This window comes from Haemaphysalis longicornis, unplaced genomic scaffold, assembly GCF_048455015.1.
Source record: "Haemaphysalis longicornis isolate Haplotype H1 unplaced genomic scaffold, Haemaphysalis longicornis Haplotype H1 scaffold_1, whole genome shotgun sequence".
Taxonomy (NCBI): Eukaryota; Metazoa; Arthropoda; class Arachnida; order Ixodida; family Ixodidae; genus Haemaphysalis; species Haemaphysalis longicornis.
Window position 1 is genome coordinate 392530676 of NW_027526203.1, and position 72089 is coordinate 392602764.

Consider the following 72089-nt stretch of genomic DNA (forward strand, 5'->3'; position numbering starts at 1 on the left):
GTTTTGCGTATTTTAGCAGTTCTTAATGCGTGTAATAACATCAGCTTAATGGTGGGTTCATTGGTAACTCGATAATCACCCAATAAAACGTTGAGGAATTAGAGGAATGGAATTGAACTGCCCGGCCATTCCCGGAGTGGGAATGGGCGATGTTCCGGCATTCCGAGGAATTGAAAGGAATGGAATTTAGGCAACTTGTAATTCCCCGGAATGGAATTGGAATGGAATGGGGACGCCCATTCCGCAACACTGCTCGGCTGTGCTTGCAGTGGGTCCCCGCCCACATCGGGCTGGACGGAAACGAGCGGGCGGACGAGCTGGCCGCCGGGGCACACGCGCTGCCTCCCTCAGACACGGTGGCCCAGACGGCAGAGGACGACGCCCGCCTGCTCATCCAACGACACCTCCGCACCAGGCATCCAGACCCGCGGCTGCGTGTCGGAGGGGGTCTGCCGCCTGTGCGAGCATCACGCCTGCCTCGTCGACTGCGCTCGGACGTCCTGCGCCTCCGCGTGGGGGGCGCGTGGACGGCAGAGCCGAAACACCGACTGGGGCGGGTGGCCAGTCCCGCCTGCACTCACTGCCGAGCGCCCGTGCAGTCCCTGCCGCATGTACTGTACGAGTGCCCCAAGTTTGCGGCAGGGCGGGCGAGCTTCTGGCCGTGCTCCGAGGGGTGCGGCCACTGGAGGAACTGCTTTGGCTCCCAGGCAGTGCCAGGGAGCGGAACAAAGTGCTCGACGCCCTGGGAGCATACCTGGGTGCCTCGGGGCTCCACAGCGCACTACGCTACAACTTCACATAACTGCCCGGGTTGCAGTGGAGTGTAGCTGCTAGTGTAGCTTTTCTGTGTGTATATGTGTGTGTGCGTGTGTAAGTGTGCAGGTGTCCTTTTTGCTACACCTCCGTGTCCTGTATTTTGATATTTATTTATATGTCTAGTGTTTCGTTTATTTGTTTTTTCTTCATCTAACGTTATATATATGTCCCTTCTTATGCTTGCCCATGTGCTATATATTTATGTTAGCCCTCTACCATATCCCCCTATTCCTATGTACTCTTTCCTCCCTACACCACCTCCACTACACCAGCAGGCGTTCCGGTGTTCGCCCCTAGGCGAGACAATTTACGCCTGTTGGTGGACCTTCCTTTCTTTCTATTGTACAATAAATAAATACATACATACATACATACATACATACATACATACATACATACATACATACATACATACATGCATGCATGCACACATACATACACACATACATACACACATACATACACACATACATACATACATACATACATACATACATACATGCATACATACATACATACATACATACATACATACATACATACATACATACATACATACATACATACATACATACTGTTGCGGGTCGTAGCGAGTTGTAGCGACCGCAGTCTGCTGGTAGCGGGGCCGGTCGCCGTCGCTTCGTCGAGCCAGGACTAGGGGAGAGCTTAGAGCAAACTCAACGGGTTTATTTACATTTTTACAGTGAGTTGTCGAGATGAAGACAGAAGACAGATCTTGGCGGGCCGCAGCACGCCCTTTTTGTTGACCCCCGATCCCTAGTTCCCTAGGTTGGGGATCCCCATACAAAACAATGCGGACCAATGGTGAGGTGTAAGTTCCTCGCTGTGAAGCACCGCCCTCGGGTAGGGACACGCCTTTCAGGTATGTCGACAGATGCACGGCACACACACACACACACACCCTTGCCACTCGTCAGGAGCATCTAGTCGGTGTTGCTGTAGTAGAGGGGAACAACGGAAGACGCGCGAGCGCCTCGTATCTTTTTGGTGTCCGCCGCGCGCTGCGTTCCCACGGTGGGGTTCTCACACATACTTCCCAGGGAGCTAACAAGGTTCTTGGAATCACTCCGGGAAGGGTTAATGGCTTGACCATTGCCACTGCCTTCTTCGCTGTGCTGCCGCCGCCACTGGGTCCCATTGTCCGGTCGTCGCCGTCTGGGCTTTCACGCGCACACGCGTTCAGTTGCTTAGGCCGGGGGACGAGCGGCGGCTCCTTAATCCCTTTTGGGCAACAACACTCAACACCGCTCAAAAGCCGCTGTCAATCAGTGGCCGCCGCCGCGGTGTCGGCTTCCTTTCGTTTCCGTCGACAAGCGGTGGGGAGGTCGACCGGTGGGTGACTGACCCGCGCAAACATGGCGCCGGTGAGTCATAACAATACATACATACATACATACATACATACATACATACATACATACATACATACATACATACATACATACATACATACATACATACATACATTACCACGCGCGCTTGCCTCTTCATTGATTAAACGTGCTACGTAGAAGACCAGACAGACGAGGAAACATCGCCGAAATGCGGAAGAGGGGCCTTAGTGCTAAAGAACCAAGACAGCGGGGGCGCTAGCTCCAGGTAGACACCTCAGGTAACATATTGACAGTGAACGACAAAGTTTCAACGTTAACCTTGGTGATAGTGGAGCGGGGGCCTCTTTTGCTTTTATATAGAGAATGCACACATATTATTGTTATAATCATGAACTTATTACCTGCTGTATAAAAGTGTCTCGGCTGTGGTCCAGGGTTAAAAACGTTTGGCGCACCACTTTTCCTCACACACATTGGAAAAAGTCTAGGGGAGCCAAATGATTGCTGTCAACATGAGTACAATCGCCTCAAGTAATCTTGTAGACCGTGTGAGGTTTGTCAGGATAGATCAGGTTAGTTATCCTAATATACCAAAATTAGGCTTTCTCTTGTAGTTTAAAGGGCTTTCTTCAGTCTCTTTTGTTTTTCTGTAAAGCTTTCAACACATGTCCGTTATTTTATCATTTCTGTCTTTCTTTTCTTCAACAAACAGCCCTGCTTAGAAATGTGCGTAAGAGGAGACAGCTGTAGCCACGTGTTGCCGTAATAAAGTTTTTCTTCTGTTTGTTTGAAACATGGAAGGGAGAAGATTTCAATCGAAGACAAAGAATCCCAGAAAGGCCTTCCACGGGTCGAAGCTTATAACATCACCATTTGCTCAATAAATAGACTTAGTCTATTTTTCTCTCGTAAAATAAAACCAACCCGGGTGAAGAGAACAGCGAGGGAGAGGGCAACGAAGGGGAGGGGGGGAGGCGTCTAGTGCAGGTCGGCGCCCCCTTTTCGCCGACGCCCTGTGCGACCGCCCAGGTCGCTTACCGCTAAGACCGGCACTGAATCGCACCTTACGTGCGCCCGTTCTCTGAAGGATGCTGCGACCGGTTGAGGGCACATCGGTGATTTCCTAGACGCATCTCGAGCACGCGGAGAAAACTACCCAAATTTCCACCGCTCGAGCAAGACAGAGAAGTAAAATTTATTCAAAGAGCTACGACAAGCCGGAAAGACTATACCGGGAATGTTTTCGGGTGATAACGGGCCTGCCCCGCCATGCCCGGGTCGAGGAGCTGCACTGCTACTTTCGCATCCCGCCGTTCAGAGACATCATTGCAGAACGCAAGGCAGGACATGATCGCTGCGGTCTCTACACGCGAGCGGGCCAGTCGCTCCTATTTAGCTGGACGGGGAACAGCTGGGTGAACAGATAGAAGTCCTCCGCGCGATCGCTCTCTGGGACGACGTCCAGGTTCGTGTCACGAAGCCAGTCACGCGCCGACGCACGAAAGAAGATCACACAGCCCAACGAACCGCCCTTGCAAAGAGGGCTGACTTCCAAGACAACGCCATCTTCACGGACGCCGCCTGGGATCCAGATACCTTCCGGGGAGCGGTCGCTGCCGTCCTAGGACAGCAGCGGGATGCGCAGGCGTTTCAATACTGCTAAGGGCAACCTGTGAGGGCACTTGAACTGCAGGCCATCCTTTATGCACAAGAGAAGTTGACTGAATGTGCAAGGACCAGCCCACTTTCTGTGCGAGGACAAACCTTCACCGTTTTTACCGACTCATTGGACGCCCTAAAAAATCTGACGAAGACACCTAGAACCGGCACTTTGGCGCACAACGTGAAAGTCGCTTTCGCAACCCTTCACGAGCTCTACGGCGTGACGGTGCGTGTGGACTGGGTCCCGGGGCATGCGGGCAGCATCGGTAACGGCGCCGCCCATGACGCGGCGAGCGAGCTGGTACGTTTCCGCTCGTCCCCCCTTGACGTAGTCCCTCAGGCTCCGCTGCTCTTTGACCCGGACGAGGAACGCGAGCGGATAAAGGTGCAAGACAAACGAGAACTGAGGGCGAAGGTGCCGCAGAATCCCCACCCACTTCCCAAAGGGCTTCCGCGCGGTGCGAAGAACTAATCTACAAGGCTAGGACAGGTGCTGCCCTTACGGAAGATGTTCTGGCAAAGTGGCGAGCACACGCTGCATCCAAAAGAACTCGTGGCGGTGACCCACAGGCGGACATCACCGATTAGAACGAGGAGGGCGACCAGGCAGCCACTGCGACGTGCTGCACGTGCAATACCGGTGCCTCTCCAAAGTTAAGGCACCTACTGTGGGACTGCCCCGGCCTTTCACCGATGAGGAACAGGCACAAGGGCGCCGGCGTTACCTCACTGGAGGAATGGACAACCCCGCTCCCTCACTTGGACGCTGCGAGCACGATCCTTTCCTTGTGGGAGTTCGTGTGGGAGACCTGACCGGACGACTCTGACCGCCATCCCACTCCCTTTCCCTTCTTCCCTCTTCCCCAACTAGGCTACCAAGCCCCCCGTATCGTTATTAAAGTCTCATTCATTCATTCATTCAAAGAGCTCCCCCCTATGAGGCGGTGGCGGCTGCCCACAGGGCCGAAGCGACCTGAAGGCCTCGGGAGGTGACTAGCACCTGGTCCGAAACCTCGGAGTTCCGTATGGCCTGCTCCCAGGCCTGAGGGAGTGGGCAAGGCGCGCGCTTTCGTGCTCTTCGGAGGCCCCAAGTTCCGCGAAGGCATGGCCCGAAGCAAGCGTACATAACTGCCATTCGGTGTGCTCACACGGGAACATGCGCCGCCAGAACGCACAGAACGTTTTCCTCTCCTGACGCCTATTGCCGTTTTAGCTACACCCTCGGTAAGCGAAGGGTGTTTTCGATCTCTTTTCTGGCTGTCACGTCTACACTAAATACCTGCTGCCCGGTCTCGCAAGACTGCTTATAGCCTCACACGACACCGGAATCTCTACAAGCTCCACTGGCCGGTGCTCGACATCGAGTACCTAAGCTGGTGGCAGGGCGGAATCGACTCGCTCAGCCGCAGCATCGTCGTTACTCCCAGCTGCACTGCGAAAATCGGGTGGGGTCTCGACTGCAGGCTTTGCCACAATGTCGCTTAGTCTGTATCGGGCCCGAAGAAACACTTTGTTTCAGCGGACGCGTGCGGCCTCGTCTTTACGCGCTCCTGCGATATCTGGCAAACTGTGCCCGTTTGTGTCGGCAGCAGTTTCGAAGGCCTCCCGCGAATCTGAGCGTTCTGAACCCAAAGCCGACACATTTCCGTTCTCAGTTCTCTTGCGTTGCCCTCTGCCGCGAGCCTCCGTTAATGCGCTATCTTCACTATTTTTCTCAGTCACCCGGTTCCTCTCAGAGGTGGCGACACTATCTTAATAACGTCTTACGCAGCGGGCTCCGTGGATTGCTTCCTCGGCAGCACTTCAAAAATGTAACCGTTCTCGCGCAACAGCTGATCAGACCTGTTTGAGAATAGGCATCTGTATTCAGGAAGAACTTGTGGGGATACCGCCACCTGGGTGGCCAGTTCCCCAAACAGACCTCCGATGCTGACTTCAGCAATGGGCAGTCACATTGACCGCGCTGCTACGGCCTGTTTCACCCAAACACTCTGTCCCGTCAGCTTATCCGGCTCGAGTGACGTACCTATACTATAGAGTGGACCATGTCTACTGTCGCCGCGGAGTCGCGAAAAACTCGACACGGTTTCCCGTTGACCACGAGCTCACGTACGTAGGGCTCCAGGAACTGCCTGTTGTTCTCACTCTGCATTACGACGTGAAACACGGGCTTGCCTTTCTTGCAACTATTAGCGAAAGGCCCCGTCTCGCCAGTTATAACTCGCGAACTGTTTGCGCATTTCGAAAGCTTTCTTTCGGCGCTGCTCCTCAGCGTCTGCGCCTTTCTCGTTTTCCCGGCCAATTTCTCTATCCGAGTCCACGACCTTGTTAGCTCCACCGTCTTTTTGGGAAGCTCTGTCTTTCGGTCCTGACTTGTCAGGCTTCTGTCTGAGCTCTTTTTGGCAATCTTTCGGCTCCTGCTCACCTCAACGTGCGACGAATTCGTCCGCGAGCTGAGCTGCACGGTACACACTATTTACCCCAGGCCACTGCTGCACCCAGTGCCTCACGTTTTCCGGTAGTCGGCGGTAAAACTGTTCTAGACCAAATCACTGTGCGGGTCGGTGTCATCAACATCATCCACTATCGGGGTGTGGATACCGCCATCACGCACCACCATCAGTTCCATGCTCAGTCACAAAACGTCAACTATACGGCTACCGAACTTGCAGCTTGAGGATGGCTTTCGCTCATATCATCAAGCAACTCGTACGAGAGTGGGCTATCTTCCCAGACTCAAGGGCTGCCCTTAATGTCTAGCGACTTTTCCAAAAAGACCTGCTTGTGTCTGACATACAGGCTTTATATCTCCAAGCTCTACAAGCTCACCATCACATTTGTGGATTCAGTGGATTCAGTGGATTCCAGCCCATTGTGGGATAACTGGCAATGTGAAGGTGGACATTGCTGCATCCTTTGTGCATAACCATCGTGCATCGGCAATATCCATACCATTCTTTAGGAAAGATGCACCTGTCCTTGCATCCAGCGTGGCATGGAACATGCAGCGTGTAGCCTGGGATGACATCGATCCCAACTGCAAATTCAAAATGCCATCAGGACTCTCCAAGCGAGTAGAAGCAATTCTACATCGCATGTGGTTGAATGTCACATATACGCACAACTTCCTCAACGCATGCCTGATGTTCTGAAATCTTTTGAGTTCCAGGGTGGTACACATGGGGCCACAACGCTGACGGACCCGGGGAGAGTACTCGGGTAAGCTCGTGTGCTCGAGCCTTGCCGTCCAAGTTGGCGTGGCCGGGGACCCATACAAGCGTTACAGCATCTCTGCGCGCTACGCGCAAGCAGGCAGTGTTTCCCGGTCCCCCACATCGCCCTCTCCCGTGAAGCCGCATCTGTGGTCCGGAAAGCACAGACCTCATCTCTTATCACCCCATCCCGTATCCACTACATGCATGGCATCCTCGCGCGTCCCACTTGCCCTACACCCAACTACCCTTCCTACCCATCAGTACACCTTTACTGGGAGTGCCATCCTCCAGACCTACCACCACAGCTGCGTTCCCGCATCGCTTCTGGGAGGACTGGTTGAACCCGGGTCCTGGCGTAGATGTCAAATAGACGCAAGAACTTTTGGCGGCCCACTGCCTTCGTGTTAGTGCGGACCTCAGGGAGTTCTACGGACCAGCCATCTCTTATAGAAGAGGCTGTGGCACGACGGCCCGAACTAGGGCTGTTTAAAGAATAAAGTTTTCTCTCCCTCTATCTTCAATGCACCAATGGCCTCTGTCGCCTTTCCTACCCTTCCAACTCTTCTATAAAAGACGGGTGGTCCGTAGAACTCCCAGACGTCCGCACTAACACGAAGGCAGTGGGCCGCCAAAAGTTCTTGCGTCTATTTGACATATACGCCAGGACCCGGGTTCAACCCCTCCCCTCCAGTCGGATTGGCAACTTCGGCTTCGGCATCTAGAGAAACTAAGCAGACAACGCTTGCAAGATGTGACGCCGGACGGAGTCCTCGACCTTCTCAAGCCTTTTTCACGCTCGGGGAAAATATTCGCGAACAAAGTCTACGCTAATGCGGCCTACACCCCTCACGTCATTTACAAATGGACATCCCCTGCAGGGTCCGAGCTCCACCACTGCCCACACTGTAGTTGTAGTGGCACACCAAATTTATTTAATCTAATCTGGCTCTGTCCCGCCTTCGACAGAGGCCGTGCGCAGCTTTTAGCCATTGGCCCGGTACTACATCCGAATCCGAACACATACGCCGGGTGCGGGAAGATCCACCAACCCTTGAAATGATTACTGAATGCGCTCTTAAGAATGGTCTCTTTAAAATGGTGTAGTAGCTTGTACGACTCCCATAGAGTGCTCCAAACACTTCCCGGTTTATGTGCGAAAAGTGAGAAGAAAAAAAGCTAGTGAACTGTAAACCCTATATGAACAGCGAGCCTTTGCATTAATATGCAGAGAACTGTGTGAACAGGGAGCATCGGCTGAACTGCTCTTTCCCCTACCTATTTACCTCTCTCCCCCCAGTGCATCTGGCCTCCTTACCTCAATAAAGCAATTCTCTCTCTCTCTCTTCCTCTTTAAGATGAAACGAGCTACGTCGCCACTCTGCTCACACTGTGATGTGCGAGAAACCCTCCAGCACCTGCTCTGTGAGTGGGCTCGATTCAGTGTTCAGAGTGTCCCTCGCAGTGTCTTTGGAACTGCCGCTTTCCGTGGACATTCAGCTAAAGGAGGTTTTAGAACCATGGGCATGTCTCAAACGTGCTTTACGGGCTACAAAAGCTCTGATAGAGTACCTGCAACACACAGGTCTATACCAGTCGACTTCACTTTCTCGCAGTCCTCCGCATCCTATTTTGGCAAGCGGGTCATCACGTCGAATGCCTCACCCGGAAAAATGTAAACAGCTTTTGCGGCCATGTGGGTCGGGTAAACTGGACCTTGTCGCGTGTAAGCTCGAAATTAACCAAAAAAAGACTGATGTCTTCTCCTTCCTTGTAGGGTCGCATTAGGTCACTCATTCGCAACGTATATTATAGGGCGCTCAGTCACCGCAGACTGCACGCTGCTGTCACTCTCACGCCTATAGGGGGCCAGGTCGGCAAAACAGAAAGAACTCACTCAAACCCAATCACAATTTTTTTCATTCACGCTGTACTCAATCAAACTCAGACTCAAAAAGCTCGTCTGTTCACAAAATCACTCGTACTCACTCATCAAATACTCATTTGTAATCATACTCACTTGTACTCAAACTTATTTGTCCTCACGAGTATTCGTACTCAATCTGTACTCATGAGTACTGATTCTGTACTCATGAGTACTCAATCTGTACTCATGAGTACTCAATTTTCTGTACTCATGAGTACTCAATCTTCTGTACTCATGAGTACTACTCATTCTACACTCACGAGTACTACTCATTCTGCATTCATGAGTACTACTCATTCTGCACTCACGAGTACTCAATCTGTACTCATGAGTATTCAATTTGTATTACTCACGAATAATCAACTTATCTGCACTGTTAGCTAGGTCGTATCTCGAATGGAAGAATAAATAGAAAAAAATTCACGCCATATCCACGGAATGAATGATGATAAGTGGGGCGAAGCTCGAGAGGGGGAGATCATCGGTAACCGTAACTCTCCCGTGAAAGTTCGCCCATTACATCATTAAGAAAGACGTAAGACTGTGTGCGTACATTGTACAAATCCCTCTGTTACCACTGTGGCGAGGCAGGACACATGTACCGTCGGTGTCCCTGCAGGGAACTCGGGCTACGGGGCTTCGGAGTCAATGCTCCCAGGCCCAGACCTGGTGAAAGACCCCGTGCCATCGAGGACTACCCCGCACCTCCACCACAATTTGTCACGTAGGATGGGACACAACGGTAAAGAAAGAACTTTTATTTAGGGCGAACTTGTGCCCGAACAAGACGAGAGGAAACGAGCAAAGGTCCTTGCGTCTCGTTCGATCTCCGAGAACGACTGCCTGCGTTCGTGGCGTGATCTCTTGCGTGATCTCCCCCTCGCAGTGCACGTGCGCTCGCGCCTCCGTTGGCGAACACAGACAAGCTCGCGCTCCCGGTGCCGAGTTTGCGCTGCCGGTTGCAGCCGGTTCTTGCGCGTGCAACGCGGCCCACTTTGCGACATCTCCGAAAGCATGCGGCGGTCACGTACCACGAGACACAAGGGATGGACAGACCCATGGCTTTAGGAGCTTCGCCCCTAAAAATAAAATGTTTAATGGATTAGGAAAACACAGGTTACATATATATCAGGACAGAGGAAGAAAACGTCTGACGCGGTGCACTGTCGTAGGGCGACTTACTGCGCGAAGGCACGTACATGTGAGAGAGCGAAACGGAACGTTAGCATTCGCGTTGCGTCTGGCGTCTCCTCTTGTTTCAGGAATAAAACAACGAAGTCTAGGCCGGGTCGGGTTCAGGGGAGCTCGGGACTTGTCGGTGCGGCCGTGGCCGTAAACTGCGGTTTTGTGCGTGTCGTCGGGTGGCAGCTTTTGTCGTCCGTTTTCGTTTCCGGGCGCGCTGATACTCTCGTAATCGTGCTCCAAATCTGAATTGTGCCTGCCCGCAGGCACAATGAAACGTTTGCGTAGATTGACGTCCGTTCGTATCCAGATCACTGCCCGCTTATTCACAGATGCTCGATACCGGCGTTTGTTTTTTATTGTTCCGGATACTAGAAACTTCGTTAAGAGGGTGTTCGTCTCGTTGAGTTTCGGTGAATTTCAAATCTGCTTGATTTTATTGTGTGTGTGCCGTGGGATTGCCTTCGTCAGACCTGAACTTGACAGTGTTTTCGGCGTTGCGTTAGCCGCGCCGCTTCCGTCGGCGATTGTGTTCGTGTAGCTCGTCGCGTGCTTGATGCATGTGGGGGCGTAGACGTCCGGTTTGTCCGGTGGCGAGCTGTGTTGTGTAGGAATGGCATAGTTCGGCGCGTTGAGGACGTTGCTTGAATTGTCGTGTGCGTTGCGTATGGTGCGGGAGCCGTTTGGCTTTTCGTTTAGTGTGCGGTAGCGTGGCGTTTTCGTAGGGTGGCATGGCTGATCGGTCAAGGTCGTTGCGGCTCCGTGCTCGCAGTCGCAGTGGTTGTTTCGGAAGTGAAACCGTTGTGGTGGGGAAGCAGGCGTAGTTCATGCCGTCCGTTCGGTCCCACATTCCTTGGCGTCGCAAGCGTGACTTCATCGTTAGGGCATTCGATGCCTTCGTCTGTCTCGGATTCATTTGTTGCCGTTCTTGCCGTGTCCGTGTCGTCGCTCAAGCCCTCGTCTTTTGACCGTTGTTTCGAGAATGCTACAATCGCTATCTCTCCCATTCAAGCAGGCTCCGTTTGTCCCGAGTCCGCTTGCTCACGGTTGCGTCCTCTTGTACGAAATGGTTTTTGTCGTGTGAGTCTCGGTCGGAGCGTGGATGCCGGGGATCTTGTTCGTTCTAGCTCGGACATGCCGCATGCGCTGGCCCTGTCGTTGCTCGTTGACGGACCTACCTGCACGAGTGTTATGTCGTTCGTCCGCTGGACATCGGGCTGGAGCAGCGGGTGTGGAAAGCTCATACGTTCCGGTAGGGTTGAACTGCGTGCGCTGGGTCTATTGTTGCTTGTGGCCAGGCGATTTCTGCGGTTGTAACATTCGCTGGCCAAGTCCGGATAGCAGCAGTGGGAGCGGAGGATGTCGCGAATAGTAGTTTCCTCCGTGTGTGCTGGCTTGGTGGCGTTCCGTGCGCTGCGCAGTTCGTTCGCCGTGGTCAGCTCCACTGATTCAAGTTGGATGTCGTTCGTCGCCTCTGGTGCGTTTCGTGCGCTGTGCGTCTCGTTTTATCTAGGGGACTCCCCTATAATTGGTGTGCGGTTGTTCGACACGTATGGTGCATTTGGGCCGCCGTGCGTCTTGTTCGCTTGTCGTGGCCATATCCACCAATCCGGATGTGATGTCGTTGGTTGCGTGGACCGGCGCCACGACAGCACGAGCGAAAAATGTACGTACTGGCTCCGTTGCGTTCCTTGCTCTCAGTGTTCCGTTCGTGTACGTCGGAATAGCGGGTGCCAGGAACGTGGTGCCTTCTGGCTCGTGCACGCTGCGTACGTTGCGCGTCTCGTTGCTCGTTGCTGGAATGACCTGCGCGTGGGCGATGTAGCTCGTGGGCGATGTAGCAGAGCAACGTGTGTTCGTTATCTTGCCAGAAATGCACTGACCTTCGATGCGTTTCTGTAATCGTGGCGATTACCTGGGAGAGGTCCGGTGAGCACGCAATCACAATTTTGCATGCGTCGTCTCGTGCATGTGCGTGCCGTCGTGCATTCTACCTGTGTCCGGATCTCGTGCAGTCCAGGCACCGTGGGTAACGTGCGGCCGGCTCTCGCCAGTTGTCTCTGAAAACTTTCTCGTTCATCACGCACTCTTAACAACTGACCTGATCATATTGTCAAGTTTCTTAAGATCGTTTTGTCGTACCTTGAGATAGGGCACTGCATATGTTATGCGGCTCATGACGAAGGCCTGCACTAGGCAGAGCGTCTCGCATTCCTGGAGGCCCCTGTGTTTGCCTGATACTCGACTGATCATGCGGCTGATTTGTTCACACGTGGATTTAAGTTTGTTAAGGGCAATGGCGTTATTGCATTTGTTATTACTCTTTTCTAAAACGTCCACCGAACGTTTAACACAGCTCGGGATGCACAATACGATCACGGAGCTCATAGAGCCTCAGTACACGAGTCAAATCATGCGACTGTCAATGACAACTACTGGCAGGCAGGTCCTTTTAAGATCTCCGCATCGCTCTACCCCCTACCACTGAAGACAGAGTGGACATCCCTCCCCTTTGGCGCCGCAAACTAATCGTTAAACATCTGCCCCGTAATATGCATCCTGACCGAAACTTGGGAAAAAGGCAAGCCCGAGCAACAGCCATAACAAAACAATATGGCACCCGTGAAGGCGTGTATTATGTAGACGCAGCGGGGCCCACACCGGAGGGCGTCTGTACGGTTGCGGTCCTGCATGAGGGAATACCGGTGGATGGACTATCGGTGAAAACGAGTAAAATTGAGTTTGTTGAAGAGACGGCTATAGCTTTGGCCGCCACTCACTCTGACGCAACGCACATAATGTCTGACTCGCAACAAGCTTGCCGAAATTTCATCAGGGGTCGGGTAGCAGTACTCCTAGCTAGAAAAACAATTCTCACAAATGCCAATTCAGAAATATCCGACACCATAAAACAACTTGTATGGGTACCTGGCCACCAGGGAGTAGAGGGGAACGAGGCTGCGCACACAGCCGCCCGAGCGTCTCTCCCCCGGAGTTCCTCTGACTTCCCAGGCTCTGACCGTACACGTACCTTACGCGCAAACCACATTCTCTGAGTCACAACATACCTGCGCCACGGTAGGCGGGCGTTCCCGGTGCCCGCCAAGTTTTTGGATAGAACTGAGGAGCGCCATCTTCGCCGGCTGCAGACGGGCTCATTCTACAGCCCCGCAATGCTCAAACACATCAACCCGTCCTTCTCGGGTTCGTGTAACTTCTGCGGTCAGTGGGCAGACACGTATCATATGGTATGGACCTGCCAGTATAATCCAGGTTTAAAAGTCAAAGTGAAGTCAACGAGGGAGGGCTAGGAGGCGAACCTGTCCGGCTGCTCGGACCTAGAGTCTCAGCGGGCTCTCGTCCAGCGGGCACGGGCGGCGGCCTCGACCAATGGGATCCCGGACTGAGGAATACCACCCACGCAAGAAAGGCCTAACCGCCTCTCCCTCTCTTTAACTCTGTCTTGTACATTAAGAAAGTTTTTCCTCGTTCTCCTCACGAGGCCTCCTGCTCTCAAACAGCGCCGCTTGCAGGGTCCTCTGCCGTTTGGTGTCGGAGGCAGCCTGAAGTAGCGTTGGCAGATTCGTTCGTTTGGAGAGGTAGCGACGTTCTCCGTTGTTCTCTAGAAGACGCAAGACGATGTCGTCCTTACGGCCAGAGCAGGGTAGCCTTCGTAATCGTAGTGCGCTCACGAACTGCTGTTCTTCGCAGAGCATAGGACGTAGCGTTCCGTTGAAGACAGCAGTAGGTCGATCACCACTGACATGGAGTCCGTCGGTGCCCCACGTCTGCGTGCCGCACTCTCGTAGTCGTGGTGCGGTTCGTCCACGTTGTTCGTCTCTTCGTCCGTTCGTCCTCTCATGGCCTCAAATCCTGATCCTGTCGACTGCAACATCTTATCTAGGTCGTGTCTCGAATGAAAGGCTAAACAGAAAAAAATAAAATGTTTAACTAATTATGCGAGGCTAAACAAAATATGCGAAGCTAAACAAGGCGTCCCACGCGTTCAACTTGATATTATGATGTCCGATTCACAACTCACAAACGTGCTTAGGTGTACTCGGATATTTTATTTCCATTGCTGGGGTAAATTCCACCGCCGCGCCTGTACGGTGGGGCTCTATGCTCACTTGTAAATGGCACTACACGAGACCATATCACTAGCGAACCTGAGCAAAATGTTTCAAAGCGGGAACCTAATAAAACCATATGGGCGCACGTACATCAGCCAAATTGTCGCTTGAATACGCACAGCGGAATGGTGCGGACAATTTTGGTGAGACAAACGTTACAAACCACGCAGTCGGTTTGACGCGAGTTACGTAAATTAACTGCGGCTGTTGAAATGAGCGGTTCGGCTCACGAAACGACTACACAGCGTGACATGCGTCTACGGAAACTTCAGAAGACCGAAAAAGAGGGACTTCAGTGCGCCTAGTGCGAGCATCGTTAGCAGCCTCCACCACCTCTCCCCTAAAACAACTGGAAGGGAGGAAGCGCAATGAAGCCGCCACGCGCTCACAGGCCGCGTCAACAAAACTAACTGCGGCAGTCAACAAGTGCCATAGGAAAAGAGCAACTGCGGCCGCGTTTCCCGCCCGGCCCTCAACCCCTCTTTTTTCCCTCTTCACCGTGACCCCTTTGCGAGCGACCGCCGAGAAACGATTACAGCGCCAAACAGGGACCGGGAAAGGGGGGAGGTGCAGTTTTTGTTGTCTAATTTTGCCATCCTTGACTGTTAAAGGGGCACTGACACAAAATTTTGAAGGCGAGATAACTTCGGAGATAGATTGGTGGGAACACATATACATCATCTGCAAAATATCAGCGGCGAATACAGCCTAGAACATATTTAAAATCAATTTTAAAGTGTGCGGAACGCAACCGAGCAGCCAGCAGAGGACCACGGGCAATCGACATCCCGAGTATATTGTGTAAATAAACAACATCCACACACGTCACGAGTTTGTGTTTGCCGCTTCCGCACTGCCAGCGTTTTTCGCCGGTTCGCCCGGCTCGCCGCTCCAATCGGAGGGCCGGAGGGCGGAGCTTCTGCTCTCGAGAACGAACGACCCGATCGTTGGCGGCGGAGGCGCCGTGATTTCGTCAGCTCATCGGGCAGTTGGCCGCGACCAAAGTTCTACAGCGATTCCAGGCACTCTGTTTCTATTACTTTTTGTTACCATTGGATGCGAAAACGCGCCGGAGGCACGAAAAGCCCACTGAGCTAGCCGCACGGTCGCTGTGCAGGCGGCGGCCGCGGCCGCGAAGTGGCCCAGGCCTGCGCAGGTAGCTCGAGTGATAGCTTGTTACCACTGCACGAAATTGTCCCCAAGTCCCGACCATGGTGGCTCACATGAGAAAGGAGTTAATGATGCGATGTCGGGTTGCATTAAAAATTGTCATCTGCACCGCTTACGAGAGCGGCACTCGAATATCCGCCGCAGTGCTAAGCCGAACACATCTGTAGGCAGACCGGCCGGCTGCTCCCAGCGCGCGTCTTGCCACCCACCGTCTCGAGCGTCGATCGCGCGTCCTTCTTTAGCCGCGGTAGCATTTTCACTCGCAGCGCCTGCGTCACATCCACGGTCGCTTTTTAATTAAGCGCCTCACGAGATCAGTACGTGGGGGCATTCGCAGAAACTGTCGTCGATGCGGATTCGACAGTGCTACGGCGGCTCTGCTCTGTGATATCCCTCCGACGGTCACGTGGTCAGCTTTGTTCACACAAAATCCACAAAATCCATCGTTTCGCGGCACTCGCTGAAACCGAAACTGCGACTGGCCGCATTGAAAATGCCTCTAATTAAACAACCGTCGCACGCTGAAGCAAATGAGGTTTCTACAGGTTATAAGTAGGTCACTAGCTACTTATCGCAACAAAAAAAACAAGATGCAAAATTTTTGTGTCAGTGCCCCTTTAAGCTGCACAGCGGCACCGCTAAATGTTTGCGACTCGTACACGCGCGTCCGGACTCGAGCTCGTGATAAAACTTCTTTGCACTACTGTACTCACGAGTGCATATACTCAAGAGTGCAAGCACTCGCAAAACCAGTATTCATGAATATTGTACTCATGAGTACAGTGTACTCATGAGTACTGTGTACTCACGAGTACTGTGTAATCATGAGTACTCAGAATCGATTAGTACTCAAACTCGTGAGTACTCATACTCATGAATACTGTACTCATGAGTACTCATACTCATCAATACTGTACTCCTGAGTACTCATAATCATGAGTAGTGTACTCATGAGTACTGTACTCACGAGTAGTGGACTTACCCCTGTACTCACTCGTCATCATACTCACCTTTTTTTTTCTGGGTGTGTACTCAATCATCATCGTACTCACTCGTGAGTTTGAGTACAAATGAGTGTACTCACGAGTGAGTACGCCGACCTATGAGGGGCGAGACGCCTCGAAATCGAGACGCTTCATTTCCAGCTCATGCTGCCGCTTTTCTCGCTCGAGTTCCCGTTGTTGCTTTTTACAGCAAAGCTGTAAATGGCTAGGATCCAGCAGATCGTCTCCGGTCCCAGAGCGATGTAGACAGGAATCGCTAGCGAGCGTAGCGCCACGTTGCGGAGTCCACTAAAATCCCCGGAATCGTAAAACTGCGCCCCAGACCCCCGGGGCATGGAAAAAATCATACAAAATTAAAAAGGTCCTACGGCCTTCATGGAGCATGCGCCTTGATTACCATACCCGCGCTATAATAAATTTCTACTGACGATTCCTGTGTGTTTTGTAGCGTAAGCTACAATGGCCGAGGTTGAGCAGTTTCGCGTGTGCCGTGAAGGGCCATTCTGCGCACGCGCAAGGGGCATTGGATTGGATTTGATTCGATTGGCTTGGCTTGGCTTGGATTGGATTGGATTTAGGTTGGATTAAAGTGGATTGTGTTGGATTGTGTTGCGTCATAGCCGCGGCAGACGCGCTGGCTCCGGCGCGTGCCCAGGTGGTGTGCGCCTCAAATGCGCAGTAGCCAAGTCTGACGCTGCGTCGGAGCCGCTTGACAGCCGTTTCACGTGGCTCGTGAAAAGGCGTGCTGAGCATGCGCGAGGAGCAGTGACTGGACAGGACTGGACTTTCAGTTAATAACCAGGAACAATGCTCAATCTCAAATTACAAGCAAACATGTTTTGCTTCGTGCACCCCTTGGACTACGACCCAGTCAAACCTCACGTGAAGGCTCGGCACCGCAGCTTTGCTGGCCATCCCTCTTCACGGGGTGGAAGGGCTCTGAATTTTTCTCTTCCAGCTGAAGCTTTTCTCCCTCCACTTCTCGTTTTTTTCCCTCCTGTTGGAGTTTCTCTCACTCGCGTTCACGCTCCTATTTCTGCCTCTAGAGCTCCCGTTCTCGCTTTTCTCGCTGGCGCTCAGTCTCTGCAGCCTGACGTTTAGCGGTCTCCCGGTCATTGATCAGCTCAATACATTCCGACAGCTCATCATCGTCAGCCCCAATAGCGAGCATATCCTGTATCAGCTCTGCCTTTCTCAACGCGTCCGAAACATCCAAGCGCAACTCTTTTGCAAGCTCCAACAACTGCGTTTTTTTTTCAACGCTATCAAATTCATGGCTGTCTAAAGTACTACTTTCCCGCTGCACCAAAACAGTTTTGCGCGAATAACCCACGCGACAAAAACACACGCCCTACTAGCTATCCTGGTAGGGCCCTACCAGAATCCTGGTAAGACTTAGTGAAGAAAGGTCCCGCACTCACCATTCACCACCGCGAATTCTGCGAAGTCCGAAGCCGCCTTGACGTCCGTGGTGTTGGATCTCGCACCGCTGGCACCAGTTGTTACGTTGGCTAAGGCGTCCCCGAACCGGGCTCCGTCGCTTGCGTCATGCGTGGCGGCGTGGTGATTGAGTGGCCAACAAAAGTTGCTGCCTTGGAGATGACGACAAGAAGCCGAAGGCAAACTTAACCTGTTTAGTGCATGGCGAAAGGTGAACTGCGATGATAGAGAAACAATAATCTTGCGGGCGAGGTAACAGGGGGGCTCGAGCAGAGCGACAGCAGGGATTCGCTGCTGCAAAACGGGTCGAATCAATCCACCGAGAGGGCGGGCTTTATGAATAGAAGCCGTATAACGACCCCGGGGCTTTCCCAGTGCTTCTGTGCAAACGGCCCGAAAATAGTACAGACACACAACACTCTCTCAAGACTTCGTGAGGGCCGGCAGTATGGTGGCGCTCGTTGAGTCTGAGAGAGGGGAAAGGAGATGTCGGCGAGCAGCGTCTGCTTCGCCAGTGCACGTCGCCAGTTCGTGTTTCGCACCCCTCGAGGTTGTCACCGACAGCGAGGCGCCCACGCACCGGCCATTCTCCGGCAAGTTGTAACCGGTCCGAGGCAGGCAGGCTTTCTGACCCGACTGACGGGGAAGGCAGGCTTTCTTACACAGCACCAGAGCTCTATGCGGAACTTGCAGCACGCGCGTGCAGGATAGCGGCGTGCTTAATCGTAGCACAAGGCTTGTGCCGGCCAGCAGAACGCGGAAAGCAAGAAGGAGGGGCAACGAACTTCCATTTCAGTGTGAAATATTTGAGGTTGGTGGTAACCACTGGGCGCAGACCAGCAGTGACCACGTTCCATCAGGGCTGTTTGCGCCCGCGGGGGTCAGAGCCACCCAACGCCGCCTCCCGTTCATTGATAACGGGATTTGGGGTTTAGTGGCATATGGTGTCGTCATCTCCACAGGGGGAGATCAAGGCGCCGGGGAGAGTTGGAGGCCTGACTTTGTGGGTGAGAGCCCGAAAGCCGCTTTGTCGTGGTCTCCTTTTGGACCAACGCCTTCTAGGTCGCGCGAGCGCTTCCTACACGTCATATATGGGTCAAGCGGCAACACATTGTGATGCATAGCCCATATAAGCGCATATATCCACGCGTGCGCACGACTGGAGCACGCGAAATGTAAATTATGTGAGTATAACCTGAATTTGCTGTCGTCGCCGCAAAACGCGCGCGTACGCAACACTGGGTAGCGAGTAGCTACAGCGCTTGAAGGTGCAATTTGTTTAACTGGGCTGTCCTGAGCTGCTGGGCACCTCGCAGCCAAGCAGGAGCCTCGGTTCGTAGCAACCCAATCCCGGCTGAAAATTCTTTCTAATTTCTCAGAGTTCAAAAGGGCGCATTCCTCAAGCGCGCGAACATATCAGTGAAGTTTCAACGCATCAGAATGAACGTTTTCTATGACAAAACAAACGCTTATAGTGGTAATTAGGGGGGGGGGGGGCATTCTGCATGCTATTCCAGTCTCCTCGTCTGCTTACCGCATGGGCACGTCTGTAGCGGCAATCCAGCTGTGGCGTTTGTGTGCAGGTTGCGATTTGTTTTTACGTTTCGTGCTTGAATGACCACGCGAAAACTCCTTGCTGCGTTCGCTGTTGACGAGTGTTGTTACGTTTGGCGGTGACAGCTATCGGTCGAATTATGACTCCATATCACTGCCACCAAAAGCAATTCAGCATGAGACTGATCCCCGTTATACCGCCTGTATGGGCAGTGTCCGTTCTTTGTGGCTACGCAAATAAGAGGGATTGTTGACGCTTCGGCTAGGTGGCATTCGCTACTCTTTGTATTTTGCGCGGCTAATTTCAATTGTAAGCAAGTGGGATCCAAGAAAATTAACGAAACCGCCCACAAACACAGTCTGCTTATTTCCAGACCTATTTATGATGAATTAATCAAATTTGGACACGTGGCGCCGCGCGTTTGCGCTGAATTAATTTTGGAGCAAGCACTGAAAGCTGTTTGAAGCGCGCCCCTTTTTGATCTCTGCTGTGATATGTGATAGTGCGGTGCAGGGCATGCGCGCCTTCTACGCATGCGCCAACAGTATCACAAGGTGGCGATGTTACTTCCGAGCCAGCGAAGAGCGATTCCGTCGGCGTTCAGTCAGTTCAGTCGCCTTGTTCTGTGACTCAGTCACGTCTGCGGACCGGCGACCTACGTTTAGTTCGCCGTTCGCCGCTTCAGCATAGCCAAGCGGCCCTTCGCGGTAAGTTCCATTGCTTTGCGATGCACGTGCGTTACTTCCCTGGATGTGCTGTTGTGAATTCTAGTCCGAAGGAGCGCGCAACTGCTGCGTTAGAAGAACAAGAAGCTGTTTAGTCCCTTATCCATAACGTTAGTCTGCCCAATTAGAATGGCTTGAGTTGTTAGGTCAACCTCAGGCAAGCCGGGTTATGTGAGCTTACGGTACACCGATGTTTGCGATATTTTAACCGCAGTATTTCGTTGCTGGCGCAGCCAAACCATATGGCCAAACCGTCTGCCATTTTTCTTTGTTACAATTGCGCATTCCGCCATTGCAGACACTATGCGGCTTGCCCCTCGCGCTCGCTAGCTGCGAGTCTAGCATGTAGTACGTACTGTCGGGAGCAAAAGTCTGGATTCCACGCGAGCGGCGGCCGAAATGCATTGCAGCGCCACCCTGCGAAAGCTCGCCTGCTGTCGAGACACCGGCTGTAGGGCCTATCTTAACTGCACGCATGTTCGTTTGCTCGCACGAGTCTGATACGCTTTTTGTTCACGGAGAGACCGAACGGTGTCGCTTCGGCCGTGTCTAGCATTTACGACTGGGCAATTCCGTCGGCGTGTAGCATTTGCGATACGGTCTCAGTGAGTGGCAGTAAGCGGCCACTGATGCGTTGAACGGGTAGTTTTTCGTCACTCTTTATCAGCGTTGCACATCGAAAGTAGTTGCTATCTGCGACTGCACCGCAAAACAATAGTCTCAAACTGGTTTAAGGAAGCGTGTCGCTTCGCGACTGCTTTTATCGAATGAATCGAACGAACATGCGTGCAGTTAAGATAGGCCCTACAGCCGGTGTCTCGCAGCAGGCGAGCTTTCGCAGGGTGGCGCTGCAATGCATTTCGGCCGCCGCTCGCGTGGAATCCAGACTTTTGCTCCCGACAGTACGTTATACTTTTTATTTTCGTGTACCGTACACTAAACGGCTAAACGGGCTTCACTCAAGCCATATCTTCGCGTGGAAAAGTGTTTTCGCCAAACATCTTACTTATTGCTGCGTTTCAACCTGCATGGAATAAACAAGATGCATGACCACGAAGCTTGTCCACTCGAAAGAAAAGAATTGTCGAGAGTCCGCGGCTGCATCAGTGCACTTGTTCAAGTGCAAGGAAACGCCCACCAGCACTTAAAGGGGCACTGACACAAAAATTTTGCATCTTGTTTTTTTTTTTTTTGCGATAAGTAGCTAGTGACCTACTTATAACCTGTAGAAACCTCATTTGCTTCAGCGTGGGACGGTTGTTTAGTTAGAGGCATTTTCAATGCGGCCAGTCGCAGTTTCGGTTTCAGCGAGTGCCGCGAAACGATGGATTTTGTGGATTTTGTGTGAACAAAGCTGACCACGTGACCGTCGGAGGGATATCACTGAGCAGAGCCGCCGTAGCACTGTCGAATCCGCATCGACGGCAGTTTCTGCGAATGCCCCCACGTACTGATCTCGTGAGGCGCTTAATTAAAATAATCGCGCCAATCCACCCCGTGAATGTGGTTGGAAAGCAAAGCTGTAAACGGCACCCATAACGATTACCCATGCGACGTCACTTATATTCACTCACATCGCTGTACATATACCAAAATTAGAGAGAAGTGAAATGCACTTAACCACACCATTTATTACTTCAAAGAGATATTCTTGTTAAGGTTAAATCAATGCATGAAGCATGAACGGTGCTTGGTTGAGTTGTATTGGTGTAGCACAAGAGTGGAAACTTTTTTTATAAAATTAAAGTAAGCTCCAACCCGGTGTTAGACGATCTGTCTTCTCCGGCTCTGCGCCGCGGACAATCGACGAGATTTGTGGCAGAGAAGGAGGAGGAGGAAGAAATACTTATTTTCAGATTTCTGAACGGCCCAGAGTGCAGCCCTGGGGATTGATTCCTTCTTCTGTGGGGCCCATATGCAGTCCGCGCGGCCTGTGTTCTGTCCACCCGCTGAAGCTGGGTAGGTGGAGAGGGCCTGGACAGCAGCATCTCCCATTGCTCTTGTTGGGTAGTTGACGGAAAGAGAGGAGTGTGCTCAGGGCTAAAGTCGCACACCCCGATTACGGGGCGGAATGTTCCTACTTCCGAGCAAAATTTAGATTCAGCGTCGTAGCGATTCGGATACATTATGTGAAGACGCGTAGGCCGTGGAAAGGAGCCCGGATTGTATGAGCCGTAGGGTAGTTTGTAGTTCTATGGAAAGGCCAGGGTAAGGCGAAGGTACGGTCTGTCTCAGAAGGCGATAAGGCTGGGTTATCTCCACGAACGTGACAAGCGGGTGACTGTCCTCGTGCAGCTCCATAGCACGGGAGGTAAAAGCGGAGGCTTGTTGCGTGGACGTATTTGTTGCCCTCCATTGAAGCGTGAGGGGGTGTCCAGATGAGCTGAATGGAACCGTTTGGGGAGTGGTTTTTTAGCACGCGCTGTGCAGGTTAGAACACCGAACCCCACTGGTAATTCCAGTAGGCTTGCTGGGAATCGATGACTACCCTCCGAACCCCTGGTTGAGCGAGAGCCAAGGTGATGGCTGCCTCTTCTGCTGCCGTCATATCTTGGGTCCCAAGCGAAGTACACGCCAGGAGGCTGGTTCTGGAGGTAGCCACGATGATGGTGTATTGCTGACCTCGATTTTTGGCGGCGTCTGTATAGATAACTGCATGATCCCCGCCGAGGGTGGTGTTTACCGCTTGAGCCCGGGCTTTTCGGTGACCCTCGTCATGTGAGGGGTTATATTTCTAAGCAAAGGCAGCATCTTTAGTTTTAGTTTAGTCGCCAAGAGTCTGGGAGTACGTCAAGCGTAGTGACATTCTGGGCTGCCCAGCCAATCTGGTGAAGCATGTGGTTACCCACCGCAGTTCTGAGTCGGACCGTCTGGTTAGAAAGATGGCCTTCTATCAGCTCTTCCACCGTGTTGTGGAGCCCCGTGCTAAGCAGCCTCTCTGTGGACGCACTCATGAGAAGACCAATGGCCTGCTCGACCGCCTTTCTAATCATTATATAAAGCATCTCTATGTCTTCCTTGTCGAGAAGAAGACAGGGGGTTGACGTAACTCTCGAGAGGACAAAAGCTTCAATTAATCGAAAGGTACCGGATTCCTTTAGGCCTCGCTTCTTGGTGGCAACCCGCCTGATGATGTGTATCATTTGATTAATGCTGTTTTCGAGGCGCTGCAAGGAAACGTCACTCTTGGTATTAGCCTCGAGATGTAGGCCCAGGATCTTGATGCTGGGGCTTGGAGTGATGGCCTGGCCATCAAGGAGTATTTAAATGTATTCCTTGGTTTGGCGTGAGGGCGGACGACATGGAGCTGTGATTGTTTACGTGAGCATTGGAGGCCACAGGCTTTAACACATTGGCGTACTAGAAGTGAGATGCCGTGCATTGGTGTGAGCTTACTTTAATTTTTGTAACTCTCAGCACATGAGCAAGGTGCGCACAGGGCCGCTAGACGGGCGTGAGTGGTCGCGTGACGCTTTCACGTGGCATTCAGCGAGAACACGGGGGGTAAACCCGTAGTTGTGCTTGGTGAATACACCACCTGTCTTCCCAGTCTTCTCGTGGGCTCGTAGCTAAATCGGTAAGACAACGGGCTCTCGCTTTGTTGGTCTATTAGTTCCTGGTTCGATTCCCGGCGGTGCCTGTAAATTCTTTTATTTGTTCGCTGGAGTTTTCTGGTGACACCAATGGTCGCGAAAGAACCCTTGGGGGGTAGAGGTAAAAAGCTTTGCTTTAAAAGCGACCGTGGATGTGACGCAGGCGCTGCGAGTGCAAATGCCACCGCTACTAAAGAACGACGCGTGACGCTCGAGACGGTGGGTGGCAAGACGCGCACTGGGAGCAGCCGGCCGGTCTGCCTACAGGTCCGCCTACAGATGTGTTCGGCTTAGCACTGCGGCGGATATTCGAGTGCCTCTCTCGTAAGCGGTGCAGATGACAATTTTTAATGCAACCCGCCATCGCATCATTAACTCCTTTCTCATGTAAGCCACCATGGTCGGGACTTGGGGACAATTTCGTGCAGCGGTAACAAGCTATCACTCGAGCTACCTGCGCCGGCCTGGGCCACTTCGCTGCCGTGGCAGCCGCCTGCACAGCGACCGTGCGGCTACTTCAGTGGGCTTTTCGTGCCTCCGGCGCGTTTTCGCATCCAATGGTAATAAACAGTAATAGAAACAGAGTACGTGGAATCGCTGTAGAACTTTGGTCGCGGCCAGCTGCCCGATGAGCTGACGAAATCACGGCGCCTCTGCCGCCAACGATTGGGTCGTTCGTTCTCGAGAGCAGAAGCTCCGCCCTCCGGCCCTCCGATTGGAGCGGCGAGCCGGCGAAAAACGCCGGCAGTGCGGAAGCGGCAAACACAAACTCGTGACGTGTTTGGATGTTTATTTACACAATATCCTCGGGATGTCGATTGCGCGTGGTCCTAGCTGCTGGCTGCTCGGTTGCGTTTCGCACACTTTAAAATTGATTTTAAATATTTTCTAGGCTGTATTCGCCGCTGATATTTTGCAGATGGTGTATATGTGTTCCCACTAATCTACCTCCGAAGTTATCTCGCCTTCAAAATTTTGTGTCAGTGCCCCTTTAAGCGAGGCTTCGCGGATGCCTTCGGTCGAGCGGCGCCACCATTTGAGCGGCGCCACCATTTGGGCAGTTGCGTCTCTCGGCTGCGGCAGTTGAACTTCGGGCGCCGTTATTCGAGTATTGGAGGCTACAACTCTTCACTTCCGTTCGAAAACCAACTTTAGGCCAAATAAAAATAAAAGGCAGGATCTCCACTCTGTGGGTGATGTCGAGGGTGCGGACGGAGTACGGGTACTCCAAATGACAAGTTGCACCCCGAGTGACATCCGATTTGCGCCCCGACCGTCATTCGATTTGAGCCGTGAGTTGCACCTTGATTATGCCCTGAATGAAACTGCAACTCACGGTTCAAATCGATTTTCGCTTGATGGTGGTGTGCGCACGGATGAACGCGGACGGACATTGGAAGGTCCTAAGGTACTTCACACCGTCACAGGCAAGGGAGTAAGCCGTTTGACTCTCGGGTACTAATTCATGGTCGTAGCCCAATGCCTCGTTAAATCGTATTGGGCATTGGGCTACGACCATGAATTAGTACCCGAGAGTCAAACGGCTTACTCAAACTAAAGGCATTGCCACCCTCTTACGGAGAAGCGCACACGATACTCATACCTAAAACAGAGGACACGGACAAACTTAAACACAGCATATCGCCATATATCCTTGACAAATGTTGATTACAAAATTTCTATGAAGGTGCTTGCACAAAGAATTCAGTCATCAAGCAGATTGTAGGGCCACACCAGACGTGTGGCATAAAAGGACGCACTATTTTTTCAAACACACACAAGGCGAGATGTGTGCTGGAATGCTGCGACGCTGCCCGAGCTCGCGTGGCTGTTCTCCAGCTTGATTTGGAGAAGGCGTTTGACTGTGTGTCCCATGAATTATTGTTGCTGATTTTAGATCATGTGAACGTTGGAACAGTCATCAAGGAGGGGGTGGCTCTGGCGTACCGGAAGTGCACCACGAGATTAATTGTAAACAAGACGCTGGGGGCCCCTATTAGTGTGGAATTGCGCCAGGGCTGCTCTCGGAGCCCACTTTTCTGCCTGTATATTTGAAAGTGAACACATTCGCGGGTTTAATCTATGCGGAGCAGGGGTAAAACTTTTGGCGTACGCAGACGACATTGCTCTTTTCTGTACGACCAAGGATAGTGTTACAAAAGCGGTGGACATTGTTAAACGTTTTGGGTCAATCACAGGTAGTGGGGTAAACTGGGGGAAATGTTTTGGGATTCTGGCATGGGGACTGGTCTTTGACACCGGAATTTTTTGACGTGAGCTGGGAAACCAGTCCCGTTAAATACAGTCAAACCCGAATATAACGAACCCGGATAGAGCGAATTATGCTATATATCGAACAAAAATAAATCAGTTACGAAAATACACGCGAAACACATTCCTTATTACGAACTTCACATCTGATATATCGAACTCAGCGTGCCTAGAATGGCCGTCAAAATGCATGGTCTCGGAGCAGCGATTGAGATTTTGAACGCTCGCGACTTCTGAGCAAAGGCAGCGATTGAGATATTGCGCCTCGTATGGAATGACATGACGCCCGACACTTTCCGTAACTGTTTCTGACGCGCGGAACTCATGACGGATCTCGCCTAGTCAGTGAGTCCGGACCAGGGGTTTCCCCAGGCATCGAATCAAGGGGGGGTGTCTCAATGGCTCTGGGGGGGGGGGGGGGGGGGGGTCATAAACTAGAAAAGCTGTTTTTTTATCCCACTAGTTAAATAATAGACGTCTGTTAACCAAACGCTCATCCCCGTGACGTACGTTTTTCATTTTATATATATATATATATATATATATATATATATACACACACACACCTGAGAGGCGGTGCTTTCTATTCAATCTAAGAAAAAAAACAAATTTAGAGAAATTCAGTTTTTTACCATGAAAGGTCCGTATTCAGTTTTTTTTTAATGTATCGCCATTTTTCAACGTATAAGGACATTTTCGAACTTGTTACCAGGGCCAGTGACGAAATTTGAGTTCTTGAAACAATGTTTAGGTAGTATACACGAAAGCCTTTGAAAGCCTTTTTTGTGTGCACATACGAACTTTCCACGAGCTGTCGAAAAAAAGGAAATAAATACGTGCAACGCTAACAGCAAGCTCGGGGGTGGGGGCGCACTTTCGTTTATTTTGCCCAAAGCTACTGCCAAGAATAGCAGACGGGCAGCCCGCGCATGCGCAGATCGATACTGAAAAAGGTCCATACAAGGACTGACAAGAGTGAAATTTGGGGATTCAAGGGGGGGTGTCCAGGAAAACTAGGGGGGGGGGGGGTCTACACACCCCCAAGGAGGGGTGTAGGGAAATCACTGGTCCGGACCAAGGCGGCAGCTCGTCAACTTTCCCGTTGCTGTGACGAAAGGAGTGTCCTTCGATAATTTCCTGAGTGTCGACTACGACGTTGCCATCACTGTAAGCCCCTTGGACACGGGCAACGTCAGCAGCACCGTCGTAATGCTGATGAAAAACACCGAGGAGGCAGAGGATGTCGCGAATGAAAGCCATCCGACGCCTAATGAAGTCCTTTCGGCAGTCGATGCCAATGTTTCTTCAATATTGAAGGACACGGAGTCGTAATGAAGCAAACAATGCCTCGTGTAAAGAATGCTGTACTAGCTGACGCTGCCAATACGAAAGGGAAAACAAAAATCACCGCTTTTTTCGGAAGTAGGCAGTTATGGCGTTAAGGCGGAAAGTAGCTTTATTATTTGCAATAAATTGATTGCTTTGTGTATGGTATTGACATACTTTATTTGGTTCCTTTATGCATGCGGTGACGGCAAGGGGATTCGCGCGTATTGCGAACTCGTAACAATAAATTCGTTATAGGCGGGTTCGGCTATATCGAACTATTGGATATATCGAACTAATCGTGGCACATACTGCACTTCGCTATAACCGGGTTTGACTGTATCTAGGGACGCCACTGGAGTGCTACCAGTACAGCGAACCGTATTGGCGTGCCCGAACGCAGGACATACGCGACAGGTCAGAAAAGTGGAAAGGGGTTTTTCTTTCAATGTTTGCTAAAGCGACTGTTTGTAATTTATTTTTTATTGCCAAAGTGTGGTACGTTATGCAAGTGTTGCACTGCTCGCGTTTGAATGTACAGAAAATGCATCGTGCATTTGCTGTGTTTATCTGGTCATCTACATGGGAAAGGTGCAGTAGAGATAACCTTTTTCGACGCGTCAAGGAGGGCGGGCTTGGGTTGTCGCACCTGTTTGTCCGCCAGTTGGTGAATAGGTTCCTTTTTCTTCGCGATACAAGCGATCCTTTTTTGCGAACAGTTTGCCAGGTGCGGCTGTCTCAAGCACTGCCGGAATTTGTCGTATCCAGTTTGCACATACAGGGAAGGATTTCAGGATATTTTAAAGAAGTTGTCATGTCACTCAGGTTTCTGTCAACTCGTTTTTCGATGGAATATTTGAGTACAGTGTCACGTAGAAAATTATATAAAGATGTTTGCGACAGTCTGTTCCCGATACCACGATATAGAGAACTGTACAAAGAAGGCCCAGGGCAGGATGTACTGAAAAGAGTTAAGCGTATGGCTGTAAAACCGGGGGTGAAGTCATTTTTTTTCAAACTTCATTCGGGGACACTTACTGTGCAAACATGGTTAAAAGAAAAGGGGTTAGATACACCGTGGGGTACTGACTGTACAATTTGTAAACAACCGGATAACATAGACCACGTTTTTATACACTGCTGGATGGCGGTTCACTTTTGGGATGTTATGCAGCGAACTTTACACAAAGACTTCCCACTTACCCCGCATTGTATACGGTATTTATCCACAGAGAATAACGGAGTCCCCTACGATTTAATAATGCTCCTGGGCCTTCACAGCATATGGAGGGCGCGCATGGCGTGGCTCCATGGCGACGTGGATGCCCGACCGGCCCGGCAGTTTCTGCGGGAGAGTCACGCAGTTCGTTGAGGGGCTGAGAGTCCAGCAGCCAGTACCAGATTGGTTGGATTTTCTAGAGCCGTTAATTTCTCTAAAGTGATGATTAAATGACAAAGCCTAGCCGGAGGCACGGCTGGTATGTTAATGTCGGTGTGTGTTGTATCAAATGCAGTGTGGTTATTGTTGTGTTTAAGTGTGTGTTGAAGACTGGTAGTAAAGAAAAAAAAATGGTCGTAGCCCAATGGGTAAGACGACTGACGCTAACTCTGTCTGGTGTACCAGACACAGGCTCGAATCCTGCCGGTGCCTGTGATTTTTTGCGATTGTAAATGCTATGCGCACGGACGCGGACGGACATTTTGCGGTCCTAATGTACCCCGCACCTAAAACTCGGGCGCTCGACTGGAGAAAACTGGAACGCTTTGACTGCAACTGCATAGCATCGCATGGACGAACGACACGGAGGCAATTTCTTGGTTATTCCTCGCCCTAACAATAACTCCTCGGTCCTTCCGCACTTGCTCTTTTTTTAACGTAGTACAGGGGCGGTATTCTCTTAACTGTCCCTTTTGAAAACGTCCCTTTTGAGTCCCTTTCATCGTGACGTACTTCCGGTTAAGCAATGGGCGTTGGCAGGTTTGTTGCGCTTGCGTTACGTCACTTCCGGTTGTTTGCTTTTAGCCAATCAGGGCTCGCCAAAAGGGACACTTTTGAAAGGGACGCAAAAGCGACAAAACTCGAGAATACCGCCCCAGATGCTCTAAAAGTTAATCGGAGTACGTGAGCGGTGGCCGGAGCGGGCAAAAGTGCATGCCATCGCTATCTATGAATAGATGCGCCGCAGATAGCGAGAATGCCTGGTACATGCGGCTGGCCCATCTCGATACGCTGACGCTCGCCTTATCGCCGGCTCAAGCGAAGCCGCTCTTGTCATCCCTGCACCCTGCTCCGTACTGCAAGAGCGACGTCGGCTGATAGTGTGTTAGACCTAGAAACTCGTCAGTTTGCCACGCAAGTAAAGATTTGGCTGCAGGCCCGGTATTCTGACCTACCCACCCTCTTTGCAGGCACGCCTCTCCAGCCTGAAACCATTTCCCCATTGCCTCAGCACGGCAGAAAAAAGGGTTCAGCTCGGCCAATGTAGACAGATAGGTGCTGTTACATTAATGGAAGGCGTCCGAGAACCGACCTCAGTCATGCAGGGGTAGCGTGTGGACAAGCGGATTGCAGGGGAGTGCCTCCGTTTTGACGATGCACAGCCAAGAGTAAAACTCAAGGTGACCCTGCAGCACTTACCAGCGACTTAGATATCTCATTCCGCAAGAATTGTAAAAATCCGTCTAGTGTCACCATAGCTACGCGGGATGAAAAATCGCTCATAATCGCTCCCTCTCAACTTGCCCTTCCACAACGCCAAGAAGGCTACGCGCTCTCCCCCGGAGCGGGGGGTGGCTCGCGTCACTGGCGGCCTTCTCGGCAACGTGTGCGCTCAGGCTGATAGGACGTTTTTGAAGCAATAAAATAAACGCTTGTTCTCGAGTGATCTCGTTCCAAGTGAATTGAGTTCGTCACTGCAATCTTGCGTGCTCTGGAAGCACAAAACGCCAAAACTGTACAGTCATGGACAAATGAAATGCTATCCGCGGAACTCGCGGCTGAAAATATCGGTGAAGCCACCTGGCAGCGGCCGTAGAAAACACGGTCATGCGCAGTAGATGTCTGGAGCGAGTCTGCGTACACGCACACTCTCATGTCTGCGTCGCATCACCAATATAGCTTTGCATGTGCGGTGCAGTGACACTCGGGTCACGCCCAAAACTATGTTCAGCGCTGCCCGCTCGGGAGATTTCTGCAAGCACTGCGGTGCCTGCGAAAAAAATTGGGGCAGCTTGCACTAGTGGTGCAAGGCTGGAGAAACATTTCCCCTTTCCCTTTGTCGGAGACCAGCTGTTGCACCTCGCATGGATTTCCAAACTTGCCGCTGAAGGTTCTCCATGACTGGCCGGCCCGGATCGTTTTGTACGCAACCTTTCACATCTCTCCCAAAGTGGACCGCGTTAGCACGCGCTAGAACCCGCGGCAACCGGCTTCGCGAACTGTCCTGTTCTCCGCATTGAAAGATGCGGACGCACGTGAACGGTTTTCGCGGTTTTTTTTTCGAGCTCGTCACGTAGCGCAACCCCACGTGGACGACGCCAGGCGCCGTACCAAGCTCAAGCCTAAACACCTCTGCTGCGAAAAGCGGTAACGCCCGTGTGATTGAGATTTCGGCGCACGTTAAGATCTCCAGGTTGGCAAAATTAATCCTGAGCCCTCCACTACGGCGTGCCTCATCGCCTGCGTAGTGTCGGCTCGTTAAACCTCACAATCGAACATCTCCGCTGTTAAGAGCGGCTCAGTTGCGGCAGTGAGGCCTATGCGAACGAGCGAGCGAACGCTCACGTGAAGTCTAATGCCAACGCTACGAATAAGCGTTCGAGGAGCACGGCTGCAAATGTACTCTCTGTAGCCTTTTTTTTTTTTTTGTACATTCGACTGCAAGTATGCAATATACTGTGCCCGCACGCTGCCTGCCACCGGAGCAGGGGCCCTAGTCAGGCTCGAAGCCTTTAGCCTCTGCTCCCCTTTCTGTACGGAAAGAAACAATAAAGAAAAACAAATATTGTGCTCCCGACTGCAACGATAGTTCAGTCGGATAGACGCCGGTTTCAGAACGGGACGGACCTAGGTTCCATTCCCTCCAAAGAACTCATTTCAATTGGAGGTTTGAGTGTTCGTGTTGGACAACTTACGGCCGGGTTACAGTTTCGCGGTTAAAACGAAAACATCGGGCCGCCAACATGGCTGTGCAAGGGCAACTGGCCTGTAGAATAGTTGGAGCTGCCTAACTTAATTTTTGTGAATACTACAATTCTGCTAGAAATTATCCAAGCCCACACAATGCTTGCATGTAATATATATTTATAATTGGACACGAATTCTGGTGGTATATTCGCTACAAGCATCGAATCCGCGTAGTGACTCAGCCATGACTTCGTCAAACAAGGCATGTTCTTGGCGGCTAGCTTATTGTTCAATTCCCTATAGCCACTGCACCACGAACGCAAAACAGTGTAGTGCCATGAGCAATTAGGGGGCATTGTATTTGTGTCTGCGTTTTTGTGCGCTGGTTTTCTAAAAAGCATGCCGAACTCGACAGTATGCCTTCCGAGAACGTGCGCGCATTTCCCGCGCAAGCACTGGCCGCAGGTGAAAGCAATTACGCACCGCATTGCTCTCAGCGCGACCAACACTCAGCGTAGGGGCGGTAGCACTTGCAGGGTTTACACCGCTCTTACGGCATGGAGACAAGGCAAGCATTCGGGCAAGGAGAGGGCGACGTATCGCAGTGGCAGTTTCTTACAGTATACATTAGAGAATGCAGCACTAGCGTCTATGCGGTTCACATCAGGGCCGTCTGTGTGATGGGCGACCATTATACCGTACGCTCGCCTTAATTTCGTCGTCTGCTTGGATTGAAACGTGTTAGTGGCCGTAAATTCAGTGCGGCAAAAACGCCAAGAATGCTGTTATATATCGGCAAAAACGCCAAGAGTGCTGTGTTATATATGTAGAGCCAAGGAAAAAGCAAGTTAAGCGTACTCATTTTAACGAAACTGTCAGAACGGTTGTCTTGGCAAGTAAATGCATGGTTAAGAAAGCACCCCCCCCCCCCCCCCCGAAAAAAAAAAGCTTCAGAATCAAAATATCATGCCAAGCCCCAGCCAGCAGTACTGATCTTCCCATAACCCCCCACGCCGACATGGATTCCCAGGCGCAGTTTCCTCTAGTGTACTTCCTAAGAAACTATGCTCAGTGGGACACACAGCCTCGATCCCGACATCTCTACTGCGCGTGTCCGTGTTTTCCACGGCCGCTGCCAGGTGACGGCACCGATATCTTCGGTCGTGCGTTCCGCGGTTCGTATTTGATTTGTACATGACTGTACAGTGCACGTCAGGCCTGTCTAGGACATGCTAGCGCACGGCTTCGGAGCATGCTCGCAACATCTGATAGCTTCTCGGTTGGAGATAGCTTGCCACTGCGCGTGCGATGATCTCTGGACAGGGCGGGCCGGTCGTCACTTAGCATGGGCACCTCAAATTTAGACGCCACCACCGCGAGGGGCGCTTCTGTTCTGCAGTGCAACCGTAAGCGGTGACGCTCTTAAAGGTCGTGGCATTCACTAACGGAACACTAACAAGTTACTTGCCCCAGTATACACTAAGTGGAGGTAGTAAATGCAGCACTAAGGGTAACTAACTGAAGCAGGCAATAGGCACCGCTACGTTCACTAGTAAAGTCCTATCGATAACACCTTTCTGCGTTACATGCGCTTCACCCAATTTCCTAACCATGCAGTTGCTAGTGGCAAAGCCTACGTACCGTACCTCAAGGTAGTACGGTTCGTAAGGAGTTAGTAAATACTGCCGTTACTACCCTTTTACGACGTTTTATATTAAGAGTGCAGGAGATAAGTGCGCAATTTCACGCGATGCATTATCGCCCAAGGAAGCTACGTAATCGCACAAAAGGTTCGACCGATCGAAAGCGCTGCTGTGCATTCTTGCTGCGTGTTTTTGGTTTGCTACGCGTAAGATTGAGATTAGCGCAGGCCGTTTTGCTCGATCTCATAACTGCCTGCGCTGATTTTGCACCGCGTCCAACGACGCGTCTATCTGGCCTGTCCCCGCTCACGGCTGGCATTGTGCGAGACAAGAGCCCCTCGTGGGTGGTGGCGTGTGAAAATTAGTGGCCTATGCAAAACGACTGGCCCAACCCTGTCCGAGAATCGTGCACGCGCAATGGCAAGCTCTGCAACTCAGCAGGTACCAGCAGATGTCGCCAGCACCCTCCGGAGCCGTACGCTCGTTTGCCAGCCTGACGCGCACGGTACGTACAGGTTCAGGCATAGAAGAGGTTGGTGCACGGCGCCAACGACGGCGGATCGTCCCTGGAAATGAGAGAAATAAACCGCGACGCTGATCAGCAACAGCCAATAGGACAGCCACCGCGGTAATTGAGTAATTAAACCGGTGCATAATGAGTGAAATTGAATTGCGCGGTTGGTTTTTCCGCATCTTTAAGATTTGCCAGCGCACCGCTTGACGTGCGTGTGTAATATTTGACTTGTGCATTCCTGGTAGTGTAATCTAAATAAAGGTCGCGCAGTTTTATTTGCACTGTTCAAAGCGTGCCGCAGGGTCCCTTTAACTTGTTTAATGCATGACAAGTAGAGAACAGCGACAATGCAGAAAGCAGCACACTGGCGTGCTTACAACATGACAACTCGAACGGACAGAGAAACGCTCTCAGCAGAGTCCAGGATGCGCACTGACTCGCGGATCGTGAAAGGTCATCCTGCTAGCTGCAATCAGCATGCTGCGCTCTTGGCTCGCGAATATAGTAGATAACAGGCACTCCCATCCTGCTCAGTGGCGAAACAGCGTAACAAGGCGCCTAAAGATAAATTACTGGCGTCGCTTCTTTATCAAGCATTTTCCGTGGGTATGCCACTCCCAAAGGCTCTAAAAGAACTACGCATATGCGCGCAGTTTACTGACTCTGCAGCCAGACGGTGCAGCATGCGCCGGAGGCTGTGTGCTCCGTTGTTCGTATTTCTTTTAATCCACCCTGTACAGGCGGGGACTTAATTTTGCAGACCATGCGAGCGCGTGGCAAAAACCACCGATGCGCGCTCTGGAGGCCCGGCGCCTGTTGTCGAGACCGGTGCGGCGCGCATGCGCGTCCTGTTTTACTCACAGGCACGCCGATTTCCTCGCTCCCTGCAGCGTTGCTGAGATGGTCACTGAAGCACCGCAGAGCGACGCCTTTGTAGCATTCCTTTCATCACGATGGCACATTGGGGCCTATTGTGACGATTGCGCGGGCTTTGGCGCAAGTTCTCCTCGCGCCGTGATAAACACTTGCGTGGAATTTTTTATTTGTTTGTTCTGATATTTATCTTTTATGGACGATGAGACTCGCGGCTTGCGAACGGCGTTCCCGAATGAAGCGTGTACGAAGCACAATCACAGGGGGCCGCGCTACGTACGACGGAATGCCAGCGATATGAATCCCGAGCCCTTATTAATGTTGTTTATTTTGGAAACTATTTGCCCACTGGACTTATCTTTCACCTCGCTCTCCGCTGCCGATAAAGTAGGCGATTTGCACGTTTCATAAGAGAAATATTTTGTTTTATTTTTAATGTCTACTTCCTTACTTAAAAATGATTGAAAGACATACCCATATAAATTGTCTGTTCGTTATGCGCGTCGGCATTATTCAAAACGGCACCTCGGGTTCGCATCGAAGAACGCCATAACATTATTCGATACTTTTCGCCGTAATATTAATCGCGACTTCGGGCCTTCCGAATGTTTTTGTCACTAATGAACGGGTGCTCAACGAATGAGAAACAATCAGCTTGTCCTGCTGTTTTGTTGACCTTGTCCTTCCGCTCCGTTGGGCATATGCATGGTGGCCCATTTCTGATGGCAGCGAAAAGTGAAAATGCTCAAGCGTGTTCGGGATTTCGGCGTATGCTAAACATCCCCAGGTAATCAAAACTTATCCGGAGCTTTCAACTACGGCACGCTTAATTGCCTGTGTAGCGTCGGTGCGTTAAAACCTCATAATCAGTCAATGCAAGCCGATTTTGAAGAATTGCTCCGGCCTTGGAGCACTTCATCCCCGTAGGCAAGAATTTTTCGGCTAACAGCATCTAGTGGCCTATTAGTAAGCTGGCAAATGTCCCTTTGAAAAACGGGTTCTCAAAAGTGGGCAATAATTTTACGGTCTTCAATGGGAACCCGAGGTGCCATTTTTACGAATGTGACGGGCAGAGCGAACAGACAATTTATGTGAGTACGTATTTCGATCGTTTTTCAGCAAGGAAGTCGGCAGCGAAAAAACCAAAATAATTTCTGGTATAAAACTTTCAAATCGCCTACTTTATGGGCAGCGGAGAGCGAGCTGAAATATATGTTCAGTAGCCAAATAAAAAAATAAACAAGGTGAATAAAGGTTCACTGTTCATATTACTGGCATTTTATTGTTGGTTACGTGGTACCGTGAGACTGTGCTTCGAACGCGCTTGATTTGGCTACGCCGTTCGCAAGCCGCTAGTCTCATTGTCTATAAACGGTAAAGCACAAAACACACAAATGAAACATTCCACGCAAGTGTTTATCAGGACGATAGGAGCACTTGCGCCAAAGCCGGCGCAATCGTCATATTAGGCCCCAAATGTGCCATCGGGATGAAAGGAATGTTACAAAGGCGTCGCTCTGCGGTGCTTCGGTGACCATCTCAGCACCGCTGCAGGGAGCGAGGAAATCGGCGTGCCTGCGAGTAAAACAGGATGCGCATGCGCGCCGCACCGGTCTCGACCAGAGGTCGGCAAACTCACTCATGAGTTCACTCACTCAGACTCATTTGGACTCAAACTCACGCGTGAGTTTGAGTTTGAGTGAGCGCGAGGCTAGTGTGGCATGGTGAGTTTGATCTTGAGTGAGTTTGAGCCGAGTGATCACGACTGAGTTTGAGTCCGATTGAGTTTGAGTCCATTTTGAGTTCTGAGTACATTTTGAGTTTGAGTCCATCTTGAGTTTGAGTCCATCTTGAGTTTGAGTCCATCTTGAGTTCTGAGTCCATTTTGAGTTCTGAGTCCATTTTGAGTTCTGAGTCCATTTTGAGTTCTGAGTCCATTTTGAGTTCTGAGTACAATTTGAGTTTGAGTCCATTTTGAGTTCTGAGTACATTTTGAGTTTGAGTCCATTTTGAGTTCTGAGTACACTTTGAGTTTGAGTCCATTTTGAGTTCTGAGTACATTTGAGTTTGAGTCCATTTTGAGTTTGAGTTCATTTTGAGTTCTGAGTACAATTTGAGTTTGAGCTCATTTTGAGTTCTGAGTACATTTTGAGTTTGAGTCCATTTTGAGTTCTGAGTACATTTTGAGTTTGATTACATATTAAGTTTTGAGTACATTTTGAGTTCTGAGTAAATAGGAGTTTTAAGTCCATTTGGAGTTTGAGTACATATGAGTAGCCTAGCAGGCAGCTATGGTTGGCTGTTAAGTTTCATGCGTCACTGTGGGCTCGGAATTCAAGTTACCTGCGGGTATGGCACCAATCGCGATCTGCATGATCGGTTGGGAGGGAGGTGGTGTCTGATTTTTTTTTAGTTTCTTGTTGAATTTTTATGGCCATAAGCACTTGCTGTACACCTAATTTTCGCGGCTGGGCGCGTGAGTGATAATTGACTGGTGAGGTCATAAAAAAGGGTTGTCTTAACTTTTCCTCCTGACGGATCCACTTAGAGCGTGGGAAAGGGTGGTGGGAAAGCACACGGCGGCGCTGGCGTGCTGGTTGTTCGCCTGCTACTGTTAACGGCTTGATATACTAGGGGTCACAAAGGAAGAGGTGAGAGCCGGGGGGAAATGGGGGCGGGGGCTGTCCTTTCTACTGTTTCAAATGAATTAGCTGAATTGACTGGGCAGCGCCCCTTAAGACAGAATAATGACCACATTAGATTGGGTGAAAAGTGAAACTGATGAGGCTAAGGCGTGTAAGGTATCAAATGAAAGGTCCGGATTAACGGAATCACGCAGGGTAAATAAAAAAATGCATCCTGATTGTAGTCATCAGGCAGTCATAATGAGTCATAGATTGGGTTAAAATTCAAAATGACGCTGCGAGGGCATGTGGGGAATCAAATTCAAGGTCTCGATGTGGGGAATCATTCGGGACGAACATGAGATATGGATATATCATGACGTAGTCATGGTAAATCCAAGATTCGGTTAAAATTCAGGTTCATGACGCTAGGGCGTATCAAATTAAAGGTCTCGATGAGGGTAATCACGTGCTTCCTGATTATTATCTAGACATGGTCAAAATGGGTCATAAATTAGGTTAAAATTCACAATGATGCCACTGGGTGTCCGGGGTATCAAATTGAAGGTTCCGATAAGGAAAATCACGTGGGACAAAAATGTGGTAGGGCTATATCATGAGATAGTCATGGTTAGTCATTGATTGGTTTAACGTTCAAATTGATTCCGCTAGGATGTCATGGGTATCAAATCAATGGTCTTGATGAGCCGAATCACGTGGGAGAAATACAAAAATGCTTCCTGGTTATAACCATTAGATTGTCATGGCGAGTCTTATATTGGGGTAAAATTCGACGTGACCCCGCTTGGGAGTGTAGGGTATCAAATTTACGGTCTTGAAGAGGGGAATCACGTGGTACAAATAAAAAAAGGCTTCGTAGTTCGAATCATGAGTTGGTCATTATGAGTCATAGATGGGGTTAAATTCAAGGTGAGGCCGCTGAAGCATGTGGGGCGTCAAATTGAAGGTTCCAGTTAGGGGAATCATGTCGGACACCTAAATAATGCGTCCTGGTTACAGTCATGAGTCATGGTTAGTTTGACTGGTATGAATTCCATATGACCCTGCTAGGGTGTGTGGGGTATCAAATTAAAGGTCTCGTCGAGGGGGTCACGTGGGACAAATATGAAAATGCTTTCTGGTTATAATTATGAGGATATCACAAAAGGTATACAGCAAAAGGTACACACTCTCTCTCACTCTCACTCTCACTATCACTATCACTCTTACTCTTACTCTTACTCTTACTCTTACTCTTACTCTTACTCTTACTCTCAATCTCACTCTTACTCTCAATCTCACTCCCACTCCCACTCCCACTCCCACGCTCACGCTCTCACTCTCACTCAGTCACTCTCACTCAGTCACACTCACTCAGTCACACTCACACTCTCACTATCACTATCACTATCACTCTTACTCTTACTCTTACTCTTACTCTTACTCTCAATCTCACTCCCACTCCCACGCTCACGCTCTCACTCTCACTCAGTCACACTCACTCAGTCACACTCACACTCTCACTCTCACTCTCACTCTCAATCTCACACTCTCAATCTCTGACTGTCTCAATCTCACACTCTCAATCTCACACTCTCAATCTCTGACTGTCTCAATCTCTGTGAGGCCATGTGAGTTCTGAATTCATTTTGAGTTCTCAGCCCATTTTGAGTTCTGAGTTCATTTTGAGTTTTGAGTACATTTTGAGGTTTGAGTACATTTTGAGTTTTGAGTACATTTTGAGGTTTGAGTACATTTTGAGGTTTGAGTACATTTTGAGGTTTGAGTACATTTTGAGGTTTGAGTACATTTTGAGTTTTGAGTACATTTTAAGTTTTGAGTACATTTTGAGTTTTGAGTACATTTTGAGTTTTGAGTACATTTTGAGTTTTGAGTACATTTTGAGTTTGAGTACATTTTGAGTTTTGAGTACATTTTGAGTTTTGAGTACATTTTGAGTTTTGAGTACATTTTGAGTTTTGAGTACATTTTGAGTTTTGAGTCCATTTTGAGTTTTGAGTCCATTTTGAGTTTGAGTCCATTTTGAGTTTGAGTCCATTTTGAGTTTGAGTCCATTTTGAGTTTTGAGTCCTAGTGAGTTCTGAGTTTTGAGCTCAATGTGAGTTTGAGTTTGAGTGAGCGCAGATGTGCTGCCCAGCATTGAGTCTGAGTTTGAGTGAGTGGTGATTCGAAAAAAAAAATTGTGAGTGAGTTTGAGTGAGCCGCGCCAACTTTGCCGAGGTATGGTCTCGACAACAGGCGCCGGGCCTCCAGAGCGCGCATCGGTGGTTTTTGCCACGCGCTCGCATGGTCTGCAAAGTCCCCGCCTGTACGTCCACCGTTCGTAACCGAGTTCTGCCGGTTCTCGCAACCGCCGAGGGCGTGAATCATCGTCCCGAGGGTCCGCGCGCGATGTACTATTATGGACAATATGAAAGGGAACACAGGAACGCGTGGCAAACAGCCTCGAAACAGGCTCGGAAGCGACACGCGGATGGCGCTTTGAAAATCAAAGGGGGGAGGCACTCCTACCACGCTTGGATATCTATAAAGCAGCAGCTTACGTCATTTCGCCAACAATATGGTATCGGCCGACAGCCGATTAGACGCCCTGAGAGTGGGAAGAGTTGTTAGAACAGCGTCCCCCTTTCCACTTTGTTTCCGACGGCGGCCGCCGGGTATCACGCATAGCTGGGTTTGAGGGTGTTTTCTATGCGTTCGTGTGTTCCCTTTCATATTGTTCATAATAATACAGGCTCCGATGTGTCGAAATTTGTTCGATGCGCAGGATGAGCTGGCTTCACCGCAACGCATGTAACTTCTCCGCAGTGCACCAAACTTGTATCACGCGCGCACAGGGTAGCGGCGACGCACTTCCCGCTGAATCGTGAGCCCACTGTGGCTTCTGAATCAGGTGCGTTCATATTAAAAGGAAACAGAATATAGTTAAATTTTAATCTTGCAAAACCCGATTATGGGAATTCCCTGCGTTCGCGATTTTCCGGAGTTCTTGATTTAACGATTCGCGGGTCCCAGTCAGTGTTCAACTATGTTGTGAACGTCTCCTTTCTTCTCGAAGGCCATGCAGCGTCCTCCGGTACCCGCAAGAGGCGGCCACAGACCGGGCCGAGGAAGGTCAGCTTGGGCACCTGCTGTACACCAGCAGGTCACGCCTGACCTACAGCCGGCATTGAGCGCGGAAGGTGAGTCCCCTGGCTGATTGTCGCTGCACTGAACTAGAGAACATATTCCCCGTTAGCCTGTACACTGAGGGATGAAGGCCTCTCCCTCCTATCCAGCACTAGGATTCCATTCTTTGCTCCACGCGTTCCTTACACCGTCCCTCCATCCAGTCTTTTCCTGCTTCTAGTCCCGCCCCTCGCCAGCCACTCCGTTGGCCTGGTGGACCACCGGTCGTCGGCTCTCCTGTCCAGACTCTCTCATTATTGCCAAATACGAGCTACGGTGCCTTCCACCCATGTTTACTATCATTCATCTTTCCGTGGCTTGTTGGACCGACCAACGTCGCTTTGCTCCTCGCCGATAATTGCTTTTGTTTCTTTTCGCTGAATGACTATCGAATCCTTCTATTGCTGCAACTGAAAGCAGGCCGATAGCCATGGTATGGCTTGAGTACGACACTCGAGACCTCAGTGCTCAGATCGAGACAGAGTAAAATCTCGTGAGCGAAATTCTGAGTTATCCGGAGGGCGTAGAGCAGCAATATTTGGCTTGGGTATACGTAGTGGCCACCTAGCGAAACCAAGTACTGTACGCGCTTGTTTACTGCGCTCTAAAGGCATTTGAGATTTTAAAATCAAGTCTGAAAAAAAGGTGCAGGGAACCTATCGGGCGCATTGGAAAATGTATTTTCGTTGTGGTGAAAAGCAGCCATCGAGACCCCTAAGGTGCCCATCATAATTACTACCGATTGTTGTACGGTAAAAGCTCATTAAACCGAACCGCAAGGGGAAGCCATCTCAGATCGAATTAAAGTTCGTACTGAGGAAGGCGAAGAACAGTTCCCGGTGATTGTGAAGCGGTATCAGGCCAACAATTACTCGAAAAAGTCCGCCATTGCCGTGTCGTCGGGTCGGCTGCGTGTTTGAGTGGCCATGAGCTTCGTGCAATTCTTCCGAAGCATTGTGTACTCCGAGTTGTAGTAATTTGCTGCGCTTGGATGAGGAAAGGGATGGGCTTAAGGAGAGTTTGTAAAATCGGTGGACTAAGGTATTTAGTTTGTCTTTTTCGGCGCACATGGTAGCTAGGTATGGCATATTGTATGGGGTTGCTTGAGTGATTCGGAGGGTGTCCTTCTCTCAGAGGCGGCAACAGCCCGGCGAAGCGTCATGTACGAGGGTGCATTGTAATAATGCAGGGAGGATTTGAGTCGCTTCTGTTTTTGTGGATGCTGAGGCCGAGTATATGGAGGTGGGCGACGTTGGGTACGGGTTGGTTGTCTGTCAACTCTGGATAAGTGAGGGGGTCTGTTCGTTTTTCTTTGTAAATGCTGACCCAGCGTGACGGCGGGTTCATAGGGAGCAACATACAGCCGCAGTTAGTGATCCTCATTAAAAAACTTGCTCGGAGAAACTAATCACTTTCTGTTCATTTCTGGCCATACCGCGTTTGTCACGTGTCGTGCAGAGCATAAAAAGCCGCGCAAAACGTTTTCGCAAGGAAATTAAATGTCTATTTTTATTTATAAATTTTAAAGATTAAAAAATACATTTTATTATAAATATGTAGCGGGCGCATTGTAAACAAACTTCATAAATAGTTACAAGGTGTTCAGAAAGGGCAGGGATGGCTGCACACTCTTTGGGCGGAGTGGCTATCATCGCCCGAAAATCCTTAGCATGTAGTAGTATCATTATACTCTCTCCTTGCGGCTGTAGCAATTCGTACAATATTTCATTAACGATATGCTTCCTTTACATCCCTCCCGACTTGCAGCCCCCGAACTCCGAGTTCGAGGGGCTTGGAGATCGGCTACCCGAACCGTTCGTTCTCACAGGCGCCCTGAATGCGCGTAACCACCTTTGGGGCTCTTCCCGCACGGACGCCCGAGGCCGTCTGGTTGAAAAATTCGTAACATCCTCGGCAGCTTACCTTAAAAAAAAAAAAAAAAAAAAAACATCCTACGTACCATAAGACACAACTCATTCACATCTTGACTTGGGCATTGGATCCGCAGTTTTTCCGTCTCTTGAGTGGGACGCGGACACGAACCCATATGGAGTGACCACTTCCCTACCACATTAACACAGATAGGCAAAGGCACAAAGAGTTCCCCTTCCCATAAAAGGTTCAATGAGGCAATATCGAGCTGGAATACATTTACACCAGCATCTAAACTTCACAACATATCCATGAAACACCTACACTTTGAAGTCCTGAAGAGGCAACTCAAATCACGGCGCACATTCTCTACACCGCTGAAAAGTCCATTCCGCAGGTCTCCGGTGCCCCGCGCAACCCAGAGGCCCTATTGAACGCCGACTGAAGGCGGGCACAAGAGGCTAAGAACAAGGCGTGGGGTATCCTTCGTCGATACCCCACGACACAGAACCTCCTATCCTTTAAACGGGCAAAGGCTCTTTGTAAGCGTGTGCGTCTTGAGTCAAAATGGAGTTGGCGCGTCTTTCTAACGTCAACAGACACTTAGCCTGCCCTTGGTTAACAGGTGACACATATTAAGATAAGGCTAACTGTTGTGCCAAAGCGTCCGACACAATTTCGCTTGGCCGGCGGATGCGCCGAATGGCTGGGCTGAATCTCGCCCCGCTGTCCAACTACCCTCGGCAGACGTGCACCGACGTGCCTCGGAGTAGTGCCGAGGAGTCTCCTTCCCCTTCCCTTCTTCGGCGGACCGTCTGACGCAACCGCTTCGCGTCCATTCGTCGAATTCAAACAGCGGCCGGAGGACAGTCCTAATTCGAGGAATTTGACTGCTCGCGGCTGAAACGGAACCCCGGGCCCGGGGATAAAAAAATCCCGAAGCGCACGATGGGCGTGCGGAAATCGACGGAGTCACCGAGCTGAGACGGGCTCTCGCCTTTGTGAGAGCCATGCAACGCCCTTGCACATATTGTGTATAGATGGTGCTTTAACTCACCGTCACCTCGACAGCTTTGCCGCTCAGCTCTGCGCAGCACTGGTAGCGGGCTGAGCAACGCACCTTAACAACATACACTCGCACAACACGGACGTGTCCAGTTTTGTACACTACACAAACTGTTATTAAGCATAAAATGTCACATGAAAAGAAGTCTGCGTGACACCAACAGATCACACTTCTTCTGTGAGTTCCCTTCATGAGCTGCGGGCTGCTCTGAGCCCTTGTAAGCCTTCAGCTCCAGGTGCAGTCATTACAAAACTATATGTTCCTTACACGCAGCCACTGTTGAAACACTCCTACATCTATATACAATCAAATAAAATATGGCTTTCGGGTGCCTTCCAAGGTTCTGGAGGGATGCCATAGTAGTGGCTTTTCTGGAGGACCCCTCTTCGGCCACAAGTTATCGTTGCATCGTACTGACAAGCTGCTTGTGCAAGCCTTTAGAGGATTAACAGGAGGCTTGTGTACGTTTTAGAGTACTCGAGAGCTGCCACGCAGGCTTCAGGGTGGTGCAATCCACTAATGATCAACTTGTGGGCCTACAATCGTACATCAAGGATGCCTTAGTCTATAAAATGTTTTGCGTAACGGTGTTTCTTGACCTCTAGACGGCTTATGACACTGCTAGGCGTTACGGCATCCTAGCGAACTGAAGTTTTCGGTCTGTCTGGAAACATGCTAAATACGCTCGCCAGCTATAGGTCCCAGCGAACTTTTCGCGCATGGACTGGTTCAGCTCTTTTAAGAGTTCACGTGCAAGAAAATGGAGTGCCTCAAAACAGGGTACTGAGCTGCACGTTGTTCAAAGTGAAAATGACTCGCTTGGTAAGGCGTCGCCACCTTCAGTATCCTATTTTATGTATGGAACTACGTCCAGGGCTTAAAGGACATTTGTCCTTCAAGTCCAGCTTGGTGTCGGGGAAACTTGCTAGCTCGGCAGACAAGAAAGGCTTTAAGCTGAACCCAGAAAAAGTACTTGCGTCGTGTTTTCCACGAGTTGCGGGATCCGGACTGATCCTGGAATCACCCTTAACGATGTTGCGACTCCTGTAAAAAAGAAACGCAAGTTTTTAGGTGTGGTTTTCGATGAAAAGTTCACATTCCACACATTGTACAAGTCATGCATGCCTGAAAATACCGAAAATTATGGAGGTGTTTTCACACCAAACTTACGATGCAGGCAAACTCCTGCTGCGTGTTTTTGCCAGCTTACACTCTAAACTTTTTTTCCACCCATATACTCCCTAGAGGTTCTTTTTCGCCTGTCCTCTAGTGATCCTCCTTGTAGGAGTTTTTTTTACTACATGGAACAGGGAGGTTTTGTTTACCTCCTCAAAACAGGGTGTTTTTAGGTGATAGAAAGGAGGTAGTTAGGGAGTGTTAAGAAATGTTAGGGAGAATTTAAGGAGATCAAAATGGAGTATTCTTTACTTCCTCAAGGCGTTTTTAAGTGATGTTTATGGACTTTTTAGGCGGTTGAATAGGAGCTTATTATGGCTCCCTTGGGAAGTACTTATGTTATTTTAGGGGCGTTTTGAGGAGGTGTTCAAGGGAAGCATTTACTTCTTTTGCATGGAGTTTTACGTTTTGTAGGCCTCGCGAGGGGAGTTTTTAGGAGGTTCAAGGGAAGCATATATTTCTTTTGAATGGAGTTTTGCAAAGCTGGGGCGGTTTTGTAGGCCTTCCGAAAGGAGTTTTTTCAAGGCCACAAGGGAGAGTTTCTAGTTCCCTGCGGGAGTACTGATTTCACACGGTTTTGCTCGGTTTCAGGTTTATTTCAAACGAACTTTCGCATACAAGTTTACATGGTATATGGTGTACACAAGGAGGCTCCGAAATAAAAACTTAGGGCGACCTCCTATAAGAAAGAAAAAATGGTAAATTGCTAAAAACACGCCAGTTAGGAATGGAAGACAGCAATAGAATGCTAGTTGAACAAACCGTAGAATTAATATTACTACAAGAACTGGAAATACGCGAAAAACAAAGATAGGCGCAAACACAACCACATGGTAAGTGAAATCATTATATAATAATAGCGGATCAAGAACGCGTCAGTACTTATCAGAACTTATCAGAACGCATCAGCACTCAGTACACAAAGTGAAAAAAATGGTTGCAGTGGTTTACAACAACAAAAAAATTTCAGTTGGTGAAATGAGCGATCTGTGTGCTAGTTGAACAAACTGTAGAAACAATATTACTACAAGAATTGGAAATACGCGAAAAACATATAGGCACAAACACAACGGCATGGTAAGTGACATCATTATATAATACTAGAGGATTGAGAACGCGTGAGTACTTATCAGTACGCATCAGTACTCAGTACACAAAGTGAAAAAAATGATTGCAGTGGTTTACAACAACAAAATTTTTTTTCAATTGGTGGTGAAATGTGCGAGAGCTGTGTAACGATTTGATATTGAAAGGTAACGAGCATTTTGTAGATGGTAAAGGCACAAGAGATAAATGATGTAGGAGACAGACAGCAATGAGATGGCTATGGATAAATGAGTAATATAAAGAACGAGAAATATGCTGCGGAAAATACCAGTGCGTTTTGATAAAGACACAAATGCGCCAAGAAAAGTGACCCAGTCTGAGGGGTTAATTGCAAGGATATAGAACAGAATGGGTGGTATCGCGACAGCTTCTTCAGAGTGAGAAGAAAAAGCCATGTAATTCGTGTTATTCCGATAATTTTGAGTTGATTCATTTGACACCAGTTGCCAACATTATTTAGATAATTGTTTCAAGTTATATTAGTTGGTTAATATTATTGCTTCACTAAAAGATAGCTGTATTATCAGCATACAGAAGGGCCCATCAAATATCCCCTGTTCAGTAAAAAAAAAAAGAAAACGTCAGAAACATAATACGAAATTCTTTAAACTACTATCCAATGATTACAGGATTGAAAACAAATAAAATATTGGTGAGGGATATTGATGCGATAAAAGTTAATTAGTTCTAAATCCTTTACACGTGGTTTGGTGCTGGCAAGGTCCAAAAAGGCATGTTCCACAAACGTTAGAGCTCTGTGTGCCTTCTTGGGATATTGAATGTTGAAAACCCAGAACGATGCAAACAGACTACACAGTCCTCCCAGTAAAGATGATGCAGTCAAGACACTCTGGCCATCGATGCGGAGGCTAATTTCCCCTTTCGCGGAATGCAGGCAGGGAGTCAAAGGAACATCTACCTGAAAAAGCAAAAAAGAAAAAAAAATGCCCCACATGTAAAATTCAAAACAGACACTATGGTTAAACGAACTTAATAATTCGGCACAGTAATAAAATTGTTATGCCAGGTTCCCTGCGAATTTCAGTACTTAAATTAGGAATGCAAAGGCTTCATAAAACCAAGTGCCAGTACATTAACCATCGTGGCTTTTGCAGTAATAAAAAGATATTACTTCCGCACAATATACTCGAGCACAACTTTAAATGACAGTGAAGTTAAAATGCAAGTCTCTCTAGGTTGATAGATTAGCTCACGGGGAACACTATTATACCCCTCTTACACCTGGCATTTTTTTTTAAAATAAGGTTGAAACTAGCAAAAACACGTTTTCACCGGAAGGGCTTAAGTGGCCTGACGCGCACAACTTCTTTCTTGGCTGCCGCTGGATGGTGCTACTCGTCCATACTTGGGGTGGCAGTACCGCTTTCCAAGGGAGCATGCGAGCTACGCATGAGAAAATCGTTCGACGCCAAAACTTGCGAGGCCTCAAAAGGCCAATGTTCTTCTTCAGTGAAGCGTAAATACTGATCACAGGTCCAATGGAGAAACATTTTGCTTAGTGGTCTCGAACGGCAAATGACAGGGGAGTTTGGGGAAGCATGAGCGATTTGACCGGAACTGACCAAACTGCTTGGTACGTGGTAATGTTGTATTCAGTTGCTTGTATACTGTTTGCGTCACGCTTGATGAGCAGTTGAACAGCGATTTCTCAACACTTAAGGCATCTTGGCACTAAATCAATGCTGAAATGGCTATGCGGAGGTCCGACTTCCGTTTGAAATCAACTTGCTGGTTGTCTTCAATGACCCTTTAACAACAAGTTACCCTTATGCCTCATCACTGCAACCGATTGTTCCTCCGTGTGGTGCAAAGTGTGTTAGTGTGTAACGTGAAACGAACCGTTTCTGTGATTTGTAGGACTGATTCTGCTATTAATTACTGCAGTGACAACAAGCTATGAAAGAATATCCCGCCATCTCCACGAAGTGAATGATGATGAGAGGGGCGAATCTAAAATGCTTATCAGCAGACAATGTGACGCATTAAGTGCAAGCTGCTTTCATAGTGTGTGCATTGACATTAGGATACGGCCCCCTGGCAGAATGATGCGCTGCGCGAGATTTTGCCGTACCTAAAAGGACAGGCAACTCATTTTTACGGAGTATAGGATCTGTAAAAGGGTTGCGAGTTGGTAATTATGCATTGCGAAAAATAAACTGCGCGCAAATTAACGAGGACAAGAACACATGAAGACGGCACAAGCGCACACTCGCAACTAGTTTATTATTGCACAATTCAAAGCTTTATATGCCCAAGCGCCCAATTGCCGCGCCCCCAATGCGTCACAGTTCTCGGCGCACTCAGCCGAAAATACTAAAAAACCGTAACAACAAAACCACAAAACGAACTTTGAGGCGCACGAAAGGCGAAAAATCAGCAAAGCTAACCGCATCATACATGGATTAAGACCCCCCTCCCACCCCCAACACGCATTCCCAGAAGCACCGAAATAGCGCTCAATGTGCGTCTAAATATGCGACTTCTCGATTAAGCAGGGCGATAGAGGGATGACTGACACATTCGGAACCAGCTTTTGTGATGTGGCTGGCTTCTACAATTTCTCGCGTTTACTGGTTCTTATGTCGCAAAAGGATGGCTGTGCGCTCAAACACAGGGACACAATCAGGTCTGCATGCGCGGCAATGAGAAGATAAGTGGCTCAGGTCACGTTGAAAAATGCAAAAAAAAAAATATACGGTACTTTTAGACGTCGTACGCTCGAGTTTGTGACAACGTACCCGTGTGCGGCTCTGTCCTGAAGTTCGGAGAAATGCAGGCGGGTTGTGTTATATTTCTCGTCTTGCATTACGCTTTCTTTTATATATTAGCGCCCTCTTTCCCGATCTCTCTACCTTCCTTCCCGCTTCCGTCTGACTGTGCTGATTTTCGCCAGCACGAAGTAACCGTCACGTTGCTTTGAAACGACGCCGCGCGCGACAAACGATTTTACAAACCAGCCTACAAAAGAATGCGAACGCATACCCCAAAACCCACAAACAAGTAAAATAATACGAGTGTGCGCTTTTTTCTTTGCCCGTGCGCGTACGAGCGGTGAGCGGCACGGGTACCTGGGTACTTCGTTGTTAACCCTATCCAAACGTTTGACAAACGCATCGACTGATGAAAGACCACTTACCAGCGAGCTGTCCACACCTGTCGCCGTATCCAAATGCTGTTTGCGGCCGTTCCTCGTGTGACAGGGGCACATGAAAATCTTTCCACCAAATGGCACTACTAGTCCTTCACAAATAAGAAAAAACGACGGCCCAAGGCGAGGCTTGAAGCTCCGGCCGCGCCGAGTCACCGGCCGTGCTGCGTCGTTGTATACATCCGGGCAGCCAGTCGTGCCGCCAGGGCAAGTTGAGTCGCTGCAGTCGGGTGCGTTGGCGCGCTAGCACGGGAATTTAAATCGTCTATGTATGCGCAAGCAAGCGAAGCAGATGAACGTTGCAATTGTTTGCAACGGCGAGAACTGCCTCTTCGTTAGCAGCAGAGTTTGACACCACCTATCGCCAAAATAAACAGATTGAGACAACACGGCCGCGCTCTCTGCCTGTGATCGCGCTGGTTGAAGCATCTATACGGGTATACGTACGGTATTGGTTTTGTAGCTGCGTGCAACCGTTGCGTCCTGCTTACTCGTTCTAATTAGCATTAGGCCACGGTTGAAGTGCTGGTGCACGGAGACAACAGAAGACTAACATGGCGACCGCCCGCTTGAGATGATTACCTCAGATAGGGCGTTTATTGTGGACGTGGTAGTATACAAGGAACCGAACGCCATCTCACAAATGGTGTTAAGTCGTTCTAAATCCTCCCTTTTGCTACCCGGATGGGCAAAGGTACTACCGTGGAGGTTCGTCCACTTCTTTAGATCATGCCTAGGGAGTACATTTTTTGCTATAGGTACTTTTCAGGGCACATTACTTGATTAAAACTCCATTTCCGGCTAGTTTGCGTTTACAGTGTAGTAAGTTCGAGGTTAGACTACGGCAGTATCGTTTATCGGTCAGCAACGAAAACGGCCTTAAAAATGCTTGACCCAGTGCTGCACAAGCCGTCCACAGCCTATTCAAGTGCAATAAATGGTCCCTAGGTCACTAGAAAATATACATGGACTTGCCGTAGGCCTCTAAAATCATGCCTATGGCTAATCACCCTTTTAATTACGTCTTATCTTGATGACTCTGCTTTAGAATTGTACAAATCATCTTTTAGTTATCTCACAACAGCATGGCATCTCTGCCCTGTTTCTTGCGGCTTGTCGTTTATACAAACTTAGAACAGGGTATGAAGTGCGATTCTCCAGCAATTTTTGTCTCTGCAGTGGAAATCCCAATGTGCAGAATTTTACTGCGGCGCTTCAGAAACTGCCAACACTTTCTTGTGCTGCTCACGGACCTAATTTTATTACCTGCATTACTATGAACTAAATTAGCATTTTAACGCCAGAAGCGTGCGGCATTTTCCTTTCTTTTTTGCTGTGTATCACATTTTCGAACATGAAATTTAGTCGGTCATATATAGACTCTCTTAGTGTTGCGCGTGCATTAGCACCCACAGACATGTAAGAACCCCATTGTCAATCTTTTTTTGCCAATCTTGCCCATGTATGCGGAAAAACTCAAACCAACAATATGCTGAGTTCCTGGCCACTCTGGCATTGCAAGGAATGAGGACACATAAACGGGCTGGCGCTGCTGTCCTTAAGAACACAGTAGACAATACATCAGCACCCTACATCGACCTCAAGCCACACATCAGAAAAGATTCGTAAAAGATCGCAAGCACACTGGAGTCAACGGAACCAGGTGCATGTAATAAAACCACACTTGGGTGATACACCACCGACACACGCAACTGGTATAAACGGAAGTCACCTTATCCAGGTTACTCGTGCGACACACTAGCATCCGCTCACGGGCTCTTCAAGGCCCCTGTGTAGCAGAAGTGCAGAGGCCCTATCAGTAATCCACGTTCTAATCCAGTGCAAAGCGCTCGACACACGACACTTCCCCCAACTCTACAGACATGTACCACTCCACCTGGCATTCTTTTTAGGCAACGACCGAATGGTTTCCATTCGGCACGTTTTTGAGTATCTATTAGAAGTTAAATTTTTACACTTCATTTCTTACCACTCCTAGCTACAACCTGGCCCTCTACTCCAGCAATCGTCATTGTCTGTGATTTCACTTTCCTTTTTACTGACAGATTTAAGTATCTGCGTGTACATCACTGTCATCAAATAACGTTCATTTGGAGCTATTAGCCCTAGTTAGCCTTGCGGCATTAAACACCAACCATCATTCACCTTCAAGCTCCGCCAAGGTCAAGTCAGTGCATTTTGCGGTTGCGAAGCGTCTAGTTGCTGGTTCATTCTAAGAGAGGGGCACGGAGAGAGGGGCAGGGGGAAAGCTCAAGAGCGCGTGCCATCAGAAACGATAAGAGGCGGCGCTGGCTGCATGCAAGTTGGCTGCGCCGAGCGGTATGTTTTGTCTTGCGGTGTTATTGTGTGCGTTCACTGCGCGCTCTCGGAGCGAGAACAGATTTCGCTCGACAAACTCGTTTCAATCACGTTCAACCACGGCAAATTTACACGTAAATTCTGTGTCACATCTGTCGTTTGCTAAATAGCTGAGCTGGTCATCTACCTTCACAAAGTGGAATGGCTCATGATTTTTTTTATAATTCGGAATAATCAGGAATACAGCCTTCCTTTGCGCTGCCAATGTCTCAAGTTTCGGGCTCGCAAGGCCGAGGTGTAGTTCTGTGCGGAATTTCACTGTACCCTATCTGACGCTGAAAGCCGAGCCACATTTGAGTAAACTCCAGTGTATTCTCTATGGTCCCGCTGTTGCAGCAAAAGACATTCGGGCTCGCCCAGATTTGTTCTGGTAGCCCTTGCACACAACCAGCATCGCCTTTTATCCCCTTAGTTCGGCGTCTGCATATTTGAGAGCAGCTACCTGGGTAACTGTCCGAACATTGCGTACCAGTGTCAGGTCACAACGCAGCTACCACCTTTGCAATATGCTAACATTAGCCAACTTTTCTCCCACCAGCATTCCCTGGATTGGAAACACCCCCGCCTACGCCACTTACAGGAAGTCCGGGAGAAAACTCCTTCAGTGGGCCATCCAGCACGGAGCACAGCCCCGAAGGGCCCTCAGTGAAACCCTCGGCTGCAAGTTTTTTCTTCCCCAAGCGCAAAGGCTTTGGCAAGGAGGGAAGGCCCATTGAAATTGTAGCAAACTACTTTCAGATCGTACTGCCAACCAACAATATTTACCATTACGATGTTGAGATCGGAAGTGTTCGCGCGCAGGGAAACGTGCAGCCTGTCATTTCTAAGAACTGCAAACGGCGTGTGTTCCAACTCCTTGCGGAGCAGCACCGACCTGCGCTGAATGGAAACCTGCCTGTGTTTGACGGCCAAAAGAACATGTACACAAGGAAGCCTCTTGGTTTCCAGAAGATGTCATTTGATGTAACCATGCCAGAGGAAAGTAGGGACCGACCGGAAGTCTTTAGAGTGAGCGTGCAGTTTGCCGCTACGCTGGACCTGGACCTTCTGCGGCAGCTTTACAGTAAGCAGGTGACTACTCCAGAAGTACCTCAGGCTGTGGTGCAAGCATTGGACATTATCCTCCGCTATGGGCCGTCCACAAAATGTGCTGTTGTGGGACGTTCTATCTTCAAGCTTCCAGTGGGAGAAGCTGCAATTGGTGGCGGCCTCGAGCTCTGGCATGGCTACCATGCAAGCATCCGCCCTGGACAGTGGAAGCCATTCGTGAATGTCAACACTCTGGTGACTGCCTTCTATGAATCCGGGCCACTTCTCACCCTCATAGGCAAGATACTTGGCGACCGCGGGAGAGACTTGGACATTAATAGCATGAGGACGCTTTCCCCCGCGCAAGTAATCAAGCTCAACGAGAAGCTGAGACGGCTGAAGGTGTTCGTGACGCATTTACCTTATCGTCGCAAGTATACAATCGGGAAGGTGACGGTTGAGTCGGCTAACCAAATTGAATTTGGAGATCCACCTGTCACTGTAGCCAAGTATTTTGCGAGCAAGTATGGCAGACTTCAGTTTCCGCACCTTCCCTGCATCGAAGTGGGCTCGGATAAGAAGAGCTACATTCCTGTGGAGGTTTGCCACGTCGTTGAGGGACAGCACTACCGTCGCGAGCTGGACGAGAGCCAAACATCGGCAGTTATCAGGAAGGCGTCCGTGCCTCCGCACGAGCGATTCCGGAAGATTCAGGAAGACGTGAGGGGCTGCATTGCCGCAGGCGAGCCTTACTTGAGCCACTTCGGCATTCGCATCAGCGAGAAACCCCTCCAGCTTTCGGCGAGGGTGCTGCCTGCACCGCAGGTGATCTATAAGGATGAGAAACCAGTTTCCCCCAACAATGGCGCATGGGAGCTGCAGGACAACCAGTTCATCCGACCTGCCAGTATGACATGTTGGACGATTGTGAACGCTTCTCGGAGGTGCACAGAGTCGGAGCTGCGAAAGTTTGTCAACCTGCTGCTGACCATTGGCAGAAGAATGGGAATGACAATGAGCGAGCCGGCCGGATGTAGCGAATACAGGCCGCCCTCTGACATCACGTGCGTGCTCTCAGCGCAACGCGAGAAGTTTTCAAACCTTCAGATCGTTTTTGTCGTCCTCGAGGGTGATGGCAAATGCTCTCCTTTATACAGCACCCTGAAAAGAGCTGCTGAACTTGATCTTGGTATGATGACTCAGTGCGTGAGAGAGGAAACAATCACCAAGAAATGCAACCACGCAACTGTTGGCAACGTCTTGAAGAAAGTGAACGCCAAACTCGGCGGCACAAACAACACAATTCCCCCCGCTGTCAGGACCATAATTTTCAAGAAGCCCGTCATGGTAATGGGTGCTGATGTAACCCACCCAGCTCCCACCGAAATGAACAGACCTTCTGTCGCGGCCCTCGTAGCCAGCGTGGACCGACTTGCTTTTCGCTACATAGCAACATTCCGCATTCAGAAGCACGATTTCGTTGCCAAGGCCCGCCTTGAGGTCATTGAAGAAATGAAGAACATGGCCAAGGAGCTGCTGCTCGGCTTCTACAGGGTAACCAACTGCGCCAAGCCGGAAAAGATCCTCTGCTATCGAGACGGTGTCGGAGAAAGCCAGTTCAGCCAGGTCCAGCAGCACGAGGTTGCTGCTCTGCGAGCAGCGTGCACAGAACTTGAAGTTGACTACCAGCCAGCAATAACATTCGTCGCTGTACAGAAGCGGCACCACACGCGCTTCATGCCCAAGGACAGGAAAGACGGCTGCGGCAAATGCGGCAACGTCCCGCCAGGCACTATTGTGGACACTACCATTACCCACCCGGTGCACTTTGACTTTTTCCTCTGCTCCCATTTCGGCATCCAGGGCACAAGCCGCCCAACCCACTACTTCGTCCTCTGGGACGACAACAGCTTTGACGCCGACGCGCTGCAGAGGCTCACGTACGGCCTATGTCACACATACGCACGCTGCACCCGTTCCGTGTCTATTCCCACGCCCGTCTACTACGCCCACCATGCAACCAAGCGCGCCAAGAGCTATCTGGACGCTAGCTATAGAAGCAGCTCAAATGGCCCTTTGCCACCCACCACGTTTCTTGACCGTTCTGTGCGAGTTTGCAAGGTGATTGAAAACAAAATGTTCTTCATCTGAATCATGCTAGAACTCCGTGACCTGTTCAATGATGATAATTTCACTCTGTTCAACAGCAGTGCTGCAACGGCGCGAAGTTGCGTGTAATTCACAATAAATGCTTTCTTTGATCTGTTTGAGGTGAACCCTCCCTGTGATATTTTACCTCCTTCGTCTGTCGTTAAACGTACATAAAAATATACTTTAATTGCAAAATCAATCTGCCCTAAGCATATGCATTAGTGCTGTGAATATAAATGCCACTCGCGGTAGCAACAGTTTAATAAAGATTCCAAGAGTTAGCATCGCCACCCCATACCTCTTCCACACTACCATTTGTGACGTCACCAATCGTAAATGGCGGTATTGGACTGACTGCATTTCTTTACGCGCTTTCTATACCAACAAAGCGTTGCTCGGCGTCGAGCAAAAGCGGAAAGAGTTACAGGAAGAGAGATTCCGGCTTTAGTGTTATTTCGAGGGACGCATAATTGTGAATGACATCATATAGATTTAGATGTCTCAAACACATGCATGACTCGCAGCAGTTTCAATTGCTGAGAGTAGCTCACCGAAGGTCAAACATGAAGCCGGTACCACTGACCAGTTCGTTATAAGAGTTGTGCCATAAGTATACGCTCGCGTCCACACCATGCCTATGGAAGATGTCGACTGTAAAACGATGCTTTGACGCGCTTGTATATCTTGCAAGTGCAGCCAATTTATCAATCTCCAGAAACTTGAACACGTTTTCTAATCAACATCTGAAACCTAACTTGGACTTCCTTAACCAAAGTGTCTCCGAACACTGCCGCTATGAGCCCGTGGTTCACACTGCTTTGGGAAAGGTGAGTGCGCTGCTTGAAACATTCTTTTCAGCCAGGGAACCTGTTTCTATTTTCCACTTCGAAATAGGATCTGCTCTTACGGGAACCACCACCGCTAAATTTGTTTCCTGAAGCCAGTCATTATCAACTTTACATGGTCTTACCCTCCGCGGTGGCTCAGTGGCTAAGGCGTTGCGCTGCTGAGCAGGAGGTCGCGGGTTCGATTCCCCGCCGCGGTGGCCGCTTTTCGGATGGAGGCGAAAAGCAGCAACGCCCGTGTGTAAGATTTCGGCCCACATTAAAGATCCCCAGGTGGTCAAAATCAATCCGTAGCCCACTAAGGCTCGCCTCATCGCCTGCGTTGTGTCGGCGCGTTAAACCCTACAATCAATGAAACAATCAACTTTACATGTTCTTGGACGCAAACAAAAGTGAATGTAAACCAAAGTGCTAATGTCGACACACAATGGGCGCGTTTCCACGAGCGAAAAGCAAGACAAAAAAATGGTCGCGCATCTGCTTGCTCCTCTGCGAATGTCTTCTGCCCCCTCTGCAATGTAACGCGCTCTCCTCTCCCCATCCCTTCCTGGTGAATACAATGCCGGTACCTTCAACTCAAATTTCCCGCACTGCTCCATCTGGTGGGAGTGCGCAACTTTCCTTCCTTTAGCGGTTTTTGTCATTTTATTTCAGTTCGAACTGAAGTGACCTAGAAGAGGGCACTTAGTTATATAGTTATAGTTATAGTTATATAGTTATAGTTATATATAGTAATAGAGCACTTATAGACGGCGCCTCAATCCTTGCAAGCCAGCAGTGGGCATAGGGCAAAAGCAATAAAAAGATGCGTGCAGATAGTGCACACTTGCGCAGCACAGGTGAACATGAACGTACTGCGCATCACGGGTGTGTACATCATTCAACAAAAATCTTGCGGATGACCGATGAACAGCATATAGTGCATTATGGAGTGTACTATTAAAAAATTTCGGTGCGATATAATTTAACATAGAAAATCCATAATTATTCGGCACTTCGATCGGTAACACACTATATTAGGTTTTTAACATAATTGACGATTGGTAACAGGTAAGCGTGACAACTGAAGAGAAAAATGGCCATTCCTTAATTTTGTATACCGACTATCAAACCTGTAGTCAAATGGTCTGTTGACCGGTGCAATATTTTATCGCAAATACACATGCCTAGGGTGAGAACCATATATATACGATTCATTGACAATTCTGTAAAGTATTTTCTTCTGTGAAGTTCACAACTGAGAAACATTGGTGGTGTGTGCATTTTTGCTGTAACGCATATCTGAATATTGTGAAAATATGGCTGTGCGAAATGTAACGAAATATTCCTCCAGGTCTGAACAAACATAGTGTTACTGTATTTGTACAGTACACATGGCTCGCTTTCCTCAGTAAGGCCGAGTACTGCTTAGAAGCCTGGTATAAAACCAGCAGGCGCCTGTACGCAGAGTAGGTTAATTGGAACTCAACCTCCATTTTTGCGGCCCATAGAGCATGTCGGCATACTTTCATGCCATGACAACGCAAAGTGACGTGATGCAATACTTTCGAACGTTCGGCAAGGTTGCAAAAACTGTTTACCTTAGATGCGATTACCGGAAATCGTAATGATTCTGCCAAAGCCGACACCCCTGAAGGCCTGGGAATTTGTTTTGGTCTTGAATTTTAACTGTTGTCGGTTATTAGTAGCTGACTGTTCCCGTTGTTCGAAAGATGGCTGTATACAGGAGCTGACGAATAGCTCCGACTCTTCGCGCTCCGCACAGGACCGGCTTCGAAAGGAATGGGGCGACGCCAGCAATGTTTCTTCGGGAGCGGTATCAAAAACTATGCTTTTAATCACGCCGTAAGATGATATATGCAATTTTAGGTTTTGATTATGATAAAAATTACACAAACAAAATCTGGTGCGGACAAGCATCAAAAGTGAACCGTGCGCAAAGAAACAGCAGGGAGATCGAGCCCGAGTGAAGCAAACGACAAATGCGAAAATCCCTAAGACGACGACGTCACGGAGCCGCGCTTCGCAGCGCCGCCCGTGGTCGCGCTCACCGTCAATAGCTCCCCTAGTATTCGCCGCGACATCGACATGTAGGTGGCGACAGCATCGCGCTGATAGTGTGGATGCTCCGCTGAGCGGCCCGGGAGAATACATATTGTGGGTGCGCTTCGTGCCTTTTTCTAGCCGTATGTGCGCACGAAAGGCGCAGACAAGAGTGGTATGCTGTAGTTCGGTTCATCAACGTTCAGTGTATAGCACGGAAGCGGCAATAAGTTGCAAAAAAAAGCGGCGACCCATCGGGAATCTCAGAACTGCCGCAATAATGACAATGAGCTTGTACGCCGTGGTTCGTAGCAAGATCGATCTTTCCAGACTATGGCTTTGAGCCTTCAATAACAGCATAAATAGAAACAAATCAGGAAGCCTCGATCTCTGGATATTTACAACAGCAGTTTCAATCGCTTTCACTGGTAGCATTCTTGCATTTGTGGGATGCCCTGAAACGGTAACACCACTTAACTGCCCTGGGATTTTTTCTAAGTGCTTATGATATTTTTTGTGCGTTCGAAAGGCAACATAAAATTACTTAATTTTAAACAGCGCAGAGATATAAATGCAACCGTTCTAACGGGTCTTTCGCGCGCAGCTTTAGTTAAATGAAATTTTAGCCACTCTGAAGGCAGGTTTGATAAATTACGGTGTCGGGTCACAAGTGAACTTGCGAATTAAATTGCTAACGCGCACAGTACAATCAACGTCTCCTGTTTAGACTTGCAAAGTGACAAGCAGGTTTACAGTGGGTAAACCAATTGCAGCTTCTGGGACCTCACAGTGAGCACGGATTTTCTGTTGCGGCTGCACTGTTGACCATTTGCGTTACTTTTCAAATATAACAGGCGCCTAGAACAGCGAGATGTGTTTGCATTCTTGCGTAATGTCGCTTACGAACCATAAAGATGGCAAATGAAGTTGCCGTGTTGCAGATGTAGTAAAACGTTCCTTTTTATTTCTTGTTACGGAACAGCGCAACGGGTACTGTTGCGACCGGGTGGGCCGACCCTATCCAAGCTCCGTCGCCTTTGGCATACGTGTGGTAGCGTGGTGTGACGAGCGGCCAGCCGCTGTTGGAGCCGTGAAGAAGTCCAGAAGCCGTAGGCTAATGTTTACTTCATAGCGAGAGGTGAGCCGAAGCCAAAGAACAATGCCCCGACGGGCGAGGTAACAGTACTGGACTCCAGCAGAGTGACAGCATGGATTCACTGCTCAAACAGGAATGATCTACAACGCTTGGGCGGCTCGTATTTATACCCAAAAGCGCAACGGTGAAAACAGCCTTCCCTCTACATTTTTCGCACGCTACGAACGTCACAGACACACACAACGCTCTTTTCAGAGTTCGTGAGCAGTCGGTAGCATCGGCGCACGTTGAGTCCGAGAGAGTGGAGAGAGGACTCCGCTGCGATCGCGTGGCCTCTGTGTCCTTGAAGCGCGCTGAGACATGCCTCGCCAGGCCGGCAACCGTCGAAGTCTGAAACGCGCCGAAAGCGAAGCGTCTGACCCGGGCTTTGCCGAGACGTGAAAACATGAGTCCCCGACACGGTGGGGCTTGTTTGGAAGGCGCACGTAGTGGCTTCGCCGCACAGCCGAGGAGTGCTGAAAGAAAGCCCGTCGGCGGGCCCATACGTAACAGTACCCGATAACTACTTTGTGTTGTAAACTGAACCTCGCTCTTCTGTTGGCATTTATTTCTTGGGGATTGGTTAAAAAAGGCAGGGATAAAATTTTTTGTGCATTTAATCTTTCTTTCTTTTTGGAGGGGGGAGGGGGGGGGGGGTTCTGGCAACGTTCCAAGCGCAGCGAGAAGAGAACGCATGGAACGCGAAAAGCCAAACGTTGGTTATCAGTATTACTTGCAATTGAAAGTACGCTAGGCGTCGTGTTCCGTAGCGGTAAAAAAGCCGTACTGCGGTATTTTCAAAACTGATTAACACCCCTTTTGGCCCTAGATTGTCCAGGAATTGTGGCTCGCCTTTTTCAAAATTGTATTGAAAGCGAGAATTGTGTGGAAAATAAAAAAAATCCAGCGAGTCATGGCACACACCCTCCACACATGTGGCCAGCAACGTGCATTATATTACGCGATTTTTCCTCCTTTAAACTTAGGTCCACCTTCAGAGGCTAAGACGTCACCACATTAGCATTTGGTTGTGCTGAGTGAAACACATTTCTCGACGAGGTGATTCACGTCGGGATTTGAAAATGGGTTTAACAATGACACACGAAATACCACAGGACAGACGGAAACTCACAACTGCCTAATTTTACCGAGAAATCCCCCCGAAATAATCTTGCGCATCCACAGACACGTATTTTAAATAAAACGTAAAATTAACAGAAGTATCGACTGTCCAAAAATGATATTTATTTTCGAATGCTAAAATCATCATCATCGTTTTACTTCTTTCGGACTTGAACGCGAAAATTCAAGCGGTTGACACACGTGTTGCCGCCCTAGAAATTACCCAGAGGAAAAAGCGCGTTGCCGCACTAGAAATTACCAAGAGGAAAAAACGGAAGAAACCAAAACAAGGCTCTCGCCCACATCCCACCGGGAGAACAGTACCGCTCAAAGATGATGGGGACGTCCCCTTCCACTCCGCCTAAAGCCGCCACCCCACCTACCACCCTCGTATGGCAATGGAATTGTCGCTCACACCATAGCAAGAAATCATCACTCCTTCATTTCACTCAACAACACCGACCCTATATCATCGCTGTACAAGAAATAGACACCACCAACGTCAGCCTCAGAGATTATACGACATACACTACAGACACCCTTGCCCGCACCGCCCGTCGTCCGCACCGATCAAACGGCCCAACAACACACCCTCCCCACCAGCATCGATTACACCTTTGTGGAGGTCATCCCCGAAAGAAGACGCACTCAAGTCTATTCGTCCTAAACATCTACAGCCCACCCGCTGCTCTCCTGTCAGAAATTGACAAGCTCTTCCGAGAAGTGAAACTCCGCACTAAGGGGCATAAATTATTAATACTAGGGGATTTTAATGCCCATCACATGATGTGGGGCTACCATCGCAACGATCGGAAAGGCCGTCAACTTCATAACGCAATTCAGCAGCATCGTCTTCATCTATGCAACAACCCAGACACACCCACACGCATTGGAAACAGCGTCTCCCGAGATACTTCACCCGATTAAACCCTAACGTATAACGTCAAGAATGACGAATGGGCCTGCCTAGATGAAACACTAGGAAGCGACCATGACATTATAGAACTCCGAATCACTCATCACAAAAACACGTGGCAAAGAATTGGGACAGCCAGACTTACTGATTGGAAGGCCTTCAGAGAAGACTCGCCAACTGAATCAATCCAAAATATTGAGGATTGGGCCGCTGAGATTACCACGACATTCGCAAAGCACACAAGAGCTTCCTCTCACCGAAGACAATCCGGCCATAGACAATCACCTCAAACACTTATGGAACGCCAGAAACGGCCTTCTCAAGAGGTGGAAAAGGCGCAAGACCAACCGGAAGCTACGCACTCGTATAGCCTTGCTCACGCAAGAAGCAGAACAATATGCTCGACAACTAAGCCAGCAAAATTGGAACCAATTCTGCAATACGCTCCAGGGAACCCTCGGCACCCGGAGAACTTGGCACCTTCTCCGTTCCCTTATGGGCTCCAAAGCACACTTACACCGCACACTTAACCAGCTCATGCGCATCATCCGCCGCGTCTGCAATCGTCGCTTCCGACTTCGCGAACACGACACCCTACGCATGGTCCAAGCCATTGTTATCAGCAGGATAGCGTACGGCACGCCATACCTGGCCCTCAGACCACAAGAAATACGGAAACTCGACGCCACCATACGCCAGGCCTATAAGACCGATATGGGGCTACCAATCAGCACGGCAAACAAGAAACTTTGCAGCTAGGGGTCCACAACACCTGGGAAGAAATACAAGAGGCCCACCACGCATCTCAGATACGCCGACTACAGATCACGCCCACGGGAAGAGAGACACTTCTCCGTCTACACTGCAACGTCCCGCCACGACAAGATCAGAAGATTCGAGTCCCAGCAGACATTCGGCAACACATCCGCGTAGCCCCTCTACCCCGAAACATGCACCCAGTTTTCAACAAACAACGGCGCACGGCACGAGCTCGACTAATTCATAAGGACAATCACCAGCTATCATGCACTCGATACACAGATGCATCGCCCTACCCTCATCAGAAAGCGCATGCAGCCTGTGTCGTTAACACGCAAGGCACAGAACTGGCAGCAGCGACCGTTCTCGCCACTTCCATCGAGACTGCTGACGAGTGTGCCATCGCCCTTGCTGCAACAACAGACGAGGAATTTCTTACTGTTATAACTGACTCACAGACTGCCTGCAGAAACTTTTTAATTGGCCGCATATCTCAACCCGCACTGTACCTTCTTCGTCAAGTAAGAATTAAGACTACCAGAAATTAATATCATCTGGTCACCCGGCCACCAGTCCCTCCAAGGGAACGAGGCGGTACACGCCGCTTCCCGTGCTCATACACACCGGGCCGTTACCTCAGAGGGAGAAACCAACGACCGAACTGCTTTAAAGCCAGCACCACTCCACACGTACACCGAAATCTTAGCTCACTACAAAAACGACCGCCGTCGCTTCCCGCCACCTCATTCACAATTAACGCGCGACGAAGAAACCACTTTCCAGCGCCTACAAACCAATTGGTATCCCCATAACACCCTACTAAACGCTATGTACCCCACCCAGTACCCTGCCACCTGTAACTTCTGCCCTGTTGCTGGTACCCTATACCACGTGGTATGGGAGTGCCAACGGACCCCCACTCTAACCCCAAATCTCAACCCTACCTATGAGCAGCGGGTGGAGCAGCTAACCAGCTCCGAGCTCTCGGACCAGCGCCGACTGGTAGAACGGGCCCGGACGGCCAGCCAGATCCACGGCATCTTGGAATAAGGATGCCTCTCACTGGGTGGAGGCCCTACGAACATCCTCCTGCTCACCAGTATAATAAATGTTTGTCTCTCTCTCTCTCTCGAAAGCTACAGGAAGAATTCGGTCACACAGGCGCTTGCGGGTGTAAAATGCGTCCCCGGTAATGTATGGGCGATAGCGCACGAGTCGTGTGCAGTGTAATTGTTTTTATTTGTTTCTTCTTTCTATAAGGAGACAGCGCAATTTTACAAGGGCGTAGTAAATGCTCGGGTATACACCGGTCTTGTCGCTTCTTACCCGTTTCGTGCAGCAAACTTTTATCCTTTAAATAACCAGCACGCCACCTTCAAAAAGCACCTTTGACGTTCCCGAAACGGCAGACGAATGCACTCCTCAATTAGAGAAGTGCAATGTATCGAAGCAATGTTTATAACACGTTTCACACTCAAGCGGTGACCACGGCGAAGATGTTTCCTGGAATTAAACCAGCCCATTACCCGCAACGGCCGCTGATTATCGCGTTTCTATAGAAAATGCGCAATCAGAGGTAACTATGACATTGCTTACTGCCAAAGAAGTGCACATATTGGTTGTTTTATTGTGTGCAGCACGTGTCTCAATGTGAACGAGCAGACGATGCGAGAGCGCCATCCACACTAGGAGCGATTCGTCCCGCCGCCGCCAGAGGCCGACTGTGTTCGATATCGGGACGAATAGTGCCTAGAACGCCAGTATATTCTAGCCACTACAGTGAACTAGAATACTTCTAGTTCGCTATACTAGGCACTATACCCCTAGGGGAGCAGAGCTGAGCGTCCATTCGCCATCTTGAGTTCCAGGTCGTGCGGGAAAGCCACCCGTCTCGCATGTACGAGCTGCCGCCGGACCGCCGCGCCAGCGGCAGCGGCCAGGAGGAGTGGCGAGGAGCGGCGCGCACAGAAACTGGCGCACGATAGTCGGCTGCTTATCAGCTGAGCGGCCGCCGATGCTCACTGGAGCAGAACTGACTAAATACGGGGTCTTGTGCGCAGCACTGAAAGCGGGCTTTCCTGTCGAACTGGAACCCGCGGCATGTGGCAATCAGACGCGCAACTCTTGCGCTACGCGATACACCGGAACTTTACTCTCCGAAAGTGTGCGGAAGTGGGGGGGGGCACAGTATGCTATGCTATGCCTACACGAGGCGCACGACGGCGCGACGCTGGTAGGCCGGCGTATGGTGCTGGGGTGAAAACTCGAAAGGGGCGTGCGCGTGCGTTCGTTTAAGACGCAGTTCGCCGCCGCCGCCGCTGAGGCTCACCATAGCTGCCGTCGAGAGAACCCACGAGTGAGTGCTGCCTCAGTGCACTGCTGCTGCGCCCTAATATCGCATGAGGGAGTATCGTAACCGCCAGTTCCTTTTAGGGGCGGAGCTCCTAAAGCCATGGGTCTGTCCATCCCTTGTGTCTCGTGGTACGTGACCGCCGCATGCTTTCGGAGATGTCGCAAAGTGGGCCGCGTTGCACGCGCAAGAACCGGCTGCAACCGGCAGCGCAAACTCGGCACCGGGAGCGCGAGCTTGTCTGTGTTCGCCAACGGAGGCGCGAGCGCACGTGCACTGCGAGGGGGAGATCACGCAAGAGATCACGCCACGAACGCAGGCAGTCGTTCTCGGAGATCGAACGAGACGCAAGGACCTTTGCTCGTTTCCTCTCGTCTTGTTCGGGCACAATTAAGTTCGCCCTAAATAAAAGTTCTTTCTTTACCGTTGTGTCCCATCCTACGTGACAAATTGTGGTGGAGGTGCGGGGTAGTCCTCTATGGCGCGGGGTCTTTCACCAGGTCTGGGCCTGGGAGCATTGACTCCGAAAATAAAAGTTGATTTGTACAATGTACGCACACAGTCTTACGTCTTTCTTAATGATGTAATGGGCGAACTTTCACGGGAGAGTTACGGTTACCGATGATCTCCCCCTCTCGAGCTTCGCCCCACTTATCATCATTCATTCCGTGGATATGGCGTGATTTTTAGTGTATAGCTGTGAATGGGGTCTTAGAGTATATGACTAGATAGTGTGTAGCAACCTTTACAGGCGACTTTTCCCCGAAAACTCGCACATGGAATTTGTTTAAGTACTGTTTTGATTCGCGTCCACCGCCAAGTGCCCTGTTCACTCGTTTCGTTGAACGGGAAGCTGCCTAGTGGCGTTTTTTTTCTATTTATACATACTCTCTTACAGCGGCAAAGCCTAACAGCTGTAGCATCATGCAATACGACATAATTGTGCATGTAACATGACAATTTTTGGTTTTACCTGCTGCTGTATTTTTACTTACTCATTCGTGAAGCAATTTTCGCCCCATTCGCTAAAATATATTTCAATTGTTTTTGCTCGACTCCATTTGGAACCCCACATAAGATTTAAATGTTGAGAGTTCAGGTGAGCAGCTTAAAGGAGTACTGACACCAATTTCGGCGTTAATATTATTGCACAGTTCGCTTCCTTTACTCAACAGAATACCCTAGCTGAATATGAGCGGCCTGCGACGCGAACATACTTCAATTTGACCTCACTTATCGAGCCGACGCAGCAGCGCGCGGAGCGGCACTCAGCAAATGGACACCAGCGTGACATCATACCGTGATAGCCAAAAGAAGTGACGCTACAGCGCTCGTCAAAAACTCGTGACGTCACTTCACGCGCGCGGCCCCGCGAGCGGCGAGCGGGCGCCGGCGCATCCACAAACGGGTGCACGTAGCCAGAGACAACAGTAACGTTGGCCAGAGATACAGGAAGAACCGCTGCCCAGAAAGGCACTGTTAGCAAAAATAAAGTTCCACACACGGGAAAGGAAGCGATAATATAGCCCGGAATCGCTATAGAACTCGCTATCAGGACTTTTATTGAAAGTGGTCATCGAATTTCCGCCGTAGTGGTAGGCCTAGCACCTTCGAGAATCTCGGAGGCCATGGGCGGCGGCGTGGTCGAAACAACGCCCCCACCGGCCTCCGCAGTGTTTTGACGTCCGCACAAAGCGGTGAGGTCATGCCGGGATTCTGTCATATGCGCCTTTCGGAATGAAAGCGCGGGAATTTGAAACAAACGATTTTCAGGCCGTTCAATGTAATTAATTAATGCGGGCTGAAGTATTTCAAGTGCTGTTTCGGGTTCGCCAGACCATTAAGCATCGATAGAAGCAAAAAAGAGGAATATACACTTTTCGTGTCAGTACTCCTTTAACTTCTGTGGCAGCTCCTCAGTTGCGGCACTGCGTTAATTGGTTTACGCTGAAAATGTAGCGGATCATGGCCTTCAACTTATAAACTATAGACTCGCGAAACAAAATTACTCGCTCAAGATTTCGCAAATTGTTGTCGGCTTCGTGCTGGAGTCTTTCAAGATATGTGAGGCCTCTTGCTAAGGGTTTCCGTCCATAACGAGATTTAGAATCGGTCGCTACGTTGCAAGCAAACCGGCCCGGTAGTCCCATTCGCAAACGTCGCTGTAAAATTTTCAAGTGAGAGGTACAGGTGCCGTCAGAATTAATTTTCTTTTTCGTCCGCGAGCGCCGTGCGCCATTGGCCAGCGGCCAAGTGACGTAATGTATCGCCCCACATTTTTTTTTTTCGCCACCTTCGCGGCCGGTAACGCATTTAATTTCACCATGTTTGACCGGGCTGCCTCGGAGCCGGCCTTATCGGAGCCGCCAGCGTATACAGATAACAATGGAAGAATTAGCTGCTCGTTTCAAATAAGTGCTGCGTCAGTGTCACTTTATGGAGATTCGCGATGCCAGTGTGTTGTGCCTTCGGATGCTCGAATAGGGCCAGTGATGGCAAGACTAATTCCATCCAGGAAACGCGACACAGAAAGGAGAAAAGTCTGGTTGCATAGATTTGGACGGGCGGACTTCAACCCGACGCTATTATCACGCCTTTGCGAGGTAAATTTGGAATTTTTGTTCCCGCTTTGTTAAATTATGCGCATCTTTGAGCGGCACTTACGAAGAAATGCGTTTTCGCTCCGAAACGCTCGTCCGCCCCTTGTCCTGAGCAGGCATAACGCGCAGTGGAGGGCTCGTCACGTCGTAAGCTTTGCTTTAGACAGGAGGCCGTCTATTTGTTGCGCGCGCGCTTACTTTCCAGCCTAATTATCAGCGGCGTATAGCATGTCCAGTCGATTGTCGTAAGTTTGCCGTGTCTGCATGACCCGAATTCGTGCTTGTTTTGGTCGACGGCAGCTTGCGTCTGACCATGTAGCGTGCCCAGTGCGTGTAAGCCCTTTGTTGCGCGAAGTCATGTTTTATGCGTAAGCGACCCGTGTAGTATTAAGCCCGTTGTTATGACATTGGAGCGTTCTGCTGCGTAAAATGAGCTCGGTCGGTGAGGTGCACATTGCGGCTACAGAGAGAACACCAAATTTGCGGCTAGGTAAAAAATTGAAGGCGAGCTAATCTAGTTCCCGCGCCGTTGACGCACGTTCGATTCGACATTTCTGTTATCACTTTGTTAAATTTGCGCACGTTTGAGTGGGCACTTGAAATGCATATTCGCACCGAAACGGCTGTAAGCCCTTCCTTGGGTGTATGCGCGGTTGCGGATCTGGTAGCGTGTGACCGGTGATGGCGTCCGTTGGTCCGGAGTTGGGGCAAACATTGGGGCCGAGTAGGGTGAGGGAAACTTTATGTGCAGAAATGTCCAGGGCCGTCCACTCGTGTAGCGAACACGGCGCAGCGTGGCCGTGCTCCGCGGAGCACAAGCCGCGACCGCGCAACGAAGCTAACCGGCGCAGGCGCACGGGTGCTTGCTTTGCTGGGAAGCACGCCTAACTCTCGGCATGCTTGCAGTAAGCTTGCAGCCTCTTCGAAGGCCGCGACCGCGCTCCGGGAAAGCGAACTTCACTCATTGTGGCACGTTCTGTAGTTTCTGCGCACGACAACTCAGCGCTTCCTCTTTTCAGAGCCACAATCTCTTTTGGGTTCCACCAATAAAGGTAATGTAATCTTCGTCCAATCGACTGCTGTGTTGCTGGACGATTCTGTGAAAACGTTATGAAAATATCTTGTTTTGGCGATGTAAATCTTGTTATTGAGACGATTACGCGAAACTTTAAATTATTTCAGTAATTAAGTTCGCGTCACGCCGGGAAAGAAATTTCTGGCACATAATGTTCTTTGGTTTATTATTATTTTTTTGGAAGTCTTGAGTAATCCATGGCTTCCAGCCTCCTAGCCGTCGCTTCTTGGCAGCTAGGAGGCTGCTCTTGGAAGTCGCCGATTAACCGTATGGGCGCCACTCATTCCGTCTTTTGGGGTCGCAGATCTCAGTATTTCATCGCAATCCGCAATATTTCATTTAACGATGCTATTTTCCTTTCTAGAGAAATAAGTTAAATGTATAAGCTCGAACAGGGGCACAACGCTTTAGCCACGGCCAGTCCTGTTTGTGGGCACGTTCTTGCATCTCGTTCTTTCAGCTTCGCTACTAGTTTGCTGCCGGCGGCGCGATTTGCTGCCGGCGGCGCGCCGTTGCTCCGGCCGTCCCATTCGGCGCGGAAGCAAGGGGAGCGGTGTAATTTTGCTAACTCCGACACACGCCGCGAGGCGGCGTGTGTCGTCTGGCCGACGCTGCGTGCACTTTGAGTTGTAAATCAGCCTTCGTTGTCGCGTCTTCGGGATAGAAAACTCTCAATATATGGTCTATGTATTTTGACTCAATCCTACAAGTAAGTAAAAAGTTGTTTAATGTACGTTGTTTAACACCCACGATTGCCTTTGCACGTAGCTTTAGTGGTCGTTTGCTTGAAAGGCGAATGCCATAGCCCAGGGTTCTGTCATCTCGGGCAGAGTGAATGCCAGCGTGCTGAATGGACCTTTTTCCAGTAGCGCTCTGCGCATGCGCTACTCTCGCTCCCAGCGACCGATCCGCCATTCTTGGGGGGGCAAAATGTGAACAAAACGACGTCATATTGGATTATTGGATTAGCCAGTCGTTGAACGCCGAGCCATCTAAATGCTGCTCTGTTTTCTGAGCCCTAAAAGCGGTGGGTAGGCGCTGCGGCTGCCATGGAAAACTTTTTTCTGGCACCAAAACCATGCGTGGCGCCTGGGACGGCTTACTCGGCTGCGCAGAACAGGCGGAAAGAAAGGGGGCGTGTTCTTTTATAATCCCCCAAGTGTGATTTCGGCGGCCGCCGCAAGTGGGCTACGCCACTGGAAAAAGGTCCATTCTTTTTTCGCTGTTACATCATTTTCGCGCGATATCGCTGCGCGAAAATATGCTTTTTTTTGCCTTTTAAGTTGTTTCGAACGCTCTGGGTATCCGTTGTGTGTGTGTGTGTGTGTGTGTGTGTGTGTGTGTGTGTGTGTGTGTGTGTGTGTGCGTGTGCGTGTGCGTGTGTGTGTGTTCGCGCGCGCGCGTGCGTGTGCGCGTGCGTGTGTGTGTGTGCGCGCGCGTGCGTGCGTGCGTGTATGTGTGTGTGTGTCTGTGTGTGCGAGTGCACGTGCGCGAAAACAGAGTAACTCAGTAATACCGATAAGCTCTCGTGTATTGTTTATAGGCAGGCGACTACGATAGTCAAATAATCTGGAAGGCTTCCACGGGTACGAATCAATCATATTTTAAATGCAGAGCATTTCAGTAACTCACGATGTCACCCGCGTTGGCGTCCGTAGTCCGCACGCTCACTGCGCATGCGCGTCGAGTCGAGGCGATAGCGAACACTCTCTCGCGAGGGGCATTGGATTGGATTCGAACACTCTCTCGCGAGGGGCATTGGATTGGATTCGATTGGATTGGCTTGGATTGACTTGGCTTGGATTGGATTGGATTGTATTTGGATTGGATTGGATTAAAGTGGATTGTGTTGGATTGTGTTGCGTCATAGCCGCGGCACGTTGCGTCATAGCCGCGGCAGACGCGCTGGGGCCGGCGCATGTGCAGTACTCTCTCTTCCGCGGTTTCCTCTCCTTCGGGCGCGCTGCGCATATAACCGGTGTGCCGTTATCCGGCGAAGCAACATCCGCGCTTGGCTCAAACACCTAGAGTCCACGCCGCTTTACAAGTACGCCAACGTCGTCGACTGCGACCGGCTTACGCAGTCCCCTCAACGTATATAAGCGGCGGAGCGCACGTACGGAATTCAGTCAAAGGCGTCTTTGCTTGGCTTTCGCTTGACGTGACGCTTTGCTTGACTCGAGTAGATGCGACGCATTTACTCGAGTTCCCCCCGTGGGAAGATGCGGGCGGCTTTTTGCGTTTTATTTAATATGCTTAGGGGTTTCAAGTACCTACTGCAATCACGCTACTAAATGATTTGCCGTGAGTGAAAAAGTCATGGTATTCCGCGATGCCTTTCATATCGCTATCGACTCTACATATGTATTTTTTCGAAAGACTGTTTCTGAATTTCTAGATTTGCTGGGGAATATATTTTCCGCATAATTTGTTGTCATGACATATTAAGGTCATTATTTTTTTCGGTGAGCAGTTAAGCTGATCACTAATATCTGTATGCGCAACATCGGCTGTAAATAAGTTGTTCGGGATATTAGTGAATAAACACATCAAGTAGAGAACTATACCAATCGTAACTCGGGTAAAGATTTTTATTACATTACTTAGACCACGTCCATTTATGGTAGACTGGAAGTGTCTCTGTACGTTAAACGGCAAACGGTAAACGGCACCAGCACGTTTACCCTGCCTATTGCGGAAGAAATACCGATAGCAATTTGGACAGCATACACTTCAGATGCTGAAGTATACGACGTCTCTGTTAATAGTATCGCGGTAAAAGTTGCGCCAAACGTTTCAAGTAGTGTTGCCATGTCATCTATTTGATCTGTCAAAGACCGCACGTTTAAAGGAGAAAAAAGAAAACTACATAGGGGGTATTTTCGTATTTTGGATGTCGGTTGGTTGAATTCCCATAATTTGGTTCTTGCTCGGAACGCACGGAATACGCGTATCGGGGAAGGGGGGGGGGGGTAGTGTCGGGGTGGGGGGGGGGGGGGGGGGGGCGTTCATTTATGCCGTGACTTGATACTGGGCGTCGCGGAGGGTACTAGTCGTTATGTGGGTGAGCCGGTCGGCAATGGCAGGGTGAGGGGGGTGCCGGCCACGATGAGATTGATTTTAGACAGTGCCTGGAGGGTTTTGGCAGTCGATGATGTGTCTCGCAGCCGAGATGCTTAGCGCCAGCTCTTGGCTGGGCCACGCGTCGACACGTCGTGTGGTCGCAGAACAGTGATATAGTGGGTAGGTGGGAATTGGAGCGGCGGGATAATGCGCTTGGGAGCCTGGGGCTTGCTGGATAGCATGGTAGAGTCTTGGTTAGAAGGTAGGTACTTTTGCTTCCGGGAGTTTATGACAGTGAGCCAGGGATTGGGGGCTGGAAGGGCACGGCCACTTTGAGGGTCGAAATCCATGTCTGAGGTGACAGCTTCGTTGTTATCGCCTGCATCATGTTGCAGGAAAGGCTCTGGCGCTGACCCGGGGTTGTTGGTCGCATCGCAGCTCTCTTCGGTAGATGTGGACATGGTTGGCGTGGCACAGAGGTGCGCGCTCAGCGGCGGCGAGATGGGGAGGCCGCCGTGCACGCTAGGCCTGAACTGTAGGCCTAGCGGGGCGTCGGCGTGGTCCCAGAGTCTGGATGGTGGTGGTAAAAAACATTTTTGTTGAGCAGCCAAGGGAGCTGGAGAGGGACGTGGTCAGCCTCCTACGTCCAGGAGGCCGCGAGCCTGCGCCGAATTCAGGTCTCCAGCTATGCTCCGGCGCCGAGCTGGTCAGCGTAGTACAAAAACTTGTACAGCAAAAACTTAAACGAGAAAGTGAGCGATGTGTCTCGAATATACGGGCAAAGGATAAAGGCGCGCCGAGAAAGTTCTGGAACCATGTAAAGGAACTAAGGAAAAGGACCGAAGAAGTACAATGGCATGTCATAAACGGTGAAGGCCAGGTACTAAAAGGAGAAGAGGCGGTATTTCACATACGCTCAATGATACAAGCGAAGTTCAAAAGAACGGAGAGGGGGCTACAGCATTTAGAGAGTGGGGCAACTGAGGTGCGTACAGATAGAGAGCTAAAGTTGGAGAATCTAAACTGGAAAAAAGCCAAAGGAAATGTTCCAGCTAATACGGCAACAGGGACGGATGAAATTCCTATACGGCTGGTCAACCTACTGGGCCCAAAAAGCAAGGCACAACTGATTGGAGCAATCTAAAAAGTGATAAAAACTAAGCAAGTACCAGACAATTGGCGTAAGAGCAGGATGAAGATGATATATAAAGGTAAAGGAGACAGGGCTGATGCCGATTCGTACAGGCCTATTACCTCAGTGGCATACAGGCTGGCAATGCAAGCCATAAAGGAACTACACGCGTGGATAGAGGGGAACAGCATTCTGGGAGAACTACAAAATGGATTTAGACGAGACAGACGCTTAGAGGACAATTTATTTGTCCTAACCCAAATGCATAGAGGTGTCAATGGCTCAGAAGCGACCGCTATGGATAGCATTTCTCGATATAAAGGGAGCCTACGACAATGTCGATAGAGAACTTCTATGGAGCATATTTGAGCGGGATGGATTAGGCCAGGACTTCATACAGCTGTTGCAGGGAATTTACAATGAGAGCGAGGTGAAAATTACATAAGAGGACCAAAAGTGCACGGAACCGGTAGTCACAAATAGAGGTTTAAAGCAGGGTTGTCGTCTATCGCCATTGCTGTTCATGCTGTACATGACTAGACTAGAAAGGAAGCCTGAAGGCAGTAAAATAGGTTTCAATCTGTGTTATAGCCGCAAAGGACAGGAAGGGGAACAACATATCCCGGGACTGATATATGCAGATGACACAGTACTACTAGCAGATAGCACACAGTGTCTGCCACAGCTCACAGATATCTGCGGGAAAGAAGCCACTGAACTGGGGTTGGAGTTTAGCACAGCAAAGTCGGAAGTTCTGGTA

At 49.8% G+C, this 72089-nt stretch overlaps 1 protein-coding gene across 1 annotated transcript; it reads left to right on the top strand.

Moving 5' to 3' along the window:
• Positions 1–20014: 20014 nt before the first annotated feature.
• On the top strand, positions 20015–54408 carry LOC144155300 (protein argonaute-2-like). Its single transcript, XM_077686644.1, has 3 exons — positions 20015–20163; positions 40231–40354; positions 51648–54408. Exons 2-3 carry the CDS (start codon positions 40234–40236, stop codon positions 54287–54289), a joined length of 2763 nt encoding a protein of 920 aa, XP_077542770.1. The 5' UTR covers positions 20015–20163; positions 40231–40233; the 3' UTR covers positions 54290–54408.
• Positions 54409–72089: the final 17681 nt, after the last annotated feature.

What these genes read in the sequence shown, in the direction of transcription:
- LOC144155300 (XM_077686644.1), top strand. Translation starts at nt 40,234, where the DNA reads ATGCAGCGTCCTCCGGTACCCGCAAGAGGCGGCCACAGACCGGGCCGA. An exon ending in GCCGGCATTGAGCGCGGAAG is followed by an intron (nt 40,355 to 51,647) that starts GTGAGTCCCCTG and finishes TTCTCCCACCAG; the next exon opens with CATTCCCTGGATTGGAAACA.